At 36.4% G+C, this 72,089-nt stretch overlaps 2 pseudogenes across 1 annotated transcript; both read left to right on the top strand.

Moving 5' to 3' along the window:
* The first annotated feature begins 11,700 nt into the window (after positions 1-11,700).
* On the top strand, positions 11,701-36,959 carry LOC103333654 (TMV resistance protein N-like; annotated as a pseudogene). The gene is made up of 6 exons (XR_016122913.1): positions 11,701-12,557; positions 13,719-14,839; positions 14,900-15,172; positions 15,255-15,813; positions 31,004-31,008; positions 36,763-36,959. The product of XR_016122913.1 is annotated as a TMV resistance protein N-like (transcript).
* A 22,451-nt stretch (positions 36,960-59,410) lies between these two features.
* On the top strand, positions 59,411-60,377 carry LOC148914905 (PRA1 family protein D pseudogene; annotated as a pseudogene).
* Positions 60,378-72,089: the final 11,712 nt, after the last annotated feature.

Below are 72,089 nucleotides of genomic sequence, written 5' to 3'. Positions count from 1 at the left end.
CATAAGCGTTCTCACTTGATCCAAACCGAGTTCCTATAAGGGTGTCCATAAAAAATATATATATAATTCTTGTTAACCCAAGAGTTGCCCATGCTGGACCATCTTTATTCAATCTTGATGGGCTTGAGAGACGTCGAGCCTATGCGTGGCCAGGCTAGTACTACCATGGCAAGGAAAGCGTCCTTTGCTAGTGCATGACATGAAAAGGAGGTGCACATGTCCCATTCCCACATATATCCAAGGAGTAGCTTTGTCTGGTTCACCCATCATATTCAACACATAAATTTTGCATTGATACACAGCTACAACACATGCCCTGAAGATTTTATTTCGATTGACTAGTACAGTTATGGAAACCATCATATTCTGATGCGAATATCTCTTAAGCGTCTTGACGATTCTACTATGTGTCATCATGCTTATAACATTCGTCTTTATGTTGTCATCCCTGGGTAGAACCTATGTATTGATAAGCGTATGCGAATCTTCGACTAAAACTAGCATGAAGAAATTAGTAGCCTCTGATATGAGTAATCAATTTGAATTTGAATTTTATCACCCGCTCTCTGTTGGTCGATATGAGATGTTACATTAATATTGTGCCCTATGAACTTTTTTTTTTTCATTTCATTTTTTTTTGTTGGAATATACATGATTAATTTTGAAGTCTTTAATAGTGTAGATGATGAAATTAGTATTTAATCAATTTAAAATATGAAATTTATGATAATTAATTTATGAAGAGAAGACAATTTTATGAAGATCCCCTCTAACACATCTTATTCAACGCGTAAATTTTTCATTGATACATAGCTACAACACATGCCCTGAAGATTTTATTTCGATTGACTAGTACAGTTTTGGGAACCATCATATTCTGAGCGTCTTGAAGATTCTACTATGTGTCATCATGCTTATAACATTCTTCTTTGTGTTGTGGTCCCTGAAGTTAGGGGTAGAACCTATGTATTGATAAGCATACGCGAATCTTTGACTAAAACTAGCACGAAGAAATTAGTAGCCTCATGAGTAATCAATTTGAATTTGAATTTTATCACCCCCTCTCTGTTGGTTGATATAGGATGTTACATTAATATTGTGCCTTATGAATTGTTTTTTTTTTAATTTCATTTTTGTTGTTGGAATATACTTGATTAATTTTGAAGTCTTTAATAGTGTAGATGATGAAATTTGTATTTAATCAATTTAAAATATGAAATTTATGATAATTAATTTATGAAGAGAAGACAATTTTATGAAGATCCCCTCTAACACATCTTATTCAACGCGTAAATTTTTCATTGATACACAGCTACAACACATGCCTGAAGATTTTATTTCGATTGACTAGTACAGTTTTGGGAACCATCATATTCTGAGCGTCTTGAAGATTCTACTATGTGTCATCATGCTTATAACATTCTTCTTTGTGTTGTGGTCCCTGAAGTTAGGGGTAGAACCTATGTATTGATAAGCATACGCGAATCTTTGACTAAAACTAGCACGAAGAAATTAGTAGCCTCATGAGTAATCAATTTGAATTTGAATTTTATCACCCCCTCTCTGTTGGTTGATATAGGATGTTACATTAATATTGTGCCTTATGAACTGTTTTTATTTATTTCATTTTTGTTGTAGGAATATACTTGATTAATTTTGAAGTCTTTAATAGTGTAGATGATGAAATTTGTATTTAATCAATTTAAAATATGAAACTTATGATAATTAATTTATGAAGAGAAGACAATTTTATGAAGATCCCCTCTAACACATCTTATTCAACGTGTAAATTTTTCATTGATACACGGCTACAACACATGCCCTGAAGATTTTATTTCGATTGACTAGTACAGTTTTGGGAACCATCATATTCTGAGCGTCTTGAAGATTCTACTATGTGTCATCATGCTTATAACATTCTTCTTTGTGTTGTGGTCCCTGAAGTTAGGGGTAGAACCTATGTATTGATAAGCATACGCGAATCTTCGACTAAAACTAGCATGAAGAAATTAGTAGCCTCTGATATGAGTAATCAATTTGAATTTGAATTTTATCACCCGCTCTCTGTTGGTCGATATGAGATGTTACATTAATATTGTGCCCTATGAACTTTTTTTTTTTCATTTCATTTTTTTTTGTTGGAATATACATGATTAATTTTGAAGTCTTTAATAGTGTAGATGATGAAATTAGTATTTAATCAATTTAAAATATGAAATTTATGATAATTAATTTATGAAGAGAAGACAATTTTATGAAGACCCCCTCTAACACATTTTATTCAACGCGTAAATTTTGCATTGATACACGGCTACAACACATGCCCTAAAGATTTTATTTCGATTGACTAGTACAGTTTTGGGAACCATCGTATTCTGATGTGAATATCTCTTAAGCGTCTTGACGATTCTACTATGCGTCATCATGCTTATAACATTCGTCTTTGTGTTGTGGTCCCTGAAGTTTGGGGTAGAACCTATGTAAGCGTACGCGAATCTTCGACTAAAACTAGCACGAAGAAATTAGGAGCCTCTGATATGAGTAATCAATTTGAATTTAAATTTTATCACCCTCTCTCTGTTAGTCGATATGAGATGTTACATTAATATTGTGCCTTATGAACTTTTTTTTTTTTCATTTCATTTTTGTTGGAATATACATGATTAATTTTTAAGTCTTTAATAGTGTAGATGATGAAATTAGTATTTAATCAATTTAAAATATGAAATTTATGATAATTTATGAACAGAAGACAATTTTATAAAGACCCCCTCCAATGCGAAATCATGACTCATACGCCACCCATTAAGAAATAGACTAAAAAGAGTAAGGAATTAGGACCACAGAAAAAGCCTATAAATACAAACCTCATCAACTCAATAATCTCCGCCACTGTGGTTTTGACATGAGATTTTTATGATTTTTTGCATGGCTAAACGACAAACCCACCAGACCCATTTTCACCGCTTTCCCATTAAGAATAAGACTAAAAAGACTATGAAATTAGGACTACAGAAAAAGCCTATAAATACTGTTAGTATGAAATTCGTATTGACATTTCCTAGACTTTAGTATAGGGTGAAAATTAGTTTGTGAGGAATTGTTATTGAACGCTTTGTCACTACTCTTTCAACCCCACACTTCCGAGGCATGCCCTGACCATATGAGAATCTTGACCTCAGGTAAATCATGACATAATCACACATTCATTATAGGATTCCTAGTTGGAGTTATTTTCACTCAAGTATTTTTATGTTAATCTTATTTCTAATAAGATTAGATTTTATCTCTTGAGATTACTTTCCTAGTTCAACTCTATTTTAATTGAAGTTAAAATATTATCTTTTCCTATTGTGACTTTGCACGTTGCTTACCTCTTAGTTAATTTGGTTTAAAGAGAGAATCAAATCTCTTATTGATGAGAGGTTGTGGTGCAATAGGAAGTTTAATATTCGTGGCCTGTTGGGTTTCTCTCCCATAAAAGAGAACAAGTCTTGTATAAAAGATCATGTGCCATTCTTTTATTTGTAGAGCTTTTGAGATATTTGTTTTGAGCATATAGAATTCTAAGAAAAGCTGTTGTGCGTATATTTGAGATAAATCATCAAGTGTTCAATGTTTACTTGGTGATTTATCAAACACTAATCATTCATATTACATTCATATGCATGTCGGTGACTCATACGGTTGAGGCACCAAGACCGTGGTGGCGGTTTTCCTCCGGTGAGCTTGAAGCAATCGTGGCGATTGCGTTCAACATAAGGAGTGTCGAAGATCATCCCGTGTGAAGTTGAGTTCGAAGAAGTCGGTAAACATTATCTAGAATGTGTTTAGGATAAGTGTGTGAGTACTTCTTGTAATCATCATTCTATAGTGGATTTGTGTTGGACTGAGGAGTCCCGTGGATTTTCCCCAGAGGTGGGGTTTTACCACGTAAAATAATTCTCTGCGTGTTCTTTTATTTTATGCCCAGCACGTTACAGGATTGATAAGCCATATCAATCCTGCTACCGAAGTTTATTTTTATTTATTTGATTAGAATCTTAAATTGGCCTATTCACCCTCCTCTAGGCATTTTGAGTCATCCTGCAGGTATTTTCAATTGGCATCAGAGCAGGTTGCTGGACATACTCAGCAAGATCTAACATACCTTAGGATGGATCGTGCATCGGGCTCAATTGCACATCCACCATATTTCGATGGCAACAACTATGGCGCTTGGAAGGCCGAAATGAAGTCGTTTCTTTGGTCCTTAGATGAGCGTGTATGGAGCACAGTGGTTCATGGATTTCCTAAACCCACAAAGACGATCGGAAAAGGAGATGAAGAAACCACAGTCCTCAAAACTAGAGAGGAGTGGACCACTTTGCAAAGTCACACACACTAATAATCAAAAGGGGTTAAATGCTTTATTTACTGCTGTCTCTTCCGATCAATTTGAATATATATGTGCTTGTGATACTTCTAAGGAAGCTTGGGATATTTTGCAGGTTACTCATGAAGGAACAGATACTGTCAAGGAGCCAAGCTTCAAATGCACACTTTGAGTTTGTGACACTTATGATGGATGAGAATGAAACTTTTTCTGAATTTTATGCTAAACTTTGTGTAATTGTGAATGCTTGTTCAGGTTTAGGTGAAAAAATTCCAGAAGATAAAGTTGTGAAAAAGATTTTGAGATCCTTGCCTCAACGGTTTCAACCAAAGATCACGGCTATTGAAGAAATCCGTGACTTGAACACCTTGAAAGTTCAAGAACTCATAGGGTCCATTCAAACCTATGAGATGAAACATCTACCTCTTAAAAAGAGCAAAAATGTTGCGTTCAAGGTTGTGAATGAAGAAGATGATGGGCATTCAAATGAAGATTGCGGTGATGAGGAATTAACGATTCTCACAAGGCGATTCATGAACTTTCTCAAGAATCGGGATCCAAGAGTCGAGATTCAAAAGGTATAAATTCTAAAAATAGGTTTGTTAACTATACTGATGGTGGATCTAAATTTCGCAGAGTTAAATGAGCGAAAGAATCCAAGAGAAAAGGTCAAATGTTTCGAATGTGAAGGCTATGGACACATATCTTCGGAATGTGCCAACACCTTAAAGAAACAAAAGGATGGCAAGAATAATGCAATGCATACTACTTGGAGTGATAGTGAATCGGAATGCGAGAATGATGAAAAGACGGTTGCACTTATAACCACAGTTAGCTTGGATGAATCACGTGAGGATGATGATTGTAAAGGTATAAATATTGAGTTTATCATGAACAAATATGATGATTTGTTGGCTGCATCTCAGAAGCTCAATAAACAAAATAGTGAGCTCGTCAAAGAAGTTCTTTGCTTTGAAGCTGAAAATTGCAGGATTGCAAACGAGTTTCAATCCCCGATGCAGATTCCGAAAAGGTAAGTGCAGGTATGAACGAAAAATTGATGTTTTTGCAGAAAAAATTGACTGATCAGAATAAATTAATTGCTTCTCTAACTTCTGACAACAAAGCCCTTGAACTTGAACTTAAAAATTCAAAAGAAAGGATTGTTTCTTTAACCATTGGTGCAGAAAAAATTGACAAGATGATTAGCATGGGACGAAGAGATGGTGACAAGCGAGGCTTGGGATTTGAACCAAGTAATAAGTCTTCCGCTGTGTCTAAAACAAAGTTTGTCAAATCCACTTCACCTATTGAACCTTCGCCTCTCATGAAGTCAAGAAATTTATTCCAATTTGTCACTTTTGTGGAACTCGTGGGCACATAAGACCGAGATGCAATAAGCTTCGAAACGAATTTGTTCGTTCAAATTCTCATGGCATGGGTGGAAAAGTAAGTATCCAACATAAGATTTCAAATCTTATGAAAGAGGTAAACCGCTTATCCAAACTATCTTCTTTTCATTGTTTGCCGTCAACTAAGACAAAGTTAGTTTGGAGGAAAAGGAAAATCATAATTGTATGTCTTCCTCCACTAATGTTGTGCATGAACCCGTTGCTTTAGAAAGTTTGGATCTTAAATGTATTGCTGCAAAACCCTTGGATAATCTTCGATTTGACACTCTTAGAAAGTCTTTAGGTATATGTGCTCTAGATTAATTTGGAGTCTATTGCATGCCAAAGCCTCTTTCATGTTTTATGATATTTCAATTAATTTCTGTGTTTATAAATCTGTCCAGCTCGTGCAAGGATTGTTAAGGTGTATCAACTCTGTAATCTGAACGTATTTGTTGATCTTAGATTGGGCTCTAACATTGCACTATATTAAGAACTTACACTCTCAGCTTCACACAAAGGTTTCCATTGTCTTGGTGCATTATAAACTTCATTAAATGATCTATCCATCTATTTATTTTTATTTTGCACACCACACTATTTTCCTTGAAGTCCTTTGAATATCTCTTATCATGCACTTGTCTCTCTTTGGATTGCCATAACACTACTGTGCGTAAGTTCTTGATCTATTTATAAAAATAAATTTAAAAATTTTTTTTTAAAAAAAAAGGGTGTCAACCACTCATTGCTCAGTAACCGGGCCTCTTGTCTAACCAACGTCGAGGTTCGAGTCAACAGGTTGTGATGGTTTGCTATCCTTGCTTATCTTTGGAGCCTTCATGATTCGGATCAGTATTTCCCCAAGGGTGCTTCATCACCCAGTTGCCTCCAGTCATCTGACGTAAGCACACTGATTGACCATCCGTTACATGGATCATGTCGAAAGCTAGATAAAGTGAGCCACAAAATTCGTATTAAAAAATATATATATAAATTGATCTTCTTATACTTACTATGCACTTAGTGTTTGTGCAATCTTTGGTGGGATTCGTTTTGTGTGGACATATTTTTTGTGCTTAATTGAAAAAGAGTTCATTTAACACATTTGCTCCTTGATGGTAGACTCATTTGATGCTTTTTTATCTTTCACCATGACTGTGGTATGCCTCTACTGTTCTCTGTGAGTTTGTGAGTCTTATGTGCTGTCGTGTGTTTGTCCCTGACATGCTTTGCTTCACATGCGTTCAAGACAGCAAAGGGTTTGTTGCTTCTTTCATTCTTTACCCACAAACTTGGCATGTTTATGAATGGAAAATAATTATATCTTCAAGAGAACTTTGGGTCTGCATCTACAGTATGTTTCATGTCTTGATTGTTTTGAGCTTTCTGTCTTGAGTGTATTGCTTTTGTTTTTGTATGTTTTGGTTCTTAACAACTTCTCATTATTCTTTTTAGTTCTCTATTTTCCTGTCGCTTATCCCAAAAACAAAAACAAAAAACAAAAAAAAACAAAAAAAAAAAAACAAACAAAAAGAAAAAGAATTTTCTGTTTGTTTTCAAGATAAAGCCTCTTACATGCTTTATTGGTTATTCTCTATATCTTTATATGTTGGGAATGCAATCTGATTTTTTTATTTTTATTTTTCTTTCCCTCTTATATATGCTCCCTTATGTTCATTCTTTGCCCTTTGGATTTCCTGACAAAAAGGGGGAGAGATTGTGTTGTGGAATTAAGGGGGAGAGATTGTGTTATGGAATTAAGGGGGAGTTGTGTTGTAATTCTACTTTGAATTACATTTCTTCTCCCATATGCTTCACTGGTTTTGTTGTTTCATAATGTGCAGGGATTCAGGGCTTCATGCTTAGAATAAGAATTCATTTGTTAAATCCCATCTAATTTCTTTTGAGTTGTAATAGGTGTTTTGTCTAGGAAATGCCAAAGGGGGAGATTGTTAGTACGAAATTCGTATTGACATTTCCTAGACTTTAGTATAGGGTGAAAATTAGTTTGTGAGGAATTGTTATTGAACGCTTTGTCACTACTCTTTCAACCCCACACTTCCGAGACATGCCCTGACCATATGAGAATCTTGACCTCAGGTAAATCATGACATAATCACGCATTCATTATAGGATTCCTAGTTGGAGTTATTTTCACTCAAGTATTTTTATGTTAATCTTATTTCTAATAAGATTAGATTTTATCTCTTGAGATTACTTTCCTAGTTCAACTCTATTTTAATTGAAGTTAAAATATTATCTTTTCCTATTGTGACTTTGCACGTTGCTTACCTCTTAGTTAATTTGGTTTAAAGAGAGAATCAAATCTCTTATTGATGAGAGGTTGTGGTGCAATAGGAAGTTTAATATTCGTGGCCTATTGGGTTTCTCTCCCATAAAAGAGAACAAGTCTTGTATAAAAGATCATGTGCCATTCTTTTATTTGTAGAGCTTTTGAGATATTTGTTTTGAGCATATAGAATTCTAAGAAAAGCTGTTGTGCGTATATTTGAGATAAATCATCAAGTGTTCAATGTTTACTTGGTGATTTATCAAACACTTTAATCATTCATATTGCATTCATATGCATGTCGGTGACTCATACGGTTGAGGGCACCAAGACCGTGGTGGCGGTTTTCCTCCGGTGAGCTTGAAGTAATCGTGGCCAGTATTGCGTTCAACATAAGGAGTGTCGAAGATCATCCCGTGACAGAAGTTGAGTTACGAAGAAGTCGGTAAACATTATCTAGAATGTGTTTAGGATAAGTGTGTGAGTACTTCTTGTAATCATCATTCTATAGTGGATTTGTGTTGGATGAGGAGTCCCGTGGATTTTCCCCAGAGGTGGGGTTTTACCACGTAAAATAATTCTCTGCGTGTTCTTTTATTTTATGCCCAGCACGTTACAGGATTGATAAGCCATATCAATCCTGCTACCGAAGTTTATTTTTATTTATTTGATTAGAATCTTAAATTGGCCTATTCACCCTCCTCTAGGCATTTTGAGTCATCCTGCAGGTATTTTCAAATACAAACCTCAAACAGATGAGGGGGGGGATAGGGTTCAACTCAGTTTCCTCTTAAGCAACCCTTTCGACCTATGGGATTCTACAGACTCAAGTCAGTAGTGGCTAGCTTTGCTTGTATTGACCCTGATTAAGTGACTAGCCTCAAACCCAGATCATCAAAGTACCTCATCAACTCTCTAATCTCGGCTACAATCGGGTAAATCTCCTGTCTTCTTTTTAAACATCATCTAGAACTTTTTTCTGTTGTTCAAATACAAAATGAAGAAAACTTACTTTGATTGTTTTGCTGCTGCTATCGGTTATCCGAGCAATAATTTAACAAGAAGAAAAGTCCGGCTTGGCTGTAAAAGTTGTCCATCCCGACCACTTGTTAAGTACATTCATGTCACGTGAGCCATATTTCATCTCTCTCCTGCTATACCTAGCTTGCTAGCTAGAGTTTTGTTTTTAAAAACATTCTTAATCGTAGTACGTATTTCGATTCACGCGATGACATCAATTTAATATTAAGCTAAAAATAAGTCCATTGATCGGGTAGTACTTCAAAACCAAAGATTGACTTGACAATTAGACTAACGGATGAGCTTTAGCTTTGCAGTAACAAATGGCTTCTATAACTATAAGGGTTTTAAGGTAGCGAAATTTTTTGTCGCCAAAGTTTTGACCTGCACTAAAGGCGTAACGATTTGATCAGATATATCATGGAATTCTTCATAAAAAAATTGTTGAATTGGTGATTTTTTCTTAAATTTTTTATTGTTTACAAATTTTAAATTATTTAATAAATATTTTTTTCTTTAATCTATGTGGCGTGATATTATTGGATATGTGAGCCCAGATCTGTATACAACATCAGCCATTTAATGGACTTTTGGATGGGGCAGATGCATTAAGGGACAAACGGAGTGGACATCTAAAATCCTCTATGAAACCTCTAATCTTGAGCCCTTGGAACCTCTAATCTTTCTCACATCCAGTCATCCGGATTTTTGTTCAAGTCCAGACCTCTAATTTCAACCTTTAGATGCATCCAACGGCTGCTTGATACAACACCTGATTTAATACAACTCCGCTACTTTTTGTCCACGTCACTAAGACTCGTGATTCTCTCTTTCCTCTTCTAATATTCCTTGGTTGTATACTGTGTATCACCGTTGCCGGACCACCGTTATCTCTCATGTTGGGCTAATAAACCCAAATTGGGCAAGGGCATGTGGTTTTTGCTTTGAATCTATTTGGTGACTATTGGTGAGAAACCCAAGTCAAAAATTTGTGTGAGGTGCTTTTTTTTACTTGGAATTTCGAACACCCAAGTTTGCATCTTTGCTTATTGTTGAAATTCATTCAAAGCTCAGCCAAGTTTGGTTCTCAATTTAACGACCAAAAAAAAAAAAGAAGCAAAATTGGTGAGTTAGTACCCCTAGGGAGGATAGTTAATTCAAAGCTTAGCCAAACAAGCATTTTGGTTTCGATATTTGGGCTTTCCACGAACCAACAATAATTTTTTAGGTGGTTTGTATTTGTACGCACCCCCTAGGGAGGATAGTTTATCCTCTCCATTTCTTTTTTATTTCCCCAATTCTTATTGGGTTTATAATCTCCTTCTCTAGAATTTTTTTCCAAATCTCCTTTCCCCTTCTTAAGATTTATGAGACCTTAAATTTAGTTTTGACTAAAAGGCGCTTTCAACTAAATTTTCATTTTGCTTACTCAATCTGTTCTCATATGCTTCAAGAGAGCCCATTATTTTTGTCACTAATAGACTAGTTAAATCTTTTGTCTGTTTAATGGCAATAACTAAAGGATCATACTTGTTAGGAAGATGGATAAGTATTTTTTCTACAATTCTTGAATCATTAATATTTTGCTCCATAGGCTCTCAATTGATTGACTATTTCTTTTATTTTAGCATAATAGTTTTGTGTGGTCTCAGAATCCTTTAGTTTAATGTTTTCAAAATCTTTTCTCAAAGTTTGTAGTTTAACTGCATGTACCTTGACATAGCCTTGAAATTCCTCCTTCAAGGTATTCCATGCTTTCTTTGCAGTTGTGGCTTCCATGATCCTTGGAAAGATCGTATCATGCAAGGCTTGTTGAAAGGAAAATAAGGCCTTTGCATCCTTTTGTTGATCCTTCTTTAGTTGCCTCAACTGTTGCACGATTGAATTTTCTTGAGACGTAAAATAGGTCTTCATTTTAATATTTTAGAAGTCATAGTTTTCTCTAGTGAAAATAGGAAGAGGAGCAGAGTTCTAGCTAGTGGTAGAAATGATGGAGGACTAGAGTGAACCAACGCCCAAGGTTGATCGGAACAAGCTCTGATACCATTGTAAGTTTAGGGGAGAAGAGATTTAGGAAATGGTTGGTTTAGTGATTAGGACAATAGGTTGACTTGGAATAGAAAACTTTTGAAAGAGTAACAAAGTAGTTTGACTTGAATGGAGGAGGAAAGGTACAAAGCTTTAGATATAGGATTTAGTGGGATATAGGATAGCTGGTAGTTTTCAGCTTACATATTTGTCAAGGCAACAAGCCTATATACAACAGCGGCTCTGAAATTTTAGGGGGCTTGTGCCAAAACAACAAGAGAGCTTCCTAAAATAAAGTTTTGAACGAAAAATTATAAAAAAGATCAAAGTCTATAATCAAAATCTTGTGATCATTAAATTACTAATTATCATTAAATAGGAATTAAAAAAACCAATATTAAATAGGAATAGGAAAACTAACATTATTATTATTAATATATCTCATATCAATAAAATATGGAGCCCACTTTTTCTTTTGTAAGTCTGTCTCAAAAGTAAAAAGTCAATATTAATTTTACTAAACTAATAATTTTATTATTAGGAGACCCTTAAATGTAAATTAAAATTAATTGTGGGGCCCCCATCAAAGTGAGACCCTGATCTGTTGCTCACCTTGCTCCTGCTTAACGCCGCCTCTGCCTATACATAGGAGAGTTCTAACCAACATAGCTTAATTGGTTAGTTTATTATTATATTACAGAATTTTGATTATTTTATAATAAAGCATACTTTGATATAATGATATTTCAGATTCACCGACTTTGCTAAGTTGGTTTGCTCATTCTTCATTATTCTAGATTTTTTTATATTATTCAAGACACAATTGTTCAAATATTTTATGCAGTTGAAAAAAGGACTTATTGAATGATCAAAACTTTTGGGATTACTCATACTGGATTTGATCACATTCTTTAGTAAATTGCCACAGCTAAGTAATTAAGTTCGTTCTAGTGGTGATGTACACACGAAGAACATCTTCATCTTCTCCATCTACAACTCCTCAATGGAAATATGATGTCTTTCTCAGTTTTAGAGGTGATGACACTCGAAAGGGCTTTACAGACCACTTATATGAAACATTGAGAGCTCAAGGAATCATAACTTTCAGGGATGACCGTACAATTTCGAAGGGAAAAGCTATTTCTGGAGAACTGATTGCTGCGATTGAAGAATCAAGGTTTGCACTTATTGTCCTCTCACAAAATTATGCATCCTCAACATGGTGCTTGGATGAACTTGTACACATTCTTAAATTTATGGAAGCAAGAGAAACAGTGCTACCAATTTTCTATTATGTTGATCCATCTCATGTGCGAAAACAAACGGGGTGTTTTGAGAAAGCCTTTACACAACTAGAAGAAAGATTTAGTTTGGATGACAAAACGAGGATGCAAGAGTGGAGAGATGCGTTGGCAAAAGTGGCAGATTTCTCTGGGTGGAAGGCTAAGGACTGGTATAGATTCACTTTTATTATTTTCCCAAGGAAAGTTTCTTAAAAAGTTTAAAAAGAGTAGCCGTGTTGCATAATTGGATTTGGGCACATGCAATGAATAATATACCTGCTGCTTTATCGACCTTAAGCCAAGATTATTTTTATATAGAGTTTTTATTACGTGGATCTAAATACATAATTTTTTTTTTTAAACAATAGTTTCACATTTAAAATCTAAAAAAATATTTAAAATTGGTTTTTTTTAAGTTACAGCTCTCTTCCCTCTGCGCCATGGCCCCCTCTCTCCCCTCTACCCCTCTCTCCCCCTCTCCCTGTCTCCTCTCGTGCTCTCCGTGTAACTCTGTTTTTTTTCTTGCCCACAACCCTGATCGCCCCCATCTCCACCCGCAACCTACGCCCAACCCCACCTTCTCTCTCTTTTTTTCCTCTGTGGACTGCTTCTAGCAGTGTCAAAATTTTCAAGAAAATATGAAGGTTTTCGATGGGTTTTAATTTTTGTATTTAAATCTCATTTGGGTTGCGATTGTTTCAACGGTTTCAGGCAGAGAGAGAGACACAGAGGATGATGGGGAATGGGAGTGTTTTGTTGGATTACAAACTACTTCAGGAGAGGATGAGCGGGGTATGTGGGATTTTTATTTATTGAGATGGATTTTGGTGGAGAGACAGAGAGCGGGGGAGAGAGGGTGAGAGAGAGAGAGAGAGAGAGAGAGAGAGAGAGCAGGGGGGAGAGAGACGAGGGGCTCTGCAACTTTCAAAACAAATTTTTTTTTAAAGATTTTAAATGTGAAATTATTTTTTTTAAAATAATTTTTATTTTGATTCGCGTGGCATTATCTCATTGGATATGTGGGCACCACATATATGCCATGTCATCAATTGAATAGAAATTTTCACGGAACTTAATGATAGCATCAAATTGATGTGTGATCTGTAACATAAAAGACCAATAATGTCGGAAAAAACAATAAAGGATTAAATGTGATAATTTCTCAAACCTAAAGGACCATTTATGATAAAAACCCTTTTATATATGGCCAGACAACCTTTCTTTTCAGTGATCAAGAGTATTTGTAAAAAATCTAGAGAAAACATATCTGCATGTTGATTCTTTACGTCCACACAATTAACATGACTGATATTGATGTTAATATGTTATAGGTACGAAACCTTGCTCATCAAAGATATAATCGATGTGATATGGAAAAGATTACGCCCTACATCGTTTACTGTGGAGAACTCAGTTGGATTAGACTTAAGTATGAACTCAATTGATTTTTTGTTAGGTGCAGGGGTCGATGATGTTCGCTTTATAGGGATATGGGGTATGAGTGGGATTGGTAAAACAACTATTGCCAGAGTTGTTCGTGAGAGAATCTCGCCTGAATTTGAATTCAGCATATTTCTTGAGAATGTTAGTGATAATGTTCAAAAAGGTGGTCTAATATCCCAACAAAGAGAAATTCTTTCAAGGATATCGATGAAAACGATCGACATATTTGATGTTCACGAAGGATCCACAATGATTAGAAGATTACTTCGTCACAAAAAGGTTCTTCTCATTCTCGATGATGTGACCGACTCGGACCATTTAGATTATTTGGCTGGAAAGCAAGAGTGGTTTGGTTCTGGGAGTAGAGTTCTTATTACAACTAGAAATGAGCATTTGTTAATTGAACATGAAGTGGAGAGAAGATTTCAGGTCAAACGTCTAAATCATGATGACGCTAGCTCTTAAGCTTTTTAGTTGGAAAGCCTTTGGAAAAGACCACCCTGAAAAAAACTATATTGATTTGTCTAGCTGTGTTGTGAGTTATGCCGATGGTCTTCCACTAGCTCTTAAAGTTCTGGGGAGTTTTTTGCGCGGAAGACATGCAAGTGCTTGGAACAGTGCGTTGGGTAAACTAAGAGATCTTTGTAACACAGTTTTGGGGACACTTCAAATAAGTTACGATGATCTAGATGACAGGGAGAAGAAAATATTCCTAGACATTGCGTGTTTCTTTAACGGGGAGAAAGAAGATCGAGTTATAGAAATCCTAGACAGTTGTGGCTTTTGTGCAGGTATTGGAATAGATGTCCTCATTGAGAAATCTCTGTTAACTAATTCATATGGCACTCTATGGATGCATCAGTTGCTCCAAGAGATGGGTCGTGAAATAGTCAATCGAGAGTGTCTTGATGAGCCAGGAAATCGCAGCAGGTTGTGGCGCCATGAAGAGGGCAAGCATGTCTTGAGCAAAACTACATGTAAGGGGACTCTTAGTTTACGAATGAGTTCAGTTCTTTTCATATGTTAGTTATATGAGCTTCACTATTCTTTATCCGTGCATATTTGATAGGGAACAGACGCAGTAGAAAGTATAACCATGGACAAAACTGGGCCAGTGGTGCATGCGGATGCTAAATGCTTTTCAAGGATGAAGAAACTGAGACTTCTCAATCTTGCTAATGTGAACCTCTCTAATGATCTTGAATATCTCTCCGATAATTTACGAAGTCTTGAATGGGATGGGTATCCTTCAAAATATTTCCCGTTACATTTCAACCCAGAGAACCTACTAGAACTTAACATGTGCCATAGTCACATTGAATCTTTTTGGACGGGTGTTAAGGTATGTTATTACTGCTTTATCTTTTTGGACAGCCTTTCACAGAATTTGAAGCTAATTTTTTTTGCTTGCGTTCTTTTGACAGCTTTTATACAATTTGAAAATCATTAAGCTCAGCCACTCTTTGAATCTTGTCAACACCCCAGACTTTAGACGCCTTCCAAATCTTGAGTATCTGATTCTGGAAGGTTGTATACGGTTGTATAAGGTTGACCCATCCCTTGGAATGCTTGAAAGAATTACTCAGATAAACCTGAAGGATTGCAAAAGTCTTGTGCATCTTCCAAGAAGTGTGTATGGCTTAAAATCTGTCAAAGTTCTTAATCTTTCTGGCTGCTCAAAGCTCGACAAGTTGCCCAATGAGTTGGGCAATGCAGAGTGTTTGGAGGAGATTGATGTGAGTGGAACTGCCGTAAGAGAACTGCCTTCCTCCATTGTTCAGTTGAAAAGCCTCACAGTATTAAACTTTCGTGGATGTAAAGGATCATCACCTAAATTTTGGAATTTGCTTTCCCTTTTTCAGCTATTTCTCTCCCTTTTCAGCGATTTCTAATAAGAAGTCGCGTTCCCACGCCTTTGTTGCTGCCTTTCTATCCGGTTTGGTTTCCTTAAAAACTTACTCTAAGTGATTGCAATCTCTTGAAGTCCACTACTACAAAAGGAAAACACGACGGAATTCACCGTCGTGTATTCTTTTCAAATGGTCGTGGAATCCACCGACATCTTTTCCATAACCAAACCATGACGGTGAATAAAGTCGTTGTTAAAACAAAAACGTCATCAAAAAATAAAAATCGATGTCTTTGTGCTGCAAAAAGACATAAAAAAATCGAGGATGAGAATAGACGACCAACTCCAACAAAAAACGTCGTTAAAAGGAAACAGATGACATATATTAACGAACATGGCCGCAAGATAAACATACAACGACGAGAACTAAAACTTAACGCCGTTAAATAAATATTTAACGACAAATATAAATATGACGTCTTTACAATCATAATAGACGACGTTATTGACACCTACTACGTCACAACATTTCCACAACCGTCGTAAATAAATTTTCCACTTCGATTTTTCTATGAATTATGACGTGGAAATAAATGTCAGGGTCATTACTTACGACGCATTTATTTACAGAGACGACGTTGAAATCAATAAATAACGCCGGTTCCAAATAAATGAGAGCCGTATTACAGAATTTATACGTCATATTTTGAAAATAAACGACGGAAAAAGATGGGGTCATTAATTACTTACACAGTAATTTATAATGACGACGTTGTAGTCTATATACAACGTCGTTAACATTAAAAAGACCGTCGTCTTTAATAATTTATACGCCTTCATTTAAAAAATTGACGTCGTCTAATTTATATATCTTAACGTCGACAAGTTTAATGGACTTCAAATACCGTCGTAAAATAGATTTTCCACTTCGATTTTTCTATGAATTATGACGTGGAAATAGATGTCAGGTTCATTACTTACGACGTATGTATTTACAGAGACGACGCTGAAATGAATAAACAACGCCGGTTCCAAATAAATGAGAGCCGTATTACATAGAATTTATACGTCATATTTTGAAAATAAACGACGTGGAAAAAATGATGGGGTCATTAATTACGACACAGTAATTTATAAGGACGACGTTGTCGTCTATATACAACGTCGTTACCATGAAAAAGACCGTCGTGTTTAATAATTTATACGTCTTCATTAAAAAAATTAACGTCGTCTAATTCATAAATCTTAACGTCGACAAATTTAATGGACTTCAAATACCGTCGTGAATTCATCCTTTTCCACTTCGTTTATGAAAGAACATGCGACGTGGTAAATTCATGACGACGTCGTCTTTTGTAACGTTCAGGTTAAAGTTCTCGCCTTTTAGACGTCGGTATTATGGGATTGGAGTCGTGTTATTTTGAATTACATGGCGGTTCTTTATGCTTGTCCGACGTGTTATCCTGGATAACTGTTTCACAATAGCGTCGTGGTTCTTCATTGTTACTTTGCTTTAAGACGTCGGTAAATATATTGCGGTCGTTGAATGCTCCAAAACGTCGTTATTTATTAGAAAGACGCTTGTTTTTCACATTTTTATCAAAACCGTCGTGTTTGTAATCTGGAACCAGTAATTTTTGTACTGATTGTTTTGTGGCCAAAACCTGTATAATGAAAGTGAAGAAATCACATTACAATATATTACAAAATTAATGTCATACACTGCCAATTACATAAAGCATCATTCAACCCATATATCTTCACACCCATCTCGAATATTTTGACTCTAACTTAACCACCACTTCATCAAATGTGTCAACATTTGGCATCCCCTCTAGTAAATGGCTCACACTCAATTCTCACATCACCTAAGACATCATCACACAATAACATCATTATATTCTCTATTAGGCATTGATAACACTACCGACCAACCACGATGCATCGGTCGCGTCAACAAAAATACTTGTTTGACTTGAGAAGCCAAAACAAATTGGTCATTCCTATGTCCAATTTTACTCAAATCTACAAGGGTAAATCCAAGTTTCCACTACAAGACCAGAAGTATTATCAATCCAATCACACCTAAAGACTGGGATTGTAAACTTTTGGTAGTCAAGGTCCCAAATTTCTTGAATGACACCATAGAAACCTATATTTGAGAGAATTGGGTTTTATCCTTGGCACTAGCAACTTGCATAGTATGTGCAAGTAAATAAACTCCACTATTTTGAGTTGTCCGCACATCATCTTGTGCCTTGATGTTGAATTTAATACCTTTAATGAGATAGCTCTATATAATGCACGCCATGTTTGGACCTAAATGCTAGCCACTTTAAATTTTCTGATACGCCATGATTGTCTTCCTCATTAAGTTCACTTTGAACCTGCAAATTAATCATAACTTAATTCAATCTAACATAGAAAGAAGAAAATTAAAAGTCCAATATGTTATTCAATAACATATACCTTGAAGCGTAGCCATTGAATGAAAGTGCTATTGTGCTTATCCTGCAGCCACTTTGTTCTCTTTCTAAATTTTGGATAAGCGGTCTTGATGTAGATCATATGTTGCCTACATGACACACAAAATTCAAGTATTACGGTCCCAAACATATAAGATAAACATAAGAAATAATTTAAAATGGAAACTTAAAGAATAAAACTCATACGTACTCGATATAAGGTAGGACTTCCTCCGTATTCTCCAAGACATATAGATGTGCTTGGTTCAACAGGTCCCGATCAACTACGCTCACTGTGCAACCTGATAATGGCTTTGAAACTCCCATCTTTTGGCTTGAAGGCACTCCAACTGTACTAACATCGGATAAATGCTTGGTACAAAACTCTACACTTCTTGACTATATATCGCCAAACAATGCAACCTTTGGGACAGTACGATTCTGACATACCCTTTAGCACTTTCATATATCTTTCAAAGCGGATACATCCATCTAAAATATACTGGCCCACATAGACGAACTTCTCGACAAGATGTACTACTAGATGAACCATGATATCAAAGAATGAAGGGGGAAAGTACTTCTCAAGCAAACACAAAGTAACTACTACATCTTCTTCCAACTTATCTAGCTTGAAACATCAACAGTCTTTGCACATATAGCATTGAAGAAGAAGCACAACGAGTTATTGCATACCTTGCAAGGCTTCTCCAAAAGCAGAACAATTGCCACAGGAGCAATTGTTGCATTAAGGTATGACAATCATGTGATTTAAGGCCAAGAAGTCTTGAATCTTGTAAAGATACAAGATTTTTATATTTGAAGAATAACCTTCAGGGACCTTCATACCATAGAAAGAATTGCAAACCTCTCTCTTCTCTGCTCTTGACAAATTCCAAGGCCGGGAGGCAAACGAGTACGTCTTTCTCCATACTCGGTTGCAAATCAGTTTTGACCCCCATGTTCAATAAATCTAATCGAGCAGCAATCCCATCTTTATTTTTTCCAGGGATCTCCAGCAATGTACCAATGATACTATCGCAAACATTCTTCTCAATGTGCATAACATCTTGGACATGCCTCACAGAAGGTATTTCCAATACTGAGATCAAAGAATATTGATTTCTTCTTCCAACAAACTCGTCACCATCTTCAACCATATGCAGCACTTCTTCTCCGGTTAATGGCTCAGAGGCATGCCATATTCAGGTTTTCCATTAAAAGTTGCACGTTGCCTCCTAAATGGATGATTGATCGGTAACCATTTTCTATGCCCAATGTAACAAATTTTGTGGCCATTTTTCAACCTGTGACTAGGTGTATCATCGCAAGATATTGGACAAGCTTTATAATCCTTTAACAACATAACCAGATAAGTTTCCATAGGTGGGGAAATCATTAATTGTCCACATTAATGCAGCTCTGAGTGTAAAGTATTCGCCATTATGTGCATCATACACTCCTCCAATCCCATCCCACAAAGATTTTAAATCATCAATCAAAGGCTCCAAGTAGACGTCTATATCATTTTCGGCTGTTTAGGACCGAAATCAATAAGGTCAACATCATGAACTTTCGTTTCATGCACAGCCATGTAGGGAGATTATATGTAACTAAGATAAGCCAGCAACTATATCTGCTACTTAGAGAACTGTGGGGATTGAATCCATCAGATGAAAGAGCCAATCTCAAGTTTCTCGCTCATTACCAAACTCGCCATTGATCATCAAGAAGTTTCCAAGACGGAATCACCGATGAGACATATAACCGTCAATTGATTTTCTAGCAGCATGCCAAGTCAAACTCTTAGCGTCTCATGTGATCGAAACATCCTTTTAAACCTTGGAATTGGAGGAAAATACCACACCACCTTACTGGCACACCCTCTTTCAAGATTGAATCTTTGCCTTCCTTCCACCTTGAGATACCACAATTAGGACAATGAGTTAAATCCTCATACTCCTTCCTATACAAGATGCAATCATTGGGGCATGCGTGCATTTTCTCATAACTCAGCCCCAATGCACACAAAGTCTTTTTTGCCTCATACATAGAGGCCGGTATTGTATTTCCTTCGAAGCAAATCGCCTTGAAGTATCAATAATTCTGTAAAACAGACATCACTCATCCCATATTTTGCCTTCAAATTATACAACTTCACTAATGCCGATAACCGTGTACTTTCTACAACCAGGGTACAATGGTTGATCTCCATCCCCAATCACATTGGCAAACTCATAAGGATCAGATCCAAAATCACCAAAATCATTATCATCCATCTCTATTTCTTCAGACACAAAACTGTACCTACTATGGTCATCATCTTCTTCAACATTTCTACTAGCATTAGTAGTTGCTTCCCAAGGTTCTCGTGAAATGTCCAATTTTATAGCTTTGGTCAACTCCATTAAAGTATAAGTGATCCCTTATAATTCCAACCCCAAACAATTTCAAATTAACACATTTAACACATGGACAACGGATATGTGTGGTAGTTAGAAAATTTTCTACAGAAAAGTTCAAAAATGCTTCCACCCCTAACTCATATGCCTTCGATCTTCTATCCGAGTGCATTCATGACTTATCCATCTCCGACACTATACCCTATTATATATAATAAAGTGAAAAGACAAGTAATGACCATCACTATAGCAGATTATATAAAGTCTAATAGCAAGTAATATACAACAGAGACGACGGTTTTTAAACAAAAACAGACGTATTTGACATATATAGACGACGGATTTTACGTCGTCTAATTATAACCACGACGGTAGTTAAATAACACCGTTGTGTATAAGTAATAAAAATTACGGTTTAAAGTAAAAACCGTCATCGTATGCCTGAAAATGCGTCGATATCCAGTTCATTTTCAAGATCCCAAAACCCTATTAAGAACACAACATAGACATGAAACCAAGCATGAAACCAACATATACATGAAACCAACATATACTAAGTATGAAAACAATAAATCCATTCTCAATTCAACATAACAGAGAATGATTAAAAGATCCGACAAAATGAAATCCATTCCATATTCAACATAACAGAGAGTGATCAAGAAAACATTAAAAAGAAAATCCATGAACCCATACCTCCAACAACATTATTAACAGATCGCAAAACATATACCTAAAACCCTTTAACAAAACAACGTAATATCATTCAATGAATTTACAAGGGGAAGAGAGGGTTTGTACTTACAGGTTGGCAGAGCTCACAGATTATAACCAAATTGGATTTGACACAGCCTGAGAGCCCAACTTTGAATTAGAGATGAAGTGAGAGAGCGAAATGTTATGTTGCGCGAAATCTGAAAATTTTAGGGTTCAGGGTTAGAAGTATAAAAATATTCTTCCAAATCTGAAAATTTTAGGTCCCGCGAATATTTTAAGAAAGCGCGCTCTTTAAAACATCGACCGAAAAAACAAACGTCGTTAAAATTTAACATTAAACATGACGCTTATTACATTAAGGACGTCGTGGTAAAACTATGTACGACGCAAAATCAAAAAAGGCGTTAAAACTATGAAAAACCACGTCGGAGTTAAGTAATTAACGACGTTGTAAATAACAATAAACGACTCACGTGTAAACAAAACGTCGTTTAAAAGAGAAACCATGGCGGATTTTTCACCGTACGACATAAACTCAATATTCCACGACTTAATCACCGTCGTTAAAAGTAATACCCTAAACTTTAAAACCATAAATTATATATTTGTAAAATTTAATTTTATAAAATTGTTTATGGTTTTACAGCCTAATATATAACAAACATAAACCCTAAACCCCAAAAATAATACTTTAACCCTAAACCCTAATAAATAACAACCCTAAACCCTAAACCATCAAACTATATAAGTGATGCTATGACTTATCAAAATAATTTTATTTTGGTTGGTCATTTTAAACTTTTATTATACAAACTGCATTTTTTTGGGGTTTCGGGGGAAGAAAATATATCAATGACTTCATAGGAGTTGAAGTTGAATTTTTGGATTTAATTTAAATTTATTTTTAAAATTTTGAATTAAAAATGATAAAATATTATTATATCAACAACAAACCACGTAGGTTAAGTAACTACCGACGTTGTAAATATTAATAAAGCGACTAACGGTAAAAACGTCGTTTAAAAGAGAAACCACGTCGGATTTTTCACTATCCGTAAAATCAATATTCCACGACTCAATCACCATCGTTAAAAGTAATACCCTAAATTTTAAAACCATAAATTATATATTTGTAAAATTTAATTTTATAAAATTGTTTATGGTTTTACACCTAATATATAACAAACATAAACCTAAACCCCAAAAATTATACCTTAACCTAAACCTAATAAATAACAACCCTAAACCCCAAACCCTAAACCCTAAACCATCAAACTATATAAGTGATGCTATGACTCATCAAAACAATTTTATTTTGGTTGGTCATTTTAAACTTTTATTACACAAACTGCATTTTTTTGGGGGTTAGGGGGAAGAAAATATATCAATGACTTTATAAGAGTTGAAGTTGAATTTTTTGAATTTATTTTTAAAATTTTGAATTAAAAATAATAAAATATTATTATATCAACAACAAACCACGGTGGGGTTAAGTAACTAACGACGTTGTAAATGTTAATAAACGACTAACGGGTAAAAAAACGTCGTTTAAAAGAGAAATCACGTCGGATTTTTGACTATCCGACGTAAACTCAATATTCCACGACTTAATCACTGTCGTTAAAAGTAATACCCTAAACTTTAAAAATATAAATTATATATTTGTAAAATTTAATTTTATAAAATTGTTTATGGTTTTACATCCTAATAAATAACAAACATAAACCCTAAACCCGAAAAATTATACTTTAACCCTAAACCCTAATAAATAACAACCCTAAAGCCAAACCCTAAACCCTAAACCATCAAACTATATAAGTGATGCTATGACTCATCAAAACAATTTTATTTTGGTTGGTCATTTTAAACTTTATTACACAAACTGCATTTTTTGGGGTTGAGGGGAAGAAAATATATCAATGACTTCATAGGAGTTGAAGTTGAATTTTTTGAATTTATTTTAAATTTATTTTTAAAATTTTGAATTAAAAATAATAAAATATTCTTATATCAACAACAAACCACGACGTTGTAAATAATAATAAACGACTCACATGTAAAAAGGACGTCGTTTAAAAACCATGGCGGATGTTTCACCATCTGACGTAAAATACATATTCCACGACCGAATCACCGTCGTTAAAAAGTATTAACCTAAACCCTAATAAACGACTTACTTGTTCAAAAGGACGTCGTTTAAAAGAGAAACCATGGCGAAATTTTCATTAAAACGACGTCCCATGTACGTATAAACGGTATATCACGTCTAAATATCATTTTACGCTTTTTTACATAATTATGTCGTTGGAAAGTTATTACACGTCGTTACGCAATTTGTTTTTTCTTTTATATTATGAAAACCTCAGCAAATTTTCAGGGAAAAAAAGGATGTATTTATAGACAAAATTTGTACATTATATATTATAGACAAAATTAGTACATATAAAAATATCAGTTCCAAAAATCCTCTAATCCATATGAAGGCAAACAAACTCTGCCCATTCTTTCCTGACTTCATCAATGGCTGCTTGGGGGTATGGCGCTTGATCTTTTCCCTTGCCAAACTGCAATCCATAAACAATGATTATTAAGCTTCTACAAAATAAAAAGAAATTCAGACACAAACGGACGTTTTTTCATAACCGACGTAGTCTATCGATTCAACGACGGTAATTTTAAATGACCGTCGTTGATAATACAAAAAACCACATAAAATGTTTCTGAAAATTTTATTCTTACCTTCTTCTCAAACTCCAAGGAAGGATCCATGATGATGTCCCTCATGAAGCGCATCACATAATACCCGCATTCGACATCTGCTAGGTTGCTTTGGTGTGCCCTGGCGAGTTTTCCAAATTGGTGCTTTACGGCCTGAGTACGCCTATGTGGGAATTATAAATTTTAAAGCACTGTTCACGATGTTTTTGCCCTCCTCATCAACCACCACGATTTCGGCGGAGGATCGAGAAAATAGACGGTTTCCCTCTTTGCTCTCACAATCAGCAAGACCCAATAGCGGTGCACAAAAATAAAATAAAAAGCGCGGTTAATATAAAAGTTAGCACAAGAAAACAAACGACGGTTATTTATAAAAACCGACGTATTATATAGTTTCACACGCGTAATAACTTAATCATCGAGCGTCATTATAAATTTATCACGATGGTAATTAACTACCGGCGTGGTTAGTTGTTTCAAGCGACTCAATAAATAAATAACCGCGTGGTTAGATGTTTCAAGCGACACGAATTAGTTAAATAGTTTTATAAGTAGTCAGTTAGTGAAAATCATACAAACAAAATCCTTTTAGAGACTAACCTGGATTGTAAGGCATCATGAAAATCTGTTCACCATCGTTTTCGAAATCGATGGCTACAATTCGTGATACATCGATTAGTGACCCAGCTGGCACTAGCAGAGTCGATAAAGCCAACCATGCTGCACATATTTGCTTCTCTCAAAAGATCATATAAACAAAGCGGCGGTTATTTATAAACAAACGACGTATTATACAATTTCACACGATGGTGAAATAAAAGACGTGATAACTAATTTATCACGACGGTAAAAAAAGAACGACGTGGTTAGTGGTTTAAAAGCACGCAATAATTAAACCACCAACGTCTTATGATATAATGTTTGATATTTGATCGGGACAAACCTCATATATCTGCAACCACAGTAGCCCAATTTCTTCCATGCCCAAACGTGTAATATCTTCATGCAAGACGAAGGTACCTCGATCTGCACCAAACACCTCCTTCTCAATGTTGAAGGTCATGATCTTCCCCTGTGGCTTTAGTGTAGTTTCCACATAACCACAAAGGGATTGTAAGGAAGATGGCACCTCCACATTTGAATAATCAACTACTTCATTACCCTGTTTAAAGAAATAAAGCAAAATAAAATGATGTGGTAATTCAATACAAACGACGGTTTAAATTCAAAAACGTCGTTCTGATTATAATTTAAACGACGGTAATTAAAAACCGTCGTTTTAGATAATTTATTACGTCGTAGAAAATAAATTCCGACGTCTAATTTTAAAACAAACGACGGTTTAAAGAAAAATATCGACGTCTGAAATGTGAAAAACAAATTAAAAAGGCAAAGTTATGAGAATATACCTCCTCGTCATGTTTTTCTTCATCTTGTTTTTCTTCTTTCTTCTCTTCATCATTTGTGTCTTCCTTTTTGCCTTCATCTTTTTTCTCTTTTTTTTCTTCCTTCTTCCCTTCATCTTTTTTTTCTCCCATCTTCTCTTCACCTTTTTTTTCTTCTTTCTTCTCTTCATCTTGATTATCTAAAGCCCTAGATTTCTGTTTTAAATAATAAAGAAATATATATATAAGACAGATTGTACATAAAGTAAAACGGTAACATATCTGAACTTTGAATTCTCTGTTTTTTAACATTAGACGTCGTTATTATGAATAAACCCGTCGTTTTAAAACCATACCACGACGATTTTATAAATACCCCGTCGTGTTTATTTAAATACCACGTCGTATTTAGTTTACTTGTTTTACACGCCATTAGGACGTCGTACTTTGTGGATTTTAGACGACGGTTTTTGTCCTTAACGACGTAATATAAAATTACCACGACTTTTATTATTTACCATCGTTTAATAATTTTAAGACGTCCATAATTCTTATATACCGTCTTATGTTATGCCTTACCACGACGTTTTGGTTTAATTTTTTTACTCTCTGTACATCTGTCTTATATATATATATTTCTTTATTATTTAAAACAGAAATCTGGGGCTTTAGATAATCAAGATGAAGAGAAGAAAGAAGAAAATAAAGATGAACAGAAGATGGGAGAAAAAAAAGATGAAGGGAAGAAGGAAGAAAAAAAGAGAATAAAGATGAAGGCAAAGAGGAAGACACAAATGTTGAAGAGAAGAAAGAAGAAAAACAAGATGAAGAAAAGCATGACGAGGAGGTATATTCTCATAACTTTGCCTTTTTAATTTGTTTTTCACGTTTGACGTCGATATTTTCTTTAAACCGTCGTTTGTTTTCGCATTAGGCGTCGGCATTTATTTTCTACGACGTAATAAATAATATAAAACGACGGTATTTAATTACCGTCGTTTAAATTATAATCAGACGACGTTGTTTAATTTAAACCGTCGTTTTTAATGAATTACCACGTCATTTTATTTTGCTTTATTTCTTTAAACAGGGTATTGAAGTAGTTGATTATTCAAATGTGGAGGTGCCATCTTCCTTACAATCCCTTTGTGGTTATGTGGAAACAACACTAAAGCCACAGAGGAAGATCATGACCTTCAACATTGAGAAGGAGGTGTTTAGTGCGGATCAATACCGTCTTGCATGAAGATATTACCGATTTTGGGCATGGAAGAAATTGAACTACTGTGGTTGCAGTATATATGAGGTTTGTCCTAATTAAATATCAAACATTATATCATAAGACGTCGGTTGTTTAATTATTGCGTCGTTTTAAACCACTAACCACGTCGTTCTTTTTACCGTCGTGATAAATTAGTTATCACGTCATTTCTATTTCGAGTTCGTCGTGTTAAATTGTATAATACGTCGTGTGTGTATAAATAACCGTCGTTTGTTTTATATATTTAGGTGCTTATATGATCTTTTGAGAGAAGCAAATATGTGCAGCATGGTTGGCTTTATCGACCCTGCTCAAGTTAGTGCCAACGATGGGTCACTAACTGAAGATCAATTGTAGCCGATCGACTTGAAAGCGATGGTGAATGTGATTTTCATGATGCCTTACAATCCGAGGGTTAGTCTCCGGATTTTGTTTGTATGATTTTCACTTATAAAACTGTTTAACTAATTCTGTGTCGTTTGAAACATCTAACCACGTCGGTTATTTATTTATTGAGTCGTTTGAAACAACTAACCACGTCGGTAGTTAATTATCGTCGTGATAAATTTATAATGACGTCGATGATTAAGTTATTACGTCGTGTGAAACTATATAATACGTCGGTTTTTATAAATAACCGTCGTTTTTTATTTTATTTTTGTGCAACGTCATTGGGTCTTGATTGTGAGGGCAAAGAGGGAAACCGTCTATTTTCTGGATCCTCTGCTTGGAAATCGTGTGGTTGATGAGGAGGGCAAAAACATCGTGAACGTGCTTTAAAAATTTATAATTCCCACATAGGCGAGACCGGGCCGTAAAGCACCAATTTGGAAAACTACGCGAGGCACACCAGCAACCCGGCGAGTGTCGAATGCGGGTATTATGTGATGCGCTTCATGAGGGACATCATCATGGATCCTTCCTTGGAGTTTGAGAAGAAGGTAAGAATAAAATTTTCAGAAACATTTTATGTGGTTTTTTGTATTATCAACGACGGTCATTTAAAATTACCGTCGTTGAATCGATAGACTACGTCGGTTATGAAAAAAGCGTCGTCTGTGTCTGAATTTCTTTTTATTTTGTAAAGCTTAATAATCATTGTTTATGGATTGCAGTTTGCCAAGGGAAAAGATCAAGCGCCATACCCCCAAGCAGCCATTGATGACGTCGGAAAGAATGGGCAGAGTTTGTTTGCCTTCATATGGATTAGAGGATTTTTGGAACACTTGATATTTTTTTATGTACTAATTTTGTCTATAATATATAATGTACAAATTTTGTCTATAATATACATCCTTTTTTTCCCTGAAAATTTGCTGAGGTTTTCATATTATAAAAGAAAAAACAAATTGCGTAACCGACGTGTAATAACTTTCCAACGACATAATTATGTTAAAAACCGACGTAAAATGATATTTAGACAAGATGGGACGTACATGGGACGTCGTTTTGATGAAAATTTCGCCATGGTTTCGTTTTTAAACGACGTCCTTTTGAACAAGTAAGTCGTTCATTAGGGTTTAGGTTAATACCTTTTAACGACGGTGATTAGGTCGTGGAATATCTATTTTACGTCAGATGGTGAAATATCCGTCATGGTTTCTCTTTTAAACGACGTCCTTTTTACATGTGAATCGTTTATTATTATTTACAACGTCGTGGTTTGTTGTTGATATAAGAATATTTTATTATTTTTAATTCAAAATTTTAAAAATAAATTTAAAATAAATTCAAAAAATTCAACTTCAACTCCTATGAAGTCATTGATATATTTTCTTCCCCCTAAACCCCAAAAAAATGCAGTTTGTGTAATAAAAGTTTAAAATGACCAACCAAAATAAAATTGTTGTTGATGTGTCATAGCATCACTTATATAGTTTGATGGTTTAGGGTTTAGGGTTGTTATTTATTAGGGTTTATGGTTAAAGTATAATTTTTGGGGTTTAGGGTTTATGTTTGTTATTTATTAGGATGTAAAACCATAAACAATTTTATAAAATTAAATTTTACAAATATATAATTTATGGTTTTAAAGTTTAGGTATTACTTTTAACGACGGTGATTGAGTCGTGGAATATTGAGTTTACGTCGTATGTTGAAAAATCCGACGTGGTTTCTTTTTTAAAGCGACGTTTTGTTTACCTTTTAGTCGTTTATTATTATTTACAACGTCGTTAGTTACTTAACCCCGCCGTGGTTTGTTGTTGATATAAGAATATTTTATTATTTTTAATTCATAATTTTAAAAATAAATTTAAAATAAATTCAAAAAATTCAACTTCAACTCCTATGAAGTCATTGATATATTTTCTTCCCCCTAAACCCCAAAAAAATGCAGTTTGTGTAATGAAAGTTTAAAATGACCAACCAAAATAAAATTGTTGTTATGTGTCATAGCATCACTTATATAGTTTGATGGTTTAGGGTTTAGGGTTTGGGGTTTAGGGTTGTTATTTATTAGGGTTTATGGTTAAAGTATAATTTTTGGGGTTTAGGGTTTATGCTTGTTATTTATTAGGATGTAAAACCATAAACAATTTTATAAAATTAAATTTTACAAATATATAATTTATGGTTTTAAAGTTTAGGGTATTACTTTTAACGACGGTGATTGAGTCGTGGAATATTGAGTTTACGTCGTATGGTGAAAAATCCGACGTGGTTTCTTTTTTAAACGACGTTTTGTTTACCGTAAGTCGTTTATTATTATTTACAACGTCGTTAGTTACTTAACCCCGCCGTGGTTTTTCATAGTTTTAACGCCTTTTTTGATTTTGCGTGGTACATAGTTTTACCACGACGTCCTTAATGTAATAAGCGTCATGTTTAATGTTAAATTTTAACGACGCTTGTTTTTTCGGTCGATGTTTTAAAAAGCGCGCTTTCTTAAAATATTCGCGGGACCTAAAATTTTCAGATTTGGAAGAATATTTTTATACTTCTAACCCTGAACCCTAAAATTTTCTGATTTCGCGCAACATAACATTTCGCTCTCTCACTTCATCTCTAATTCAAAGTTGGGCCAGGCTGTGTCAAATCCAATTTGGTCATAATCTGTGAGCTCTGCCAACTTGTAATTACAAACCCTCTCTTCCCCTTGTAAATTCATTGAATGATAAAGGGTTTTAGGTATATGTTTTGCGATCTGTTAATAATGTTGTTGGAGGTATGGGTTCATGGATTTTCTGTTTAATGTTTTCTTGATCACTCTCTGTTATGTTGAATATGGAATGGATTTCATTTTGTCGGATCTTTTAATCACTCTCTGTTATGTTGAATTGGGAATGGATTTATTGTTTTCATGCTTAGTATATGTTGGTTTCATGTATATGTTGGTTTCTTTCTTGGTTTCATGTCTATGTTGTGTTATTAATAGGGTTTTGGGATCTTGAAAATAAACTGGATATTGACGCGTTTTCAGGCATACACGGTTTTACTTTAAACCGTCGTTTTTATCTATACAGCGGTGTTATTTAACTACGTCGTGGTTATAATTAGACGACGTAAATCCAATCGTCTATATATATCAAATAAATCATTTTGTTTAAAAACAAATCGTCTCTGTTGTATATTACTTGCTATTAGACTTTATATAATCTGATATAGTGATGGTCATTGCTTGTCTTTTCACTTTATTATATATAATAGGGTATAGTGTCGGAAATGGATAAGTCATGGATGCACTCGGATAGAAGATCGAAGGCATATGAGTTAGGGGTGGAAGCATTTTTGAACTTTTTCAGAGAAAATCTTCTAACTACCACACATATCCGTTGTCCATGTGTTAAATGTGTTAATTTGAAATTGTTTGGGGTTGGAATTATAAGGGATCACTTATACTTTAATGGAGTTGACCAAAGCTATAAGAATTGGACATTTCACGGAGAACAACTTGGGAAGCAACTACTAATGCTAGTAGAAATGTTGAAGAAGACAATGACCATAGTAGTGCAGTTTGTGTGCGAAGAAATAGAGATGGATGATAATGATTTTGGTGATTTTGGATCTGATCCTTATGAGGTTTGCCAATGTGATTGGGGATGGAGATCAACCATTGTACCCTGGTTGTAGAAAGTACAAGTTATCGGCATTAGTGAAGTTGTATAATTTGAAGGCAAAATATGGGATGAGTGATATACATTTCTGAATTATTGATACTTCAAGGCGATTTGCTTCAGAAGGAAATACAATACCGGCCTCTATGTATGAGGCAAAAAGACTTTGTGTGCATTGGGGCTGAGTTATGAGAAAATGCGCATGCCCCAATGATTGCATCTTGTATAGGAAGGAGTATGAGGATTTAACTCATTGTCCTAATTGTGGTATCTCAAGGTGGAAGGAAGGCAAAGATTCAATCTTGAAAGAGGGTGTGCCAGCGAAGGTGATGTGGTATTTTCCTCCAATTCCAAGGTTTAAAAGGATGTTTCGATCACATGAGACCGCTAAGAGTTTGACTTGGCATGCTGCTAGAAAATCAATTGTGGTTATATGTCTCATCCAGTGATTCCCGTCTTGGAAACTTCTTGATGATAAATGGCGAGTTTGTAATGAGCCGAGAAACTTGAGATTGGCTCTTTCATCTGATGGATTCAATCCCCACAGTTCTCTAAGTAGCAGATATAGTTGCTGGCCAGTTATCTTAGTTACATATAATCTCCCTCCATGGCTGTGCATGAAACGAAAGTTCATGATGTTGACCTTATTGATTTCCGGTCCTAAACAGCCCGGAAATGATATAGACGTCTACTTGGAGCCTTTGATTGATGATTTAAAATCTTTGTGGGATGGGATTGGAGGAGCGTATGATGCACATAATGGAGAATACTTTACACTCAGAGCTGCATTAATGTGGACAATTAATGATTTCCCCGCCTATGGAAACTTATCTGGTTGTGTTGTTAAAGGATATAAAGCTTGTCCAATATGCGGCGATGATACACCTAGTCACAGGTTGAAAAATGGCCACAAAATTTGTTACATTGGGCATAGAAAATGGTTACCGATCAATCATCCATATAGGAGGCAACGTGCAGCTTTTAATGGGAAACACTGAATATGGCACGCCTCCTGAGCCATTAACCGGAGAAGAAGTGCTGCATATGGTTGAAGATGGTGACTGAGTTTGTTGGAAGAAGAAATCAATATTCTTTGATCTCGAGTATTGGAAATACCTTCCTGTGAGGCATGTCCTAGATGTTATGCACATTGAGAAGAATGTTTGCGATAGTATCATTGGTACATTGCTGGAGATCCCTGGAAAAAATAAAGATGGGATTGCTGCTCGATTAGATTTATTGAACATGGGGGTCAAAACTGATTTGCAACCCGAGTATGGAGAAAGACGTACTCGTTTGCCTCCCGGGCCTTGGAATTTGTCAAGAGCAGAGAAGAGAGAGGTTTGCAATTCTTTCTATGGTATGAAGGTCCCTGAAGGTTATTCTTCAAATATAAAAAATCTTGTATCTTTACAAGATTCAAGACTTCTTGGCCTTAAATCACATGATTGTCATACCTTAATGCAACAATTGCTCCACTGTGGCAATTCGTTACATTTGGAGAAGCCTGCAAGGTATGCAATAACTTCGTTTGTGCTTCTTCTTCAATGCTATATGTGCAAAGACTGTTGATGTTTCCAAGCTAGATAAGTTGGAAGAAGATGTAGTAGTTACTTTGTGTTTGCTTGAGAAGTACTTTCCCCCTTCATTCTTTGATATCATGGTTCATCTAGTAGTACATCTTGTCAGAGAAGTTCGTCTGTGGGCCAGTATATTTTAGATGGATGTATCCGTTTGAAAGATATATGAAAGTGCTAAAGGGTATGTTGAGTCGTACTAGTCCAGAAGGTTGCATTCTTTGGCGGTATATATTGAAGAAGCTGTAGAGTTTTTGCAGAGCATTTATCTGATGTTAGTACAGTTGGAGTGCCTTCAAGCCAAAAGATGGGAGTTTCAAAGCCATTATCGGGTTGCCACGTGGCGTAGTTGATCGGGACTGTTGAACCAAGCACATCTATATGTCTTGGAGAATACGGAGGAAGTCCTACCTTATATCAGTGCGTATGAGTTTTATTCTTTAAGTTTCCATTTTAAATTATTTCTTATGTTTATCTTATATGTTTGGGACCGTAATACTTGAATTTTGTGTGTCATGTAGGCAACATATGATCCACATCGGACCGCTTATCCAAAATTTAGAAAGAGAACAAAGTGGCTGCGGGATAAGCACAATAGCACTTTCATTCAATAGCTACGCTTCAAGGTATATGTTATTGAATAACATATTGGACTTTTAATTTTCTTCTTTCTATGTTAGATTGAATTAAGTTATGATTAATTTGCAGGTTCAAAGTGAACTTAATGAGGACAATCATGGCGTATCAGAAAATTTAAGGTGGCTAGCATTTGGTCCAAACATGGCAGTGCCATTATATAGGAGCTATCTCATTAAAGGTATTAAATTCAACATCAAGGCACAAGATGATGTGCGGACAACTCAAAATAGTGGAGTTTACTTGCACATACTATACAAGTTGCTAGTGCCAGGATAAAAACCCAATTCTCTCAAATATGGGTTTCTATGGTGTCATTCACGAAATTTGGGACCTTGACTGCAAAGTTTACAATCCAGTCTTTAGGTGTGATTGGATTGATAATACTTCTGGTCTTGTAGTGGACGAACTTGGATTTACCCTTGTAGATTTGAGTAAAATTGGACATAGGAATGACCAATTTGTTTTGGCTTCTCAAGTCAAACAAGTATTTTTTGTTGTGACCCGATGCATCGTGGTTGGTCGGTAGTGTTATCAATGCCTAATAGAGAATATAATGATGTTATTGGTGATGATGTCTTAGGTGATGTGAGAATTGAGTGTGAGCCATTTACTAGGGGATGCCAAATGTTGACACATTTGATGAAGTGGTGGTTGAGTTAGGGAGTCAAAATATTCGAGATGGGTGTGAAGATATATGGGTTGAATGATGCTTTATGTAATTGGCAGTGTATGACATTAATTTTGTAATATATTGTAATGTGATTTCTTCACTTTCATTATACAGGTTTTGGCCACAAAACAATCAGTACAAAAATTACTGGTTCCAGATTACAAACACGACGGTTTTGATAAAGAACCGCCATGTAATTCAACATAACACGTCTCCAATCCCATAACACCGACGTCTAAAAGACGAGAACTTTAACCTGAACGTTACAAAGAGACGACGTCGTCATGAATTTACCACGTCGCATGTTCTTTCATAAACAAAGTGGAAAAGGATGAATTCACGCGGTATTTGAAATCCATTAAATTTGTCGACGTTAAGATTTATGAATTAGACGACGTTAATTTTTTTAATGAAGACGTATAAATTATTAAACACGACGGTCTTTTTCATGGTACCGGACGTTGTATATAAACGACAAGCGTCGTCCTCATAAATCTGTGTATGCGTAATTAATGGCCTATCATTTTTTCCACGTCGTTTATTTTCAAAATATGACGCATAAATTCTGTAATACGGCTCTCATTTATTTGGAACCGACGTTGTTTATTCATTTCAACATCGTCTCAGTAAATACATACGTCGTAATTAATGAACCTGACATCTATTTCCACGTCATAATTCGTAGAAAAATCGAAGTGGAAAATTTATTTTACGACGGTATTTGAAGTCCATTAAACTTGTCGACGTTAAGATATATGCATTAGACGACGTCAATTTTTTAAATGAAGACGTATAAATTATTAAACACGACGGTCTTTTTCATGGTACCGACGTTGTATATAGACGACAACGTCGTCCTTATAAATTACTGTGTCGTAATTAATGACCCCATCATTTTTTCCACGTCGTTTATTTTCAAAATATGACGTATAAATTCTGTAATACGGCTCTCATTTATTTGAAACCGACGTTATTTATCAATTCAAGCGTCGTCTCTGTAAATACATGCGTCGTAAGTAATGACCCTACGACATCTATTTCCACGTCATAATTCATAGAAAAATCGAAGTGGAAAATTTATTTTACGACGGTTGTGGGAAATGTTGTGACGTAGTAGGTGTGAATAACGTCGTCTATTATTATTGTAAAGACGTCGTATTTATATTTGTCGTTAAATATTTATTTAACTGCGTCAAGTTTAAGTTCTCGTCGTTGTATGTTTATCTTGCGGCCATGTTCTGTTAATATATGTCATCTGTTTCCTTTTTAACGACGTTTTTTTGTTGGAGTTGGTCGTCTATTCTCATCCTCGACCGTTTTTAATGTCTTTTTGCAGCACAAAGACGTCGGTTTTTATTTTTGATGACGTTTTTTGTTTTAACAACGACGGTTATTCACCGTCGTGGTTTGGTTATGGAAAAGATGTCGGTGGATTCCACCGACCATTTGAAAACATAATACACGACGGTGAATTACCGTCGTGTTTTTCCTTTTTTGCGGTAGTGTCGATAACTCAATATCTGCGTCGTGGTAGAAAGATTTAACACGGCGGTTTTTTTAAATTTACGACGTTTATTTTTATAATATACGTCGTTTTATTGTAATATACCGACGTGGATAACACTAAACTAAAACGATGTATTATGTTTTTCGACGTGGATTCGTTTTTAAACGTCGTTATGTGTAATATAACCGACATGGATTTTATTTTTTTTATTATAAATATAATTTTTTCCCCTTTTTCTTTTAGTTTATTTTTCAAAAACAGTGCCTTATAAATATAGTTTTTTTTTTTCCCGAGGAAATTAATGTTCTAGAATTTGTAAAGTTTCTTTTCTGGGTGAGTGATTTAAATCAAATAAAAATATAAAACAACAACTGTTTTTGTTATACCGTCGTCTTTTCTTGTCGTCTTAAGTAAGAATAAAAGCGAGCGTAATGTATTTATTACCGACGAGGATTATTTTTGTTAAGCGTCGTTATGTGTAATATAACCGACGTGGATTTGGTTTTTTTAATTATAAATAGGGTTTTTTTTCACAGGTTCTTTCAGTTTTAGTATTCGATTAGGGTTTCATCTTCTTCTTGCCCTTTTCTCTGTCTCACCTCATCTCTTGGGAGGCAATTGTTTGAATGTTAGTTATCTGTGGCTGATTGCAAATCACCAATTTTCAATAAATTGTCTCTCTGATTGCAAATCTGTGGCTGCCGTCATGAAGTTTTAGGAGGCAATTGTTTGGATGTGAATGTGTGTGTGCGTTTGTGTAGATACACAAACGCACATACATCATTCACTTCCAAAAAATTGTCTCTCTGATACAAATCACGAAATGCCGTCGTCAAATTTCAGAAGCAATTTTTTGGATGTTAATGTGTATGTGCGTTTGTGTATCTCAAAGACACAAATACACATACATCATTAACCTCTAAAATATTGTCTTTCCTGGTAAGATTATGATGAGCAAGCAGAGTTCCATCTTGTAAGATTTCCTAACCCTTGTGATCTCAGAATAATCTGATTATGTCGGATTTTCTATATAAACCGTCGTGGTTATTTCAATTCTTGTCATTAAGTAGATCTACCGACGTAGGATAACAAAATCCAAGAAATAAATTGTTAAAAAAAATTCTTATTGAGATGACGGTTTAAATATAATGTATGGCGTATAAAGTGGACAAATACGACGTTAAATTGTATAATACGTCGTTAAATGAAAACCCCAACTTGGTAAGATTTAAAGATATCGTCGTAGAAATACGAGAAAGACGTCGTTATATTTACCTTTGCCGTAGTTGTACATTAATTTAATACGGCGGTATTTTGTATTTTACCGCCGTGGATTTATTTGTAATTATACGGCGCCTTATACGAAAACTTGGTCGTGTTAATTTCTGGGTAAAGCAGCGGCTTTTTTTGAAACCGTCGTCTTTACTTTCTACGTCGGTCGGTTCATAACTTCCGCCATTATTTGTTGGCTATGATTTTACCACTTGAAAATCCTATTTCAATAAGACGTCGGTTTTTGAATTAAGTACGTCGTGTTTTAGGAACAGCCATTTGAAACTCCATTTTTTAGTTGTGTAATGTGTTATTACACGGCGGTTATATAAAACCGTCGTCTTTTAAAAAACAACTTGACGGTTTCACTTAGGCCGTCGTGTTTTTCTGTCGTCTTTTTCACTTTTTGTAGTAGTGGTCCCTAATGACCTTAGCTGCTTGTCCTCATTAACATACCTAGATCTTAGTAGAAACCAGTTTGTTAGCCTACCCAACGGCATCTCTCTACTTTCTAGACTTCAATTTCTTAACTTGGAGTATTGTGAGAGGCTTCAAGAATTGCCAGAGGTTCCACAAAGAGTAATAGCGATTGTTAATAACGTATTTCATTAGAAAGAATTTCGAGGTTCCACGAGAAAAGTTCCAGTGGCTCTGATCGACAAAATGTATCAATGCTTCAAATTTGCGGAGACGCACGATTTCAGGAGTTTGGTATTTACATTACTGGAACAATATGATGTGGTCTCTCTCTCGCTCTCAATCTCATACACACAATAATATGTTGTCTTCTTAAGTGTTTTGACGTTGTTTTTTATGATGCAGGAAGTCCCTATTACTGAATTTGTTGTTCCTGGAAATGAAATTCCCGAGTGGTTCAGTCATAAATCTGCTGAATATATATACCAGAAAGAGTGGTTCAATCCTCAAAGTGTGGAGTATCCATTAAGTGTAGAGCTACGTCCAGGTTGGTTTACTGAAAAATGGATGGGATTCGCGGTGTGCCTTGCTTTTGCAATCCAGGAGCGATCACCTAATTGCGACCCTCCTCTTGAGTATCGTAGTTTTGATTACAATTATACACATATTATTACTTGCAAAGTGGACATCAATGGAAAGGAGATGACGGCACGTAGGTGTCCATTTGTGGTTCTTAATGCAGAGGGGCAAGCTGTGTCCGATCACCTTTGGATAGTCTTTTTCCTCGTCACTTTCCTCGATTGTGGAAGGTATCGATCAGATTGAATTGCCTTCGCACAGAGTGGTGGCAAGGTATATTTGGTCGATTGCATTTTCAATTTCGCCGAGTTGGCCATGGAGTAATAGTGAAAGCGATCTGGCTCGTCAGTGTATGAGGGAGATTTGGAAGACCTTGACCCAAGATTTAGGCGCGGGACTCGCAGCAATGTCAGCATTTCTGAGGTGGATTCAGAATTCCCCTCTTACACAAACAAGTAGGAACTAGTGGATGGAAGTGGTACTATTAATAACCCTTTTCATATAAGGTCAATAAAATATTTTCTATTAGGAATTCATCAATCAAATTACAAAATTACATTTTCATATATAACACATTCAGTTGCGTAGTCTTAGCTTCTTTTTTTTTCCTCTTTGTCTTAGTTTTTCTCTCATGGCTTGCTTTACTTCATTTGTATGTAGGGATAAAATTGTTGATTTTCAACAGATGAATGGAATGGAACCACAACAGCAATGAGATCGCCACCACAACTGGGACAACAAGAGTAATGATCCTTCCTCCCAATGCAAGTGGCCTTACTATGTACTTTCTTAATACGTTGTTTAGAAGCACCGAGTATTATGGAAATGAAAAATTACAATAAAAGAATTTAAACATTATGTGACTATGATGCACCTCATGTACAGCTAAAAGTTATAATAATTCTGTTTTCAATAATAGTGGTTACCATGTCTCATTACTTCAACATTATATATTAGACTTCTTAAATTGAAATATCTTCTTGCAGACGTGGGCTTAGCCAAGTTGGTTAGAGTTGATGTGCTTCATACTCTGAGTTCGAATCTCCCTTCCCGTAGTTTAGATTAGATTAAAGTAGAATAATATCGTTTGTATAAAAGTATTGAAATATCTTCTTAAAACGCAACTTAATTTGTTCATTAGTGTTTGATGTATAGAAGAAACAACATATTATTGGTGTTGATACACTAATAAAATACTTTATCAATACGAGTGATAAACTAATAAAACTCTTCACTATAACAAAAGTTGGAAGAACTTACAAAGCAAAGCAGCTCAGTACTAAAAAGAAAAAATCAAAAGTAAAGTAGGTTTTGAATGCCATTTTGGGACCAGTTCTTTTGAAATGAGGGACCTCAACCCTAATTTCATCAACAGACAGAGTCTCGCAATTATTTTTTTGGGAAAAGATGGTATTTCATTAAATTCATAGGAACATTACATGATAAGAACTAGCATGTTAATGACGGTCTCATTAAAATCTTCCCGGAGAAACCACGTGGGGCAATACCCCGGTATAAACACAGTTTTTACTTCTTTTTTCTTCTTCTAGCAAACACCTCATAAGGAATAAGGTCTCACATTCCACAAAATTCTCCAAATTTGACAAGATATTCCTTTAACTCTTTCTTCTATTTTCAGTTGAGTTCTTGATGATCATTTCTATTTTCAGTTAGCTTATCAAACAATAATATACTGTTTGATAAGTTACATTTCCTATCACTGACCCTTTTGTACAACTAATCTGGATGACCAGCCTGAGTGAGACCCAGAAACAAACCCATATTGTCCCAATACACATTTCTTGCTAAAATATATAAATATTTATAAAAAAACACACCAATAGGACAAAAATAACTGACTGCCTGGTTAGTGTCCTCTGATTCACTCGCTGATGTTCCAGTGCCCATTATCGTTCGTTTCAACATTAATTGAACCATATAAAAGAGTAAGTTAGTAATAAAAACATTGACTGGAGTAAAGAATTTGGGAACAAATAAAGAATTTCCTAATGCTCAATCTGTACAGCGCATGTAAACTTTTTATTCATAATGAACCACCGTATGCCTCAATGTTTGATAACTTTCTAGCACAAATATGCATCATGAACCAATAGTATGGGTTAACGTGCAACGAAGCATAATTGTCTTCTTTATTGCTCAACTCACACCATTTTTAATGGTGTGGTTTTGAGAGCAAAGCATACTGATTATGGTGCCTTTTGCTAGAGGCCACTATGCAACCCTATTCCTTAGTTAGTGGTCTAAATTCCAACAATTATTTTCTCATATTTTAGCAAAAACAAACCTGATAGTGCCCACAAACCTCCTTATCATCCCAAGTAAGTTCCGTGTCTCCTTTCCTCCGTCAAGCTACTCGTTGGAATTCACCAATCAATTAAAGCAAGAATAAGCAAACAAAACAAATCCCATTAGAACCACTATTTTAAAAATCAACAAAATTTACCAAATTATAACATCCAAATGTTCAAGGAGGCAAAACTGTTAAATGGGTATGTAGAAAAGCAACGATTAGTTAGTGTTTATGCGAGTTACTTGGCACTAAACTCAACTCACTAGACGCCAATAATATAAAGAAATCCACAGCGAATTCAAAGTGCAGTACCAGTACCACATCAGATTCCAGGGAAAGGCAAACATGCCACTGCTTTGAGAAGAAAACAGTGTTCCCGAGAATAAGGGCATAACCATCCAACTTCCTCTGGTCATTCAACCAAGCTCTGAGTAATTCCTCCATCTCTGCTCGAATACGTCCACAATACCCAAACTCTAAATAATTCCAACAGGATACATGGCTTCTCCTCCATAACAGAATCCCCAACCTATATGGGTCCTTGAGTGTTACACAAGGGTTTTGGTGATATCTATGGCACTCATGTTATGACATTAATTAAGAAAGGAAGGTTGGTGAAGGGTATAATCATCCAACATTTGTTTCATCCATAGAACTTGTGTGCAACAACTTCCAGCTGCCACATATTCTACCAACCAAGTCAGCATTAGTGTTGGTATACCACAAACCAAAGTTTGCCGTTCCACTCACATACTTGATAATTCTTTTGATTGCAAACAAGTGAGACTCTTTTGGATCAATTTGAAATCTAGCACAAACACCTACACTAAAGGCTATGTCAAGTTGACTAGAAGTGAGATATAGCATACTTCCAATCATACTTCTATAGAGTGTTTGATCAAAACTCTTGCCACTTTTTAGTACTTGTGTTCATTAGAGTTCTAGCGCTTTTGCGGACCCCAAGCCAAACTTCTTGTCCAAAATTTTGGCATATTTTGAATGAGATACAAAGATCCCATCATGCCCTTGTTTAATTTAAAGTCTTAAGAAGTAATTGGTTTCACCAACAATACTCATTTCAAACTCACTTGTCATGACTTGTATGACCTCTTGCACATGAGAAATTGAGGTTGAACCAATCACTATTTCATCCACATAGACTATTCACAAACAATGTTTTATCAACTGAGCCTATAACATGACCATTTTCTAGAAGATGAGAGGATAACCTCGCATACCAAGCTCTAGGCTTGTTTTAAACCATAGAGTGCTTTCTTGAGTCTGAAAACATCATTTGGATGATGTCGATCCTCAAAACCCTCAGGTTTCTCAATATACACTTCTTCATTGAAAATGCCATTCAAAAATGTAGTCTTGACATCCATTTGAAAAAGCTTAAACTTCAAATGGCAAGCAACATCCAACAATAATCTAACTGACTCCAACCTATCTACAAAAGCAAATGTTTCATGAAAGTCAATTCCTTCCATTTGTGTGTACCCTTGTGCCACTAATCTAGCCTTATTCCTCACTACATTTTCATGCTCATCAACTTTGCTTTTAGAAATCCACTTGGTACCAATTACATTTTAACTAGAAGCCTTAGGAACAAGGTACCAAACATTATTTCTAACAAACTGATTCAACTCTTCTTGCATTGCAAGAACCCACTCTTCATGTTTCAAGGCTTCTTTCAAATTCTTTGGCTCTTCCGTGGAGACATAACACACGTGGCTTATCTTCTTTGCATACAGCTTCCTTGGAGCATAATAAGTCCCATCAATATAGTAGAAAGTATCCTTTCAATCTTGCAATACTCACAACATCATTTCCACATTTGCTAATGATCTTACTTCCAAACTTTGAGAATTTGACTTCCATAGTCCTATCATCACACAAGTGACTGGCACTAATAAGATTAGAAGTGAGTCCCTTGATATACCTTACAGTTTTTAGCTTTGGTAAACCTCGAATACAAACAGTTCCTTTAGCAACAACTTGTGACTTGTGACCATGTCCAAAAGTCACACTTCCTCCATCAAGGTGTGTAAGAGTGGAGAATACTTCTTCATCTTCTGACATGTGCTTTGAACAACCATTATCAAAATACCTGTTTGGGCCTAAATTCTGCTTGCCCAACCCAAAACTATTGGCTCACAATGATAAACAATTTCAGGCTCCATGTTTAAAGAAATTAATTATCAGCCCAAAATTGAAGAAGCCCATGCCATTTTTGATAGCCACCAAAGTTTACCTTGTGTTTTGGCCAAAACTCTGCAGGCCAGCCCATTTTTGTCAAGAGGCTCATGAACAAAACATTTGGGCTTTTATCTATAGGGATCAGGAATAAAAAACCAAAAATGCAGAAATAAGCCCAGACCCTTTTAGCAAATTGTGAATTTAGCCCTATTCTAAATAACCATCATTGACCATTTTATTAGAAAACTCACTTTACCCAAGGAGGAAGCAAGTCAGCAAAAAACTTTCTAAAAAGTTTTCTCTCAAGAAATCCCCACGTGACTTTCTGACCTTAGAAAAAGTCAAAACTTTCAACTAACACAGAGGAGGTGATGGGAGTTAATGAAGGCAGGTCTTACAAGAGGATTTCTCTACTTTTTCAGCCAAGGAAAAGATCAAATCCCCTTTTTTATATGCAGAGAAATTCTGCACCAAAGCAGGTGCTATTTCCAAGAGATAAGCAGACTAGATAAACTTCCTCTCTTTTTTTGTGGCATTTAAAATAAAAGATATTTTTTGAAAGATCTGCCTCCCATTATTAAAAAGATTAGAAACCCCACTCCAACCTTTCCTATAAATACAAGAGGAGGTGAACATATCAAAGGACAACCAAAAAAATCAATCAAGACAAAAACTCTCAAAGTCATAATTGACAAACTCAAAAAAGATAAATTGATCTCAAGAACCTTCAAACACTGAAACAATCAAAGCTTATTGAGCCACAAGAAACAAGTCAGCTATAACTCAAATCTCTTATTTCAGTTCAGTTTCGAGAAACAGTTTTACAAAGTGAGATTTCTTTCGTTACAAATTTGGTTTAGCACAAGCCAAGACAAGCAGAGTCCGGGTTCTCACAATATGAAAACCTCAACAAACTTATGGAAAGCCCTGATCAAGCAAAATAGGTACTACAGTGCAGCTCCATCTCAGTAGCCATCAGTCCACCATACGCCCTTTCAGAAGAGGCTCCAATTCTGCCAGTTCAAAAAGCCTTCTAGGGCTTAAAATAGATTAAAGCTCTACCAAACTCAAATGTTGGTATCGATTTATAGCTGAAACTTGTCAATCGAAGGTGTTGATGATCCAATCCAACACAAACACACCCGTCCAGAATCGAGCGGCTACCCGGTAGAAATTGAAGTCCAACGCTCTGTTGTCTTTTCTGGAGTTGGCCTTTTCTCTTTCGAGCTTTGTAATAGGCGATTCTGCCTAAGCGATTTACTCTCTTCCGAACTACCAGTTTTGTATTGTGAAAAATTGTGAAAGTTATCACCAGCCTGAGGCAGGAAAAGAACTTACTTGGGAGATAGTCCTTACCCAAATTCACAATCACTTGTTCAGAATCAGTAACTTGGGGTGCAAGTTATTTATTTTTAAGAAGTCTGCTAGGGTTTTTATTGCTAGCAGTGGCACGCTTATACACAAAAGAGAGTTGGCTTGTTGACTAGTCAATGGTTTTCAAGTAAATAAGGAACTTCACCCTATCTTCACAAGACTATATCTAAAACGGGTGAACAATACCAAGTGTTGGTATTTGATGCAGGAAGGGCAATAAGAACCACTTAACTCTTTGTTTGAGGTTTCCATTACCTGGGTTTGTTGGTTTGAGCTTGAGAGATTGCAATAAGTTTGGTGACTTCATTTAACAGTTGCTCAATTTGAGCTTGCAAAGACATAGTGTTCTCCTTAGGTGATGGATTAGGCTTTCCCTTAAGGCCCTTCCTAAGCAAATGACACCTAGGACAAATGTGGCCAACAACACCACATTGATGGTAAGTGGGAATGAACTTAGATCCCTTAACTGAATTCTACAAACCAAATGAAGATACAACCGATATAGTTGCCTTGATAAACTTGGTTGAGGTACTAGAAGCACTAGGATCATTACCATTGAATCCTAAATCACTCTTATCACCATAGACTTTTCCAATGTTCAACATCTTGTCCAACTTCTCAGCACCAATGGTCAGGTTTATGACTTTGCTATTTGCCTCATTTAACTGAGTGAGAAGTTTGTTGTTTGAGTTTTAAAAGACAATGTTGCTCGCTTTTAGAACATTCACTTGAGTCTCAAGATTTGCCTTGAGTATCACAAAGGCATCAAGCTCACTCTCAATTTTTTTCATTTAACTCACGTTTGGTTTCTTTGAGAGTCAAGGTTTCCTTTTTAAGTTCTCTACGATTACTCTCCAGCTTAGTTTGTTAGAAGTCCTTATTGAGTTCACATCTATTTAGAGCTCTTAAATGATCAAGGATACTAGGTAGAGTAGGTTTGATAGAGTTGGAGCTTATTTCACTTGTAGAAATACCTATTACACTAGGTCATGGATACTAGGTCACAAGGACAAGCTTGGAGAGTTCCTTTATGGGCAAGGAACCTTGAGGCTCTCACCCTATAAAACTAAGGCTTCGGTCCTCACTCTCATACACCAAAACAGACTCATATTCCTACCCCATATAGAGAGAACAAGAGTGTAGAGAGATACGAAGACCAAGGTTGTCCGACTGTTTCGATTGATTGCTGCTGGTATTGATGTGCTTGTTCGATGGCTTGCCAAGGTTATTGCTTATGGATGACATGTGATATAGGTTTGATATAATTTTCTGCTCCTTCATGATATATGTCTCACTGAATAATTCATCATACTTAATGCACAATGCATCATATGATTGGTCATCTAGGTCAGACTCAATCTCCTCAACTTCTTTTCAACATGGATTTCTTGAACAGATGCAACAAAAGCAATCTGGTTGTCATCATCATTAGAAGAAGAGTCATAACACTACAATTCATCATTTCATGAAATTGAAAATTGAAATGCAATTGACCTTAGAAAACAATCCCACATCCTTGTAGACACTTCTTGAATGCGATTAACATAAATTGGACTCGAAGGATTGCACTTTAAAAATATCACTTTGCAAACCCGCAGAACACATTTTCTGCCCAAAATGTCTGTACTAAAATGGCTACAACTCTCTCCACATACATTCGAATCATGAACCGCATATTTTTGCAGAAATCTAACTTCTATATCTTTCCAATGGTATAAGTCTCAATATTTGATTCGCTCTGAGGAAGTACAATATATTCCGTCAAGTTGGCTAACATGCACTAGACATTCTTGCTCCCAGGATGGTGAAACATCTTTCAATCCCAAAATTGCTCATTATTCTTGCTTTTCCATCTTTAGTGAAACATAAAACTAAATGAAAGTAGACTAAATCCATTCAAGAACATAGTAAGAATCTAAGGGAAAGAGGATAAAAATGTATGAAATAATGGCTATATCACCTATCCTTACCTTTTTAGTACTTTTTCCAATTGTTTTCACAATCAGCAACATAATGACCAGTGCCACCACATATGTAGCACTCAAGAATATTTTTAGAACCTCTAGACTACCTAGTATAAGGTTTCCCTCTTTCTCTCTCTCATTTGATCATTGTTGTGGAGGTTTGAATTTGGTCTCATTAGCTTGACCATTCCTTCTATGAAATTTTCCTTTCTCGTTGAGAATTATGCTAAATTTATTCACAAACGAAGCTATTTCATCCTCAGGAGCTAAGGATTTTTCACATTCTTGTTGTGAAGATTCTTGCACTCCTTGAAATGCAACATTTTTAGATTTTTTGGCATTACTATCTTCCATATTCATATCCATCCCATATGTTTTTAACTTCCTTAGAAGCTTGCCAAGTCAGATCTTATTAGATTTTGAACTTCCATGATGGCCTTTTCTTGGGATGAAACCCAGGAGGCAACCTCTTGAAGATTTTCTGATCAATGATGTATTACTCTATTGGTTTTCCTAGACTCATGACCTCATTTGTTAAGTTGTTCAACTTTTTCATAGAAATCTGATAAGGTTTCAGTTTTTTACATCTTGAGCTCTTCAAATTAAGCAAGCACCATTTGTAGTTTGAGTGTTCTATCGTGCATGTGTCCCGTATGTATAAATTTTTTGTATTCTGCCCTGATAACAACACACTTAAATTCTTTAGTCACGTCAGCATAAATATATTGATATCATATCTTTCTTTTGTGGAGTGGGCTATCTAATGCGTGTGTAGAATTTGTTGGAAAATTATCATTGGAGGATATAATTTGGGGTAATTCAATTGTACACATGCAGAAGTTAGACTAGTACCAAAAGTATCTAGGCTATTATCACAAAGCCTTTCACTATATATGTGATTATAAACAATTCCTACAATAAATTCATATGATCTCTTTAATATATAATAATTTCATCAAAATAATAATAATATAGGTAAACTCATAATTTACCTTTATTGCCTCAAAAATTACATAGCATAATCAATGAATTCATATGGATTCTTGTATGTAATAAGAACAGTTCATAGGCTATTTAGGAGTCCTAACTATTCTCATAATCAAGCACAAATATAGGAGTTAAACTGAATATTTTATAGGGTAAATTTCACTTTACTACTCTGAAGTTTACCGACTTCTAAACTATTATGTACACGAAGTTTTTTTCGTCTCACTTTCGTACCCAAACTTTCATTTCATAATAGTTTCATACCTATCATCAATCTTCTCGTTAACAAGTCTATTAGAATTTTATTTAGCTATGTTTTTAGCTTTCCTTGACAAACTTGTAATTATGATTTTAATCTCTCATGAACCTAAACAAGCTCAATTTGCTAGGTTAGTGTTTAGGTTGGTTTCTTCAACTGAGATCAAAATTCAACATAGCAATATGAAATTAATGCTTATTAAAGGTAACTCATTCATGAATGCATTGCATTAGTGTTTCTTCATTTGGGTACCCAGTGCAGATGACTAGTCAAGCTTACTAAAATTGAATTCTTCCTTAATACTAGTCATCTTTTGTTAATCACATGTTATTGTCACATTGTACGCAAAGAGAGCTGGGGATTCATTCATCATTCATTCATATTCCATCACATTGTACACAAAGAGAGGGAGAGTTGAGAGTCACAAAGGGAGAGAAGAGAGAAGGCAGCAGTTAGGAGGCTTTAGCCTCCTGGCAACCATGGAGATGAAGCTTTTCCATCTCTAGCATGTTGTCCCTATCTTCTTCTCCTCCCTTTGCCTTTTATTTTCTTCTTGTATTCCCTTAGCTTCACTTTGTCTTTCTATTTAATAAACACCTTGTAATTTTATGTTATTGTTATAGACATAATGATTTTAAGTTTTTGAAGTTTGATTGGTTTCCAAGTTTCAATTTTTGTTCTTGTTCTTATTCATTATGTTTCTTAGTTGATATTCTTGTTTGAATGTTTGATCACTATTTAAACTTGTATGTTAGCTATCTTGGTTAGAATTAAGAGTAGACACCATATGCCTTAATTAGAATTGAACTTTGAATAGGAAGAGTATGTATGGACATTTGACAACAGGGATTGGATACATGCTTCATTGTTTAAAATGTTCTCCTATGCTTAATTTAGGTTAGACAACAAGGATCTAATTAGGGAATTAAGAATACAAGGTTTAGACCAGACACCATGGCTAGATTATACATTAGAGAGAATCTATCTTTTTTACTTGAACTGAACTTGTTAATTTGATTGCTTGAGACTTAGAATTGGGTTGTTCCCTAGTGTTTTAAAACTGTTTTCAAACCCAAAATCAGTTTTAGTGTCTTCTTCTTTTGTTTAATTTTATGTTTTCAATTCTTGTGCTCTTCTATATCATCTTTAAACCTTCTTTCCATTTCTGTTTTGTACAAGGAATCCAACTGAATCAATCTATCATCAATCCTTGTGGGATCGACCACACACTTACATATGCTATACAACCGAACAGCTCGTGTAATTGCGAGTATCCCAAGTTGAGGACGCAGCTCAATCAATTTTGGTGTAGCTAAATTTGCCACAACAAGTTTTTGATCTCCATGGTATTTGATTAGATTTCTAGCCTGCGAATTTTAATCAAAAGAGTGGTTGTTGTATGTGTTTGGGCCAAAATGTCTAAAAACGGGTGAACAGTATGCAATTATCACTTTTCATGTTTTGCATTTTTGGGAGTGTTGAGTTACTCTACACTTTGCTAAGTGAGAGGTGACAGTTTTCGAAATGAGATTTCAATCTTGCTTTTGAAATTTGCTTATGTTTTTAATAAATCTAAATCTATTCTTACATATTATTCATACATTTAGCTCTTGGTTCAGATTCAAGATTGGTTTCTTCAAGATATTGATAACTTGAAGAAATCGATCCAACTCCATTTGAACCTACAAACCACACACTGAAGCTGCTGTTGTGAGATCTCTTCTGATACGATGAAGTGAAAAGCTAAAGTTGAGAACTTGCCACTTCCATGAAAACCAGCTAATAGAGTTGCTGAGCTTAGCTTGTAGATTGCGTAGAGGTAGAGTTGCTTCCTTAACTAGATCTAAGGATATCTTTGAGCTTGTTGGATTAATCTCTGTAAGAATCTTCTTGTGGTTAGTGGATTGCCTGGTCGAGTTGATAACCCCCAGTTTTTCCCACTAGTGGGTTTGTGGGTGAAAATTTTATGGTGTTGACTATGTATGCTTTATTCTTCATATTTCTGTGAAGTCCTCTATTTGGTATACTGCTTGCTTGATAATAATTGAATGAATGCACACACTTTACTCACTATAGTTGTTGCTATCATTGTGGAGTTCTAGATTGACGGATCCTTCTGAGTGCTTAAGTTGTCACTTATTATTTTTCTAGGTTAAATTCATTGCAAGTTAAATTGTTTGTTTGACTGCACATCTGGTTATTGTTGTAGTAGTGGTCTTGAGTCTATGACTAGTTAGTCATATAGTAATTTGGTTCTAAAATTTATTCTCTCTTAGATTTGTCTAATTGGTCTTAGTATAGCCATTTTCACCTAAATATCAATATTGGTATCATAGCACCAGCTCTTAATGCAAATAGAGAGGTCCTAGGGTGCTAGTTAGTGGTGGTACCATGGTAAGGGATCGAGTTGTCGGCCTTGCAACTCAACTTCATATTTCAATGGCAATAATTATGATGCTTGGAGAGAGAAGTTTGAGAAATTTCTTAATGTTCTTCATAAGAGTGCATTTGAGTATCTCACGAAAGAGTGGACATCTAGCGAAAACAGTTGATGGTGAGGTGTTGGTTCCAAAACCACGAGTTGAGTGGACAGTGGTTTGAGGGACCCAACCCAAATTCCAGTTTGGAATTTGCGCCGAATCCTGTGCATGTTCGACACCTGGCAGGTCCAAGGGTGACCGAGGGTCTTGCTATTTGTATCCCGTAGTTGGTACTTTACCGATTGACGTATGTAGATGATTTCATACGGTCCTTCCCAAGAAGGTCCAAGGGTCCCTTCCATTGGGTTCTTGGTCGCCAGAGAGACTTTGTGCATGACCAAGTCACTTATTCTAAAAGAGCGAGGTTTCACCCTTGAATTGTAGAATTGGGAGACTCATTGTTTGTGTGCTTCATTCCAGAGGTTGGCATGCGCTCCAGGTTCCTCGATTAAATCGAGGTTCAGTGAAAGTTAGGACTTGTTGGCTTTGTGTTCAAAGTTTGCCGTTCAGTAAGAGGTTTCACCAATCTCGACCAGAACGACGGCTTCATTTCCAAAGGCGAGAGAGAACGATGTCTCCCCTGTGGATGTCTAAAAGGATGTCCGAATGGCCCATAGTGCTTCGGGAAGCTTTTTCGGCCGTGCCCCTTTGGCATTGTCTGTTGCCGTTTCAGAATTATCTTGATAATTTTGTTAATGGCCTCAAATTGGCCGTTTGACTGTGGATGGGCAGGAGAGGCAAAGAATAGGTTGAATTTAAGGCGAATGCAAAATTGTGTGAAATGCTTTGAATCAAATTGTTTGCCATTGTCAGTGATGATGGCGTATGGGATGTTGAATCAGCAACAAATGTGGGTCCAGACTAAATCTTCTATTCTTGTTGCCGTTATGGTTGCTAAGGCTTCGGCCTCTACCCATTTGGTGAAATAATCAACGGCAACTACTGCGTATTTCACCTTGCCTTTCCCTTGAGGCATTAGGCCGATCAGATCAAGCCCTCATTGAGTGAAAGTCCATAGGCTCACAATCGGCGTCATTGGTGCGGCAAGTGCATGAGGTATGCTTCTGAATCTCTGGCATTTGTCGCATTTCTTCACCATGGCAATGGTGTCTCGGTGCATGGTTGGCCAATAGTAGCCTTGCCGAACCACTTTATATGATAGTGATCAAGAACCTGAATGGTCTCCGTAGATGCTACCGTGAATCTCTCGAAGGACATAATCCCCTTGTTGGCCAGTGATGCATTTGAGGTAGGGGGTGGTGTAACCACCCTTGTAGAGGACGTCGTTGATGACAGTGTACCTTGCCGATAGGTATCGCAGCTTTCTTACTTGAGCTTTGTCATCCGGGAGGGTACCGTTTGTTCAATATGAGTAAATGGGGACATCTACGTGTTCTCATACCGCATGACACATACTTCTACACTTTCTGTACTTGGTTAAGTCAGTATTTCCACAAGAACTTGTTGGCCAATTTTGTCATTGATGCCCGAAGCTAGCCTCGCAGAGCATCACGTGATGTTCTCTGTTCTTGGGTATTTATCAAATCCCGTAAGCACAGAAATTTTCGAGCTGTAGATGTGCTAACGATAGGTAGGCTAACATGGATACATCTTTGGCTGCAAAATCGGCAGTTACTTGGTTCATGATGAGTTGGGAGTCACTATGGATGTTAATCTGTGTGGCACCGTGCTCTTGGCAAGCCAAGACCGCCAAGAGGGCTTTGCATTCGGCTTCATTGTTGGAAGTTCTGAAGCTAAAATAGAGGGCATATTCGATCTTAATTCTGTCGGGCATGGTTAGGACTAAACCACTAAACCAGCTCTGCAGCCTTGTTGATTTGCCGAATCGTCAACGTGCAAGACCCATACTGGGATCGAAGGGTCAAAGCACTTGATGTTTGCTATATTTTCTTATGTCTTGTCTATGTCAGCATCTTCTGGCATCGCCAAAGGTGTCAATTCGAAAATGAAATCAGCAACGACATGACCGTTTTCTGCTAGCTTAGGCTTAAATTGCACATCGAACTCACTAAGCTCAATGGCCCACTTGACTAATAAGTTGATGTTTTCGATTTTTAGAACACCTGCTGAAGTGGTTGGTTGGTTAAGACGACAATGGTATGAGCTTGAAAATAGGGACGGAGTTTTTGTGCCGAGGTGATGAGAGCTAAGGCCAATTGGTCGAGGGGAGGGTACCGCAACTTGGCATTTTGTAGCGCTCTACTAACGTAAAAGATTAGTAGTTCTGCGTTCTCTAGCTTCCATATAATATTGAACTGACGGCACTATGGGATACTGAGAGATAAAGGAACAAAATCTCTCCAGGAAGGGGTTTTGACAATAGCGGTGCCTTGCTCATGTAGTTCTTCAGGTCTTGAAATGCCAGGTCGCATTCGGCTGTCCATGTTATATGCTGCTTGCCCCCTTTCGAGGCTTTGAAGAATGGTGCACATTTATCGGTAGCCTTGGAGTTGAACCATGTTAAGGCTGCAACACTTCTGGTGAGACTCTGAAGGTCCTTTGTGTTTTTGGCCTTTCCATATCTATTAAAGCTTTGATTTTTTCAGGGTTCGCTTGATTCCCTCTCATTGATGATACAGAAGGGGAATTTAATGGGGTTTAGTCTCATTCAGTATTCTTTCAGGATGTCGAACATGAGGGACAAATTGTGAAGGTGTTGATCGACGGTTTTTCTTTTTACCAACATATCATCGACATAAACTTTCGTGGTGCTTCCAATGTGTTATGAGAAAATTCGGTTAACCAACCTTTGGTATGTTGCGGCAGGGTGCATGAAGATGTGATTGTAGCCTCGAGTAGGCGTCCATGAAGCTTAGCAGTTCATGAGTGGTAGTGGCGTCAACTAGCTGGTTGATAGCTTGATGAGAATGGAGTTTTGCACATACTTGATTTAGAACTTCCATTGTTTTCGCATTCCAACATTTTGAACCTTCCAGTAGAAATGACCAAAATTGTCTTTGGTTGTTCACAGAAAATGAAGAAAAAAAGATTGGACCGAAAATTCAGAAATTCAGAGCTCTCTCGAGCGGAATTAAATTTGAAAGGGGCTTGAATAATAATCTAATGAACATCGAATTTAAAGATGGGGTTTTAACAATTGCAGCACTAGCAGTTACAGAGTTGACCGAACCATTATTCAGGAAGCTCATCGGCTTTGAGCAGTGCTTTCATGATCGTTCTCAACAAATAACATCTTACGCGGTTTTCATGGATTAACTCATCAATTCTGATAAGGATATAAAGCTTCTTTCTGAGACAAAAATCTTAGCTAACTGGCTGAGCATTGAAGATGGTTCTAAGTTCTTTAACAAGCTTTACATTGACACCTTTATCAAAAAGTTCCACTATTACCAAGTTGGATGGCACAAGCAGTTAGAAATATTGAAGTGCGACTACTTGGCTAACCCAAAGACAATTATTTCTTTGATTGCAGGAGTTATCCTTCTGGTTCTCACCTTATTGCAAATCATATTTACAATTTATCAACAGTTTTCTACCCTCGGTCCGTAGTTGTTTAGAATAAGGGTGCATGTGCATGGCAATTGTCATGAAATAAGTGTTGATACGGTAACACTTTGATTAAAATTTGTGATGTGTCGCTATGAGTGCGTTTGAATGCGCTCCACGCGCTCTGTTTCCTTCTGCGTTCTCGCCCAACTCTTTTAGACTTGATCGGCTCGAAGGTGACTGCATCTCCTGGTTTCACTGTTTTGGCTCACCGGCCTACGGAGAGTCTTGTTGTCTTGAAGGATGGTGGGTCCAAATGATTCTGTTCTAAGGATTTTGCGCCTCCTGAAGGTGATGATGGTGGCATGGATCACTCCGATCAGATCCCTTCCAAGCCAGAGGATTTTGCACCTACTAAGCTATTCTTGTTTTGAATATACTGATGGAATGGAGAAGGATGGTTTCTCCATTGAATCTGGTGATTATGAAGTTGTGGATTCTCCATATGGTCCTTCGATTCATTTTTCTGAACATGTTAAGAATAAGATCTATAGACCTTGGAGAAATTCTGTGATTATCTAATTTGTAAGGAAGACTCATACCTATGATTTTGTCTTTGCACGTTTGAAGCAGCATTGGAGACTTAAGGGACCGATGCAATTAGTTGATTTAGACAATGGGCTCTTCATTGTTCATTTTGTTCTTGAGGAGAATTTGTTGTATATGTTAACTAGGGGTCCTTGTGTAGTAGCAGGGCAGTATGTTGCTGTTCTGAAATGGAGACCTAATTTTTGGGCAGCTGAGGAGCATGTTTCCCGTATTACTGTTTGGGTGAGATTATTAGGTATGGGAGTTGAATTTTTCAATTATGAGACTATTAAATGTATTGGGGATTTGATTGGCTCATCCTATAAGGTGGATGTTCATACTGTAGGTTAGATGAGAGGTAAGTTTGCAAGGGTCTATGTCGAAATTGATTTGAATAAGCCTCGCATCCCTTACCTAGTTGTTGAAGGTAGGCTTGTGAGAGTGGAATACGAAAATCTCCCTGTGATTTTTTTTAGTTGCTGCAGAGTTGGGCACAGTAAAGAGTATTGTCCTTTTGCTAACCCTGTCCATTAGGACAATGAGACTGATATGGATATGACTGAGGATATTCAAGAACAGATGCGTTGTCATCAAGTGGAGAAGTTACGTAAGATGAGGCTTGAGGCTTGATGATAATCAAAGAGGCCCAATTGATCCCACTGGGAATAAGGCTGATTTTGGTATTTGGAATGTTGTTCCTACTAGAAAAGTTTGGAAGAAGAATTTTAAAAATGGGACTACTGATAGTGAAGATAATGGAAAGGGTGTTATACCTGAGGTCGTTCAGAAGAGATAGGAGAAGGTTTTTGATTCCAGCAATGCTTTGCCTCATAAAGATAAAAAGAAAGTTGTTCAAAAGGTTAATTCTAAGGCTGGGATTTATGATGCTTTTGGTTCCAGATTTAATATCTTGGAGAACGATTGTTTTGATGGTGAGCAAGAGCATGTTTTTGGGACTTTAGAGAATCTACTGTCAATTAATGGGAAGGCTATTCAAAGTAAAGATGATGGTGGTTGGAATGATCTAACTCCTCCTAATAAAGACAAGAAAAAGGTTGGCAGCCGAGGAAAGTTTTGTCTGATATTTCAAATAAATCTTCTTCTAGGCCTGCTATTGTTTTGAGGCCTAGCTCTAAGAATTTGCCTCATGATTCCACTATAACTTCTGTGTCTGAGTTGGACCAAGCTTTGATTAATCTTAGGAGGCCTGTGACTAGATTAGAAAATGGAGGTTTGGAAATTGGGGAGGTTGATGCTTGTAGAGATGATTATTCTTTCACTTTTAAGCCTCAAGCTCCAAATATTATTTCTATGGATTCTAGAGCAGCTGATCAGGATATGGAAATTTAGGATTTGAGGGATTCTGAGAGTGTGTAGTTGGATTCTAAACTTGGTGAAGTTTTAATCGCTGATATGTCTGCTTGTTGTGCAAAGGATGGCAAGGCTCAAGGTCTCAAGTTTATGTGGCCTTTGTCTGCCAATTCTGATTAGGGCCTTTTTGACCGTTTCTCTCTTCCTTCCATCATGATGATTGGTTGTTGGAATATTAGAGGGACATGTAATAAGAGATCCTTGCTTGCTATGCACGAGCTTAAGTATAGACATAAGTTGGATATGTTGGCTATTTTGGAGCCTAGAATTAGCTCCAGTAGAGTTCGGAAAGTCATTTCTCAACTTGGCTTCCCAAAAGCTGAAATTTCTGATATTGTAGGCTTCTTTGGTGGTATTTGGCTGTTGTGGAATGATGCTAAATTCAACTTGAGAGTCATTCATTGTATGAATCAAGCTGTTTTTGTTTGTGTTGAGACTAGGAGAGCTTATCTTTGGCAAAACTTGTCTGTTATTGCTGCTTCTTGGAATCTTTCTTGGGTTGTATGTGGGGATTTTAATGATATCTTGTTTGAGGATGAAAATTTTGGAAAATTATCTAGTAAAAGTAGAGGTTTCAAGGACTGGTTTGATCAGCATGGGTTCATTGAGTTGGGATTTTTGGGACCCAAATTTACTTGGGTTAATAAGAGAATTGGTGGTGATTTTGTGACAAAGAGATTGGATAGGGCTATTTGTTACAAGGAGTGGAGGGTTTTATTTCCTGAAGCTTTCGTGAGGAATTTTCCTAGAAGATGTTCTGATCATAGTCCTCTTTTGATTAGTCTTATTTCTGATAAGATTTCTTCATCTAAGCTTAAGCCTTTCAGATTTGAGGCAATGTGGCTTAAACATTGTTTATTTTCTAAGTTCATTAAAGCAGAGTGGAAGAATTTGGAAGGTTTAGTATCTAATAAATTGGACATGTTGACTCCCCTGCTTCGGAAGTGGAATACTAAAGTCTTTGGTCAAATTTTTCAAAAGAAAAAGAGAATTCTTGCTAGGCTTCAAGGCATTCAAAGGTCTCTTTGTAAGGGTTTCTCCTCTTTTTTGAGCAATCTAGAGAAGCATTTACAACGGGTGTTTGAGGATCTATTGCATCAGGAGGATGTGTTTTGGAAACAAAAATCTAGAGTTTCTTGGCTGCAGAGTGGGGATAGGAATAAGATTGAAAGGATTAAAGATAATAATGGGGATTGGATCTCTAGTAAAGAAGGTTTGAAAGCTCTTGTTGTTGAGTATTTTCATGGGCTTTTTTTGGATGATGCTGTTGATATCATTCGTAGTCCTTTGCCTTCTCTTTTTCCCCATATTCCTAAGGCTGATTTGGCTACTGTTTGTAAGGAGGTGACTGAAAAGGATGTGCAGGATGCTCTCTTCACTATTGCTCCCTACAAGGCTCCTGGTCCCGATGGCTATTTTGCTTTTTTTTTTTTTTTTTTTCCCATAATTGTTGGTCTCTTTGTAAGAAAGATATTGAAGTTTTGGTGTTTAAGTGTTTTTCTAGTGGTTTCGTTCCAGAGTTTCTGAACAGTACTCTTGTTACTCTGGTTCCAAATACAAAGTTGTTTCTAAGATCATTGTTGGAAGGCTCAAACCTCTTATGTGTAAGCTTGTTAGCCCCAGTCAAGCTAGCTTTGTTCCTGGAAGACAAATTTCATATAATATTTTCATTGCTCAAGAGGTTTTGCATAGATTCCATAGAGCAAGAGGTAAAACCGGGTATATAGCTTGGAAATTTGACTGGCTTATGACAGATTGAAATGGTCTTTTATTGAGCAAACTCTTGCAGAAATTGGTATTGGGAAAACTTCTCTTCAACTTATTATGAGCTGTGTCAAGAATGTCTCTTACAAAATAATTATGAATGGGGTCTTTACTGACAGTTTCAAACCTCAAAGAGGTGTTAGACAAGGTGACCCTCTTTCACCTCACCTCTTTGCTTTATGTATGGAAAAGCTTAGTCACATCATTGCTGCTAGGGTGTTAAAGAAGGATTGGAAAGCTGTTAGGGCAGCGAGGTATGGTTCTTTAATTTTGCATATGTTCTTTTCGGATGACTTGATTCTTTTTTGTGAGGCTTCTGTTCAGCAAGCTATGGTTATGAAAAATTCTCTTTAGGAGTTTTGTGAGCTCTCTGGGCAGCAAGTTGATTTTGAGAAATCTTTGTTGTACATATCTGCCAATACTAAGTTTGACCTTGTTGATCAAATTGAGTTAATTTGTGGTGCCACCAAATCCGCTAATATGAGGAATTATCTCAGAGTTTCCCTTGTCCATGGGAGGGTTACCAAGGCTACGTATAAGGGGGTTCTGGTTAAAGTTCAAGCTAAACTTTCTGCTTAGAAAAGTCAATTGCTTTCTATGGCTAGAAGAATCACTTTAATCCAGTCTGTTGCTTCTTCTATTCCTCTACATACTGTGCAGACAGCTAAGCTTCCTCAAGCTCTTTGTGAAGATCTTGACAAATCTTCTAAAAGTTTTCTTTTGGGAAGTAGTGAGATCTATCATAAAGCTCATTTAGTTAAATAGGATACAGTTTGTTTGCCTAAAAGATTAGGAGGTTTGGGTATTAAAAAGGCCTCTCTTATGAATCAAGCTATGTTATCTAAAGCTAGAGTCAAATTATGGACTGATATACATGGATTGGTGATGTTCCTTTGGTGGATACTAATTTTCCCTTATCTGATTAGTTTGAGAAAACTGAAACTGTGTCTAATTATTTTTCTAGGACTAGTTGGAATATTAAGAAGCTCCTGCAGGCTCTTCTTCCCAAAGCCGTTAAGCAGATCACTAGTATTTCATGTTGATGTTGAACGGAATTTACCTGATAATTGTATATGGGGTCCCACTTCAAATGGAGTTTTTCAGTGAAGATTGCTTATGAATTATCTGCTAGGTTTAATGAAGTCCCTGGTTCTCCTTGGAATTTCATTTGGAATTTGAATATCCCTCCTCGTGTTAAAGAGTTCACTTGGCTCCTCACTCAAAAAAATATCTTAACTAATGTGCAGAGAGTAAGAAGGCATCTTTCTAGAGACCCTTCTTGTCCTCTCTGTCATTATCATGAGGAGTCTTTGTAGCATCTCTTTATTTCCTGTCTTCATGTTCTTGCGCTTTGGAGATCCTTCTATTTACCTATAGGATTGATCAATTTTTTTTCTTTGATTTTGATAGTTGTTGAAGGAAAATTTGTGTTATAATGCTGGGTATATAAGGAATTTGAAGTGGTGTAATATTTTTGTTGTTGCTTGCTGGTTCATTTGGAAATGAAGGTGTTGTTCTATCTTTGATCCTCATTTTCAAATGCCTCGTCCTAATTAGAATATTGTTGAGTATCTTCTGGAATGGGATAAGGCTAATAACCTTTTTAAGAAGGCTACCTCTCAAACTCATATGTTTCTTGCTTGGCAGCCTCTCCTTGTGGCTTCTATAGACTTAATATTGATGGTTCTAGAGTGAGTGACTCTGGGTGCATTTCTGTAGGAGGTATAATTAGGAATTCTGATGGTATCTGGATTGCAGGATTTTCTGCTAATCTTGGTCATGGTGAGGTCTTTGTGGTTGAAGCTTGGGCATTATATTATGGTCTTAAACTTGCTTCGCAACTGGGTTTGCATCAGATAATTTTGATTCTACTCTTGTTGTTGATATGATTAATGGAGATTCAGTGGACTCTCATCCTATGTCTGTGTTGCTTACCAAGTGCAGATAGCTTTTGAAAAGCCAGTGGAATTGCAGCATTCTTCATGTCTATAGGGAGACCAATTTTGCTGCAGATTTGCTAGCTAAGATGGGTCGTCATAAGGATTTGGGTTATCATGAGCTCTCTTCTCCTCCTGATCAGATGCAGTCTATTTTAGATGATGATAAGAATAATACAAGAGGATCTTCCTTCATATATATCTTCTTTGTTACTTTCTCTCTTCTTTTTCTTGTTTTTTCCTTCTACAATGAGATTGTTACCCTAACATGGTATCATGAACCATTAGGGCAATATTGCAATTCCCAATTTCTTGTTTGATTTTATAAGCTTATTTGAGAGGGGCACTTTTGTGTGGTTTGCTCCGCATTGTATTTTAATGATGCATCCCATCTATTTTAATTTTTAGCTATTTCTTCAAAGATCATCTCTTCAAAAAATGACTTGAATTGAAACCCATTTAAACACGCAATTAAATGTTTGTATTAGTTTAGAATATTTGAATTCGAATCCCTCTCTTTCAAGATTAGACTAGTTTAAAATATGGTCTTTTCAGTTAAAAAATTAAAGCAGTTAGATTGAGAGGTTTTAGTGTAGACATATCAACTATTTTAATCATTCCTTTTAAAATTAAAAAATACAAATATAAACTTTTATAAAATAATTTTAAAATAAAAATAAAACCTGTCTGTCCCTACCCTTCTCCTCTCAACCCTACACCACCACCCAACCACCATCTGAGCCACCCAAGCCCGCCCCATCCCCAAACAACCAAATCGCTTAAGAACCAAACTAAACTCAATAACTTGACTTCACACCATACCATTGCTGTCGGTGAACAAAATGAAAAGAAAACAAACCCGGACTTCACAGCAAACTAGATTAACCCCTCCCCCAACTTGGATCCAGCAACTTCTCAACAAACCAGATTAACCGCTCCCCCACCGCCCACCTGACCTCTCCCCATGACGAAATCATCGGACATGTAACCCAATTTCCAAAGATCTGGTTATTTTATTTTTTATTTTGTTTGTAAGCTACTCAAACATCAAGCAAGATCTCACCCCAGCCTATGATTTTGATGAAAGGGATGTCATACACCCAAGAACCTTTGGCTCTTCCAACTCTAGCAGCCTATGCTTTTGGTCAGAGAAATATGATTGGGCCCAAATATTCATTATTATTTGTTTGAGCTTGAGTAATTAGAAAAGAGGGGGAGGGGAGGGGGAGGAATGTTTGCAAAATTGACAAAATTGAAACCACAGGAACCTTAGTGGTAATGACTAAAAATAACGTTTTGCCAACAATTTTTATTTTCCTTCAACACTGGGCCCGAATGATTGGGTTGAACCCGTCAAAGCAAATCCGATTAATCCTAAACCGGAGGTCAACTCGGTTGACCAAATGCCATTTCGCCATTAGCAGCGAGAGAGACTGAAACGAAAGAAACACAAAGATGAAAGACCCATCTCTGTTTTGCTCAGATTTTAGCATTCTCCGGCCTAAAAACCAAAGGTTTTGAAGAACCCAGTTTACAATGTCCATCGGATTGGTGTCTCCGGTCAAGGAAGTAAGCCAATCAGCGATTGCCACGCTTTAATTTGGTCATGGGGGGAACTCCTGGAGCCGACCGCACTCAGCCTCCCCTCCAATCTCTCCGAGGCCACGACCCAACTGGCCCAGAACTTGACCCATTTCCACTCCAACTACACCTTGGTCCTCTTGACCGAGCTCTTACTCAGCCTCCTATACCACCCGGTTTCCATCATCGTCTTCTTGATCATCTTCCTCTACTTCTCACGTGACCAGCCCCTCGAAGTTTTTGGCTTTACTGTGGTAGACGGTGTTGTGATGGTTGTTCTTGGGGTGGTTACGGTGTTGGCTCTCGTCTTGACCCATTTGTGGCTCGACGTCGTCCTTGCACGCCGTGTTTAGGGGCACGGAGGATGACCAAGAATGGCCTTATGGGGCTCTGCTCTCGGATGATCATGAATCATGATTCATGACCCAAGTGGGAATTATACCATCATGTGACTGTTTCCGTTGGTTTGTTTGGATTGCATGGACCTGATGCAATGTATTGTTATGCTGGTTTAGGATGCGTCTTGGTTTTCGGAAGTGTTAGTTGATGAGAAACTGCAACTCAATGGATTGTTAGTTGATAACAAACATTACCTTTGGATTGATTGTGCATCTAAATACTTGTTTACAACAGGGAGTACAGGATTTTAATAGATATACTTCAATTTGGTTACTACTCCATTGTTATCTGTGATATTCATCTGTTTCTGCTCTTGGTACTAAATTCATTTGAGAATGTATCAAATGTCGTTTGCCTCCTTTGTGGATTATTATATTTTTTGTTGTTCTTTTTTCTATATAAATGTTACAAATAAATCGAATGAAGGTACACAAGCGGATCCATATTTGGGTTGGAGTGGGCTCCAGCCCAATGCTGATTTTACGAGCCCAATCTAGATAAATCAAATATTAGCCCATTTCTCTACGTAGAAATAAGCCCACCTCTCTGTAAATCAAATATACTCCCAATGGTTTGATTGACTTCGGAGCATGTGTGATGCAACTCTTGAGAGCCATCAACGAACCAGACTCAAGCATGGCTTTGACGGTTTCCTTGGCTTGTAGCTGTCAATTTTTCCTCACACACTCTCTCTCTCTCTCTCTCTTCTTTCTCTTACTTCTTTCTCCTTTTTTTTTCTTCTCTCTTTCTTTCCTTCTTTATTCTCTCTGTTTCTCTTCTTTTTTTTCCTGAGTTTCTATCTTTTTCTATGTTTATTTGTTTGTCTACGCATTATGGTGCTAACACTACTACAAAAAAGGAAAAACACGACGGAATTCACCGTCGTGTATTCTGCTTTCAAATTGTCGTGGAATCCACGACATCTTTTCCATAACCAAACCACGACGGTGAATAACCGTTGTTAAAACAAAAATGTCATCAAAAATAAAACCGCGTCTTTGTGCTGCAAAAAGACATAAAAAACAATCGAGGATGAGAATAGACGACCAACTCCAACAAAAAAACGTCGTTAAAAAGGAAACAGATGACATATATTAACGAACATGGCGCAAGATAAACATACAACGAGAACTTAACTTCACGCCGTTAAATAAATATTTAACGACAAATATAAATACGACGTCTTTACAATAATAATAGACGATGTTATTGACACCTACTACGTCACAACATTTCCCACAACCGTCGTAAAATAAATTTTCCACTTCGATTTTTCTATGAATTATGACGTGGAAAATAGATGTCAGGGTCATTACTTACGACGCATGTATTTACAGAGACGACGTTGAATTGATAAATAACGTCGGTTTCAAATAAATGAGAGCCGTATTACAGAATTTATACGTCATATTTTGAAAATAAACGACGTGGAAAAAATGATGGGGTCATTAATTACGACACAGTAATTTATAAGGACGACGTTGTCGTCTATATACAACGTCGGTACCATGAAAAAGACCGTCGTGTTTAATAATTTATACGTCTTCATTTAAAAAATTGACGTCGTCTAATGCATATATCTTAACGTCGACAAGTTTAATGGACTTCAAATACCGTCGTAAAATAAATTTTCCACTTCGATTTTTCTACGAATTATGACGTGGAAATAGATGTCAGGTTCATTAATTACGACGTATGTATTTACTGAGACGACATTGAAATGAATAAACAACGTCGGTTCCAAATAAATGAGAGCCGTATTACAGAATTTATACGTCATATTTTGAAAATAAACGACGTGGAAAAAATGATGGAGTCATTAATTACGACACAGTAATTTTTGAGGACGACGTTGTCGTTTATATACAACGTCGGTACCATGAAAAAGACCGTCGTGTTTAATAATTTATACGTCTTCATTAAAAAATTAACGTCGTCTAATTCATAAATCTTAACGTCGACAAATTTAATGGATTTCAAATACCGTCGTGAATTCATCCTTTTCCACTTCGTTTATGAAAGAACATGCGACGTGGTAAATTCATGACGACGTCGTCTTTTGTAACGCTCAGGTTAAAGTTCTCGTCTTTTAGACGTCGGTGTTATGGGATTGGAGACGTGTTATGTTGAATTACATGGCGGTTCTTTATCAAAACCGTCGTGTTTGTAATCTGGAACCAGTAATTTTTGTACTGATTGTTTTGTGGCCAAAACCTGTATAATGAAAGTGAAGAAATCACATTACAATATATTACAAAATTAATGTCATACACTGCCAATTACATAAAGCATCATTCAACCCATATATCTTCACACCCATCTCAATATTTTGACTCTAACTCAACCACCACTTCATCAAATGTGTCAACATTTGGCATCCCCTAGTAAATGGCTCACACTCAATTCTCACATCACCTAAGACATCATCACCAATAACATCATTATATTCTCTATTAGGCATTGATAACACTACCGACCAACCACGATGCATCGGGTCGTTAACAAAAAATACTTGTTTGACTTGAGAAGCCAAAACAAATTGGTCATTCCTATGTCCAATTTTACTCAAATCTACAAGGGTAAATCCAAGTTCGTCCACTACAAGACCAGAAGTATTATCAATCCAATCACACCTAAAGATTGGGATTGTAAACTTTTGGTAGTCAAGGTCCCAAATTTCTTGAATGACACCATAGAAACCCATATTTGAGAGAATTGGGTTTTTATCCTTGGCACTAGCAACTTGCATAGTATGTGCAAGTAAATAAACTCCACTATTTTGAGTTGTCCGCACATCATCTTGTGCCTTGATGTTGAATTTAATACCTTTAATGAGATAGCTCCTATATAATGGCACTGCCATGTTTGGACCAGCTGCTAGCCACCTTAAATTTTATGATACGCCATGATTGTCCTCATTAAGTTCACTTTGAACCTGCAAATTAATCATAACTTAATTCAATCTAACATAGAAAGAAGAAAATTAAAAGTCTAATATGTTATTCAATAACATATACCTTGAAGCGTAGCCATTGAATGAAAGTGCTATTGTGCTTATCCTGCAGCCACTTTGTTCTCTTTCTAAATTTTGGATAAGCGGTCTGGATGTGGATTATATGTTGCCTACATGACACACAAAATTCAAGTATTACGGTCCCAAACATATAAGATAAACATAAGAAATAATTTAAAATGGAAACTTAAAGAATAAAACTCATACGTACTCGATATAAGGTAGGACTTCTCCGTATTCTCCAAGACATATAGATGTGCTTGGTTCAACAGTCCCGATCAACTACGCTCACTGTGCAACCTGATAATGACTTTGAAACTCCTATCTTTTGGCTTGAAGGCACTCCAACCTGTACTAACATCGATAAATGCTCGGTACAAAACTCTACACTTCTTCACTATATACCGCTCAAAGAATGCAACCTTCGACGAGTACGATTCTGAACATACCCTTTAGCACTTTCATATATCTTTCAAACGGATACATCCATCTAAAATATACTGGCCCACAGACATTTAACTTCTCGACAAGATGTACTACTAGATAAACCATGATATCAAAGAATGAAGGGGGAAAGTACTTCTCAAGCAAACACAAAGTAACTACTACATCTTCTTCCAACTTATCTAGCTTGGAAACATCAACAGTCTTTGCACATATAGCATTGAAGAAGAAGCACAAACGAGTTATTGCATACCTTGCGGTTTCTCCAAAGCAGTAACGAATTGCCACAGGGAGCAATTGTTGCATTAAGGTATGACAATCATGTGATTTAAGGCCAAGAAGTCTTGAATCTTGTAAAGATACAAGATTTTTTATATTTGAAGAATAACCTTCAAGGACCTTCATACCATAGAAAGAATTGCAAACCTCTCTCTTCTCTGCTCTTGACAAATTCCAAGGCCCGGGAGGCAAACGAGTACGTCTTTCTCCATACTCGGGTTGCAAATCAGTTTTGACACCCATGTTCAATAAATCTAATCGAGCAGCAATCCCATCTTTATTTTTTCCAGGGATCTCCAGCAATATACCAATGATACTATCGCAAACGTTCTTCTCAATGTGCATAACATCTAGGACATGCCTCACAGAAGGTATTTCCAATACTGAGGTCAAAGAATATTAATTTCTTCTTCCAACAAACTCACATCATCTTCAACCATATGCAGCACTTCTTCTCCGGTTAATGGCTCAGAGGCGTGCCATATTCAGTTTCCCATTAAAAGTGACGCTGCCTCCTATATGGATGATTGATCGGTAACCATTTTCTATGCCCAATGTAACAAATTTTGTGGCCATTTTTCAACCTGTGACTAGGTGTATCATCGCCGCATATTGGACAAGCTTTATATCCTTTAACAACACAACCAGATAAGTTTCCATAGGCGGGAAATCATTAATTGTCCACATTAATGCAGCTCTGAGTGTAAAGTATTCTCCATTATGTGCATCATACACTCCTCCAATCCCATCCCACAAAGATTTTAAATCATCAATCAAAGGCTCCAAGTAGACGTCTATATCATTTTCGGCTGTTTAGGACCGGAAATCAATAAGGTCAACATCATGAACTTTCGTTTCATGCACACCACGGAGGGAGATTATATGTAACTAAGATAACTGCCAAAGCAACTATATCTGCTACTTAGAGAACTGTGGGGATTGAATCCATCAGATGAAAGAGCCAATCTCAAGTTTCTTGGCTCATTACCAAACTCGGGCCATTTATCATCAAGAAGTTTCCAAGACGGGAATCCCTGGATGAGACATATAACCGTCAATTGATTTTCCAGCAGCATGCCAAGTCAAACTCTTAGCGGTCTCATGTGATCGAAACATCCTTTTAAACCTTGGAATTGGAGGAAAATACCACACCACCTTCACTGGCACACCCTCTTTCAAGATTGAATCTTTGCCTTCCTTCCACCTTGAGATACCACAATTAGGACAATGAGTTAAATCCTCATACTCCTTCCATACAAGATGCAATCATTGGGGCATGCGTGCATTTTCTCATAACTCAGCCCCAATGCACACAAAGTCTTTTTGCCTCATACATAGAGGCCGGTATTGTATTTCCTTCTGGAAGCAAATCGCCTTGAAGTATCAATAATTCAAAATGACATCACTCATCCCATATTTTGCCTTCAAATTATACAACTTCACTAATGCCGATAACTTCGTACTTTCTACAACAGGTACAATGGTTGATCTCCATCCCCAATCACATTGGCAAACTCATAAGGATCAGATCCAAAATCACCAAAATCATTATCATCCATCTCTATTTCTTCGACACAAAACTGTACCTACTATGGTCATCATCTTCTTCAACATTTCTACTAGCATTAGTAGTCGCTTCCTGTTGTTCTCCGTGAAATGTCCAATTCTTATAGCTTTGGTCAACTCCATTAAAGTATAAGTGATCCCTTATAATTCCAACCCCAAACAATTTCAAATTAACACATTTAACACATGGACAACGGATATGTGTGGTAGTTAGAAGATTTTCTCTGAAAAGTTCAAAATGCTTCCACCCCTAACTCATATGCCTTCGATCTTCTATCCAAGTGCATCAATGACTTATCCATCTCCGACACTAAACCCTATTATATATAATAAAGTGAAAAGACAAGCAATGACCATCACTATAGCAGATTATATAAAGTCTAATAGCAAGTAATATACAATAGAGACGACGGTTTTTAAACAAAAACAGACGTATTTGACATATGTAGACGACGGATTTTACGTCGTCTAATTATAACCACGACGGTAGTTAAATAACACCGTCGTGTATAAGTAATAAAAACGACGGTTTAAAGTAAAAACCGTCGTCGTATGCCTGAAAATGCGTCGATATCCAGTTTATTTTCAAGATCCCAAAACCCTATTAAGAACACAACATAGACATGAAACCAAGCAAGAAACCAACATATACATGAAACCAACATATACTAAGCATGAAAACAATAAATCCATTCCCAATTCAACATAACAGAGAGTGATTAAAAGATCCGACAAAATGAAATCCATTCCATATTCAACATAACAGAGAGTGATCAAGAAAACATTAAACAGAAAATCCATGAACCCATACCTCCAACAACATTATTAACAGATCGCAAAACATATGCCTAAAACCCTTTAACAAAACAACGTAATATATCATTCAATGAATTTACAAGGGGAAGAGAGGGTTTGTACTTACAGGTTGGCAGAGCTCACAGATTATGACCAAATTGGATTTGACACACACTACTACAAAAGGAAAACCACGACGGGTATTCACCGTCTTGTATTCTGTTTTCAAATCGTCGTGGAATCCACCGACATCTTTTCCATAACAAAACCACGACGGTGAATAACCGTCGTTGTTAAAACAAAAACGTCATCAAAAATAAAAACCGACGTCTTTGTGCTGCAAAAGACATAAAAAAATCGAGGATGAGAATAGACGACCAACTCCAACAAAAAACGTCGTTAAAAAGGAAACAGATGACAAATATAAATACGACGTCTTTACAATCATAATAGACGACGTTATTGACACCTACTACGTCACAACATTTCCCACAACCGTCGTAAAATAAATTTTCCACTTCGATTTTTTATGAATTATGACGTGGAAATAGATGTCAGGTTCATTAATTACGACGTATGTATTTACTTAGACGACGTTGAAATGAATAAACAACGTCGGTTCCAAATAAATGAGAGCCATATTATAATTTATACGTCATATTTTGAAAATAAACGACGTGGAAAAAATGATGGGGTCATTAATTACGACACAGTAATTTATAAGGACGACGTTGTCGTCTATATACAACGTCGGTACCATGAAAAAGACCGTCGTGTTTAATAATTTATACGTCTTCATTAAAAAATTAACGCCGTCTAATTCATCTTAACGTCGACGAATTTAATGGACTTCAAATACCGTCGTGAAATCATCCTTTTCCACTTCGCTTATTAAAGAACTTACGACGTGGTAAATTCATGACGACGCCGTCTTTTGTAACGCTCAGGTTAAAATTCTCATCTTTTAGACGTCGGTATTATGGGATTGGAGTCGTGTTATTTTGAATTACATGGCGGTTCTTTATGCTTGTCCGACGTGTTATCCTGGATTACTGTTTCACAATAGCGTCGTGGTTCTTCATTGTTACTTTGCTTTAAGACGTCGGTAAATATATTGCGGTCGTTGAATGCTCCAAAACGTCGTTATTTATTAGAACAAACGTCGCTTTATTACATTTTTATCAAAACCGTCGTGTTTTGTAATCTGGAACCAGTAATTTTTGTTCTGATTGTTTTGTGGCCAAAACCTGTATAATGAAAGTGAAGAAATCACATTACAATATATTACAAAATTAATGTCATACACGCCAATTAAAAGCATCATTCAACCCATATATCTTCACACCCATCTCGAATATTTTGACTCCTAACTCAACCACCACTTCATCAAATGTGTCAACATTTGGCATCCCCTAGTAAATGGCTCACACTCAATTCTCACATCACCTAAGACATCATCACCAATAACATCATTATATTCTCTATTAGGCATTGATAACACTACCGACCAACCACGATGCATCGGGTCGTCAACAAAAAATACTTGTTTGACTTGAGAAGCCAAAACAAATTGGTCATTCCTATGTCCAATTTTACTCAAATCTACAAGGGTAAATCCAAGTTCGTCCACTACAAGACCAGAAGTATTATCAATCCAATCACACCTAAAGACTGGGATTGTAAACTTTTGGTAGTTAAGGTCCCAAATTTCTTGAATGACACCATAGAAACCCATATTTGAGAGAATTGGGTTTTTATCCTTGGCACTAGCAACTTGCATAGTATGTGCAAGTAAATAAACTCCACTATTTTGAGTTGTCCGCACATCATCTTGTGCCTTGATGTTGAATTTAATACCTTTAATGAGATAGCTCCTATATAATGGCACTGCCATGTTTGGACCAATTGCTAGCCACTTTAAATTTTCTGATACGCCATGATTGTCTTCCTCATTAAGTTCACTTTGAACCTGCAAATTAATCATATAACTTCATTCAATCTAACATAGAAAGAAGAAAATTAAAAGTCCAATATGTTATTCAATAACATATACCATGAAGCGTAGCCATTGAATGAAAGTGCTATTGTGCTTATCCTGCAGCCACTTTGTTCTCTTTCTAAATTTTGGATAAGTGGTCTGATGTGAATCATATGTTGCCTACATGACACACAAAATTCAAGTATTACGGTCCCAAACATATAAGATAAACATAAGAAATAATTTAAAATGGAAACTTAAAGAATAAAACTCATACGTACTCGATATAAGGTAGGACTTCCTCCGTATTCTCCAAGACATATAGATGTGCTTGGTTCAACAGTCCCGATCAACTACGCTCACTTTGTGCAACCTGATAATGGCTTTGAAACTCCCATCTTTTGGCTTGAAGGACACTCCAACTGTACTAACATCGATAAATGCTCGGTACAAAACTCTACACTTCTTGACTATATACCGCAAGAATGCAACCTTCGGACGAGTACGATTCTGAACATACCCCTTTAGCACTTTCATATATCTTTCAAACGGATACATCCATCTAAAATATCTGGCCCACAGACGATTTAACTTCTCGACAAGATGTACTACTAGATGAACCATGATATCAAAGAATGAAGGGAAAGTACTTCTCAAGCAAACACAAAGTAACTACTACATCTTCTTCCAACTTATCTAGCTTGGAAACATCAGCCTTTGCACATATAGCATTGAAGAAGAAGCACAAACGAGTTATTGCATACCTTGCAGGCTTCTCCAAAACAGAACGAATTGCCACAGGGAGCAATTGTTGCATTAAGGTATGACAATCATGTGATTTAAGGCCAAGAAGTCTTGAATCTTGTAAAGATACAAGATTTTTTATATTTGAAGAATAACCTTCAGGGACCTTCATACCATAGAAAGAATTGCAAACCTCTCTCTTCTCTGCTCTTGACAAATTCCAAGGCCCGGAGGCAAACGAGTACGTCTTTCTCCATACTCGGGTTGCAAATCGCTTTGACCCCATGTTCAATAAATCTAATCGAGCAAGAATCCCATCTTTATTTTTTCCGGGGATCTCAAAGAATGTACCAATGATACTATCGCAAACATTCTTCTCAATGTGCATAACATCTAGGACATGCCTCACAGGAAGGTATTTCCAATACTCGAGATCAAAGAATATTGATTTCTTCTTCCAACAAACTCTGTCACCATCTTCAACCATATGCAGCACTTCTTCTCCGGTTAATGGCTCAGGAGGCGTGCCATATTCAGGTTTCCCATTAAAAGCTGCACGTTGCCTCCTATATGGATGATTGATCGGTAACCATTTTCTATGCCCAATGTAACAAATTTTGTGGCCATTTTTCAACCTGTGACTAGGTGTATCATCGCCGCATATTGGACAAGCTTTATATCCTTTAACAACACAACCAGATAAGTTTCCATAGGCGGGGAAATCATTAATTGTCCACATTAATGCAGCTCTGAGTGTAAAGTATTCTCCATTATGTGCATCATACACTCCTCCAATCCCATCCCACAAAGATTTTAAATCATCAATCAAAGGCTCCAAGTAGACGTCTATATCATTTCCGGGCTGTTTAGGACCGGAAATCAATAAGGTCAACATCATGAACTTTCGTTTCATGCACACCATGGAGGGAGATTATATGTAACTAAGATAATCGCCAGCAACTATATCTGCTACTTAGAGAATCGGGATTGAATCCATCGATGACAGAGCCAATCTCAAGTTTCTCGGCTCATTACCAAACTCGCCATTTATCATCAAGAAGTTTCAAGACGGGAACTACCGATGAGACATATAACCGTCAATTGATTTTCTAGCAAGCATGCCAAGTTAAACTCTTAGCAGTCTCATGTGATCGAAACATCCTTTTAAACCTTGGAATTGAGGAAAATACCACACCACCTTCGCTGGCACACCCTCTTTCAAGATTGAATCTTTGCCTTCCTTCCACCTTGAGATACCACAATTAGGACAATGAGTTAAATCCTCATACTCCTTCCTATACAAGATGCAATCATTGGGGCATGCGTGCATTTTCTCATAACTCAGCCCCAATGCACACAAAGTCTTTTTGCCTCATACATAGAGGCGGTATTGTATTTCCTTCGAAGTAAATCGCCTTGAAGTATCAATAATTCTGTAAAACAGCCATCACTCATCCCATATTTTGCTTTCAAATTATACAACTTCACTAATGCCGATAACTTCGTGTACTTTCTACAATCGTGGTACAATGGTTGATCTCCATCCCCAATCACATTGGCAAACTCATAAGGATCAGATCCAAAATCACCAAAATCATTATCATCCATCTCTATTTCTTCGACACAAAACTGTACCTACTATGGTCATCGTCTTCTTCAACATTTCTACTAGCATTAGTAGTGCTTCCTGTTCTCCGTGAAATGTCCAATTCTTATAGCTTTGGTCAACTCCATTAAAGTATAAGTGATCCCTTATAATTCCAACCCCAAACAATTTCAAATTAACACATTTAACACATGGACAACGGATATGTGTGGTAGTTAGAAGATTTTCTACAGAAAAGTTCAAAAATGCTTCCACCCCTAACTCATATGCCTTCGATCTTCTATCCGAGTGCATCCATGACTTATCCATCTCCGACACTATACCCTATTATATATAATAAAGTGAAAAGGAAAGCAATGACCATCACTATAGCAGATTATATAAAGTCTAATAGCAAGTAATATACAACATAGACGACGGTTTTTAAACAAAACAGACGTATTTGACATTTATAGACGGCGGATTTTACGTCGTCTAATTATAACCACGACGGTAGTTACATAACACCGTCGTGTATAGAATAACAACGACGGTTTAAAGTAAAAACCGTCGTCGTATGCCTGAAAACGCGTCGATATCCAGTTTATTTTCAAGATCCGAAAACCCTATTAACAACACAACATAGACATGAAACCAAGCAAGAAACTAACATATACGTGAAACCAACATATACTAAGCATGAAAACAATAAATCCATTCCCAATTCAACATAACAGAGTGATTAAAGATCCGACAAAATGAAATCCATTCCCAATTCAACATAGAGTGATCAAGAAAACATTAAACAGAAAATCCATGAACCCTTTAACAACATTATTAACAGATCGCAAAACATATACCTAAAACCCTTTAAAAAACAACGTAATATATCATTCAATGAATTTACAAGGGGAAGAGAGGGTTTGTACTTACAGTTGGCGAGCTCACAGATTATGACCAAATTGGATTTGACACAGCCTGGCCCAACTTTGAATTAGAGATGAAGTGAGAGAGCGAAATGTTATGTTGCGCGAAATCTGACAATTTTAGGGTTCAGGGTTAGAAGTATAAAAATAAGAGCCAAATCTGAAAATTTTAGGTCCCGCGAATATTTTAAGAAAGCGCGCTTTTTAAAACATCGACCGAAAAAACACGCGTCGTTAAAATTTAACATTAAACATGACGCTAATTACATTAAGGACGTCGTGGTAAAACAATGTACCACGCAAAATCAAAAAAGGCGTTAAAACTATGAAAAACCATGGCGGGGTTAATTAACTACCGACGTTGTAAATAATAATAAACGACTCACGTGTAAACAAAACGTCGTTGAAAAGAGAAACAACGTCGGATTTTTCACCATACGACGTAAACTCCATATTCCACGACTCAATCACCGTCGTTAAAAGTAATACCCTAAACTTTAAAACCCTAAATTATATATTTGTAAAATTTAATTTTATAAAATTGTTTATGGTTTTACATCCTAAGAAATAACAAACATAAACCCTAAACCCCAAAAATTATACTTTAACCATAAACCCTAATAAATAACAACCCTAATCCCCAAACCCTAGACCCTAAACCATCAAACTATGTAAGTGATGCTATGACTCATCAAAACAATTTTATTTAGGTTGGACATTTTAATCTTTTATTA

Source organism: Prunus mume, linkage group LG8, assembly GCF_029339155.1.
Source record: "Prunus mume cultivar Tortuosa linkage group LG8, ASM2933915v1, whole genome shotgun sequence".
Classification (NCBI taxonomy): Eukaryota; Viridiplantae; Streptophyta; class Magnoliopsida; order Rosales; family Rosaceae; genus Prunus; species Prunus mume.
This window is presented reverse-complemented; position numbering and strand designations above follow the sequence as displayed.